At 38.4% G+C, this 63,558-nt stretch overlaps 2 pseudogenes; both read right to left on the minus strand.

Annotated features, from left to right (window-relative positions):
- Positions 1–40,524: 40,524 nt before the first annotated feature.
- Positions 40,525–49,976, minus strand: LOC138905867 (uncharacterized; annotated as a pseudogene).
- Positions 49,977–53,430: 3,454 nt separating this feature from the next.
- LOC117281587 (large ribosomal subunit protein uL2mz, N-terminal part-like) lies at positions 53,431–54,848 on the minus strand (annotated as a pseudogene).
- Positions 54,849–63,558: the final 8,710 nt, after the last annotated feature.

Here is a 63,558-nt window from a genome sequence, read left to right on the forward strand (position 1 = left end):
TGAGCCGAGTCGAGTATTGGCTTGTGTGGTCTCTCGGTCTTCTCTTTATGATCGTATCAAGAAGCGTCAGTATGATGACCCCCATCTACTTGTCCTTAAGGACACGGTTCAACATGGTGATGCTAAGGAGGTCACCATTGGGGATGATGGTGCATTGAGGATGCAGGGCAGGCTATATATGCCCAATGTAGATGGTTTGCGTGAGTTGATTCTCCAGGAGGCTCACAGCTCGCGGTACTTCATTTCTCCGGGTGCCGCGAAGATGTACCAGGGATTGAGGCAACATTACTGGTGGAGGAGGATGAAGAAGGACATAGTGGAGTATGTAGCTCGGTGTCTAAATTGCCAGCGGGTGAAGTATGAGCATCAGCGGCCAGGTGGGTTGCTTTAGAAGTTAGAGATTCCGGAGTAGAAATGGGAGCAGATCACTATAGATTTCGTTGTTGGACTCCCACGGACTCAACGAAAGTTTGATGTAGTTTGGGTGATTGTGGATAGACTAACCAAGTCAGCTTATTTCATTCCTGTGATGACTACCTATTCTTCCGAATAGTTGGCTCGAATTGATATCCGTGATATTGTCAGGCTTCATGGCGTACCCGTATCTATCATCTCTGACCGGGGTACGCAGTTTACATCACGGTTCTGGAGGGCCGTACAACATGAGTTGGGTACTCGAGTGGAGCTGAGCACAACATTTCACCCTTAGACGAATGTGCAGTCTGAGAGCACTATTCAGATATTAGAGGATATGCTCCGTGCGTGTGTGATAGATTTTGGAGGTTCTTGGGATCAGTTCATGCCACTTGCAAAGTTAGCCTACAACAACAGTTATCAGTCGAGCATCCATATGGCACCATATGAGGCTCTGTATGGTAGGCAGTGTCGGTCTCCAGTGGGTTGGTTCGAGCCGGGCGAAGCTAGATTATTGGGTACAAACTTAGTTTAGGATGCCCAGGATAAGGTGAAGGTGATTCTGGATCGACCTCGTACAGCCCAATCCAGATAGAAGAGTTATACGGATCGAAAGGTTTGCGATGTTGCATTCATGGTTGGAGAGCGGGTCTTGCTCCGGGTTTCGCCTATGAAGGGCGTTATGAGGTTCGAGAAGAAGGGCAAGCTGAGACCAAGATTCATTGGTCCCTTTGAGGTGTTACGACGTGTTGGGGAGGTTGCTTATGAGCTTGCCTTACCTCCCCAGTCTAGCAGGAGTTCATCCAGTATTTCATTTTTCTATGCTTCGGAAATATCACAGTGATCCGTCTCATGTGCTGGATTTCAACTCAGTCCAGTAGGACAAGGATCTATCTTATGTTGAGGAGCCAGTGGCTATTTTGGACAGGCAGGTTCGAAAGCTGAGGTCAAAGAACATTTCTTCCGTGAAGGTTCAGTGGAGGGGTCAACCGGTCGAGCAGGCGACTTGGGAGATCAAGCATGATATGCGCATCCGTTATCCTCATCTTTTCACCACTTCAAGTATGTCTATATACTCGTTCGAGGACGAACAACTATTTTAAGAGGGGGAGGATGTAACAACTTGGCCGGTCATTTTGAGAGTTATAGCCCTGATCCCCTGTTTACTGCTTTTTCCATATCTTTTTCTGCTTATGTGACTTGTCGGGAGGTTGTTGTTGTGGTTTCTGAGTGAATTGGGATACTTAGTCCCTAAATGTAAGCTTAAGTCTTAGGATATTTTAATGTAGTTGGAACTATGTGAAGACGACTCCGAAATGGAGTTTCGTCGGTTCCGTTAGCTCCATTGAGTGATTTTGGACTTAGGGGAGCGTCGGGACTATGAATTGGAGGTCTGTAGCTGATTTAGGCTTGAATTGGCGAAAATTAATTTTTTGGAGATTTTGACCGGTAGTGGACTTTTTGATATCAGGGTCGTATTCAGATTCCAAAAGTTGGAGTATATCCGTAATGTCAATTATGACTTGTGTGCAAAATTTGAGGTTAATCAGACGTGATTTGATAGGTTTCGGCATCGCTTGTAGAAATTGAAAGTTTCAAGTTCATTAAGTGAATTGGAGGGTGATTCATGTTTTTAGCATTGTTTGATGTGATTTGAGGGCTCAACTAAGTTCGTATGGTGTTTTAGGACTTGCTGGTATGTGTGGTTAAGGTCCCGGGGGCCTCGGTGTGTTTCGGATACTTAACGGATTGAATTTGGACTTAGGCTAGTTGCTGAAGATTTTTTGGTTTCTGGTGATTTCGCACCTGCGGAAGGGAGACCGTGTTACATCTCACGTTTCTCGTACGTTAAAGTTTCGTCTTCAGTTAATTGACATAGACTCGGGGATAAGATTATCTTGAGGTTAGCATATTTATGCTATTTATAACGAGCGATAAGTAAGTTCCATGAAGGATAAAGGGTACACAAATTAAGAAAATGAGTTTCGTTGAAGGTTGTCGATTTGGGATAAAATACGGTCCGAGCTATAATACCTAATATTTATGGACTAGTACCATACAAGGTACCATATGACTGTGATTAGTATGATGTATAAAGTATATTAAAAATGAGTAGAATTTTAAGTAATTTGAGACAATTCTTAATTATGCGGGTAATTGGTTAATTATCGGGTATCGGGACATTACCTAACTACCTAATAAGTGGATAAAGATTAAATTTCCCACCCCCACCCCCACCCCCACTGATAACGACAAGGTCGGGAATCCAAACTAGAGTAAGAATTTGAAAAGTAAATGCGGAAGCAATAACAATAAGGAATTGAACAACTAGAACTGAAGGGCAGAAAATAAAGGATAAGGGAAAATTCAAGGAAAGAATTCCAAGAACTTCCAAGAATGTAAGTTCTATAGCCTTGACAAGATCAAAGCAACAACGTCTTGATTTATTGAAGAAATCAAACGCCTTTACTTAAAAGCAAATCAAAACAATAAATTCGGATCTTGACCGCTTTACGAGTAACTTAAGATAACAATTAATAACTAGTATTAATCGCCTTCTAAGAATACCACAAAGGAATCAAAGATATCACAATAGAGAAGTAATCTTACTACCTTGAACTATGAACTAGTAAAGGTTGAAAGATAAATCTCAAAGCACAAGTAACAAAGGTTCAAAAGAACTCTCAAAGTATGATATACTTAATCAATAATGAAGTGTCTCAATGAATGAGAAGAACTCCTTATTTATAGGAGTACTAAGGCATAAAAAGTCATTACAATTAGGTAGGGGGCTGCTAAAGGGTAACAAAGTCATCAAAATTAGGTAGGGTGGTTGCTAAGAAATAAGAAAAGTCACAAAATTAGGTAGGGGCGGCCAAATCCCTTTGGGGCAGATTTGGGCCTTAAAACTACTAGTTTGGGTCATTGGTTTGGACTCCAATTGGGCTCCATTTCAAACACCCCCATTTGGACCTCTTTTAAGCTCATTTTGGGCTCTTCTGGGTGCCCTTTTGCTAGATTTCAAGGGCCGAGTTCGGGACTCAATCTTCCTCCTCTTGGACTTCAATTTGGGCCACCAAATAATTGTAAAACTTGTATAATTTATCTCCTTTGGTCTTGAGCTCGTCCTCCACAATTAAAAGCTTCTTTAATTGCACTTGAAGTCTAATGGCCTTATTTTGTAACTCTTTAGCTTGACATATTATTAAAGGCCATCTTTGAGATTCCAAAGGTTCATCCTTGTCCTTGAATAGAGTTGAGCTTCCTAGGATGCTATCATTCCCATCTTCTTGAAGAAAATTCGACCTCGAATTTCGACCTTGCAAGAAAAGAAAATACGCCCTTATAAATGTCATCCACTAATCTGAAAAACTAGTAGGAATAAAATAAGATAGTGACCATGTGTCCATTTAACCCAATTAATCCTAATAGGTGTAAATAAAGCATATGGATATCATCATCCCAATAAAATTTATGCCTACCTAGATCAATACAATAGAAACCTCTTGTAGATGCGCCATGCAATGGAACTTGCAATTCGATCTTGTTGGTAAGGTAGTCCATAGGTATACATGACAAAAACATTATAAGAGATTGACCACACATCCATTTAATATAAGTATCTCTACCACATGTATCAAAGAAGATACTTTCATGATATAGCCAACTATCTACAATTACAAATCTCATGGATTCCTCTACATGAAAGAGTATTTGATCACAAGTGTTACAACAATTATGTATATCATCTTTACTAGTAACAAATACTTTTACAAGCTCACAATGAACATGACTTGAAGAATGACTCCCCATCACACAACAAAAATCACATTCTGGCAATTTATCACATGAAAACTCATTATCCACTTGAATAAGAGAAGAAGAAATATTTAACTCATTCACAAGCCTCTTCTCATAAATTTCATGCCTCTTTCCACCAAGTTGGAATACATAATCATCTATGTCATACACAATTTCAAAAGGAAGCAAATTACTCTTGCACTTTAACTTAGATATTACAGTTAATGACTTGATGTGCATCAAAACATCATCATTCACAAAAATTATAAAGTCACCAACATAAGAAATAAGAGTATAATTCATTACCTCCAAAAATTTTACCTTAGGTGTTCTAGAAAGACCAAGAATGCAAATAAACCAATTATACATACCATACTTGGACTTATTTACCAATGGAACATCATCACCTTGTATTCTTTTATGCAATGGTTCCAACTTAGCAATGCTTTTAGGAAACTCCATGTCATAACACTGTAAATAAGAATGAAAATAGTCAAAAGATTCAATAACAAAGAATTTAACCAAGCTTTTATCTTCCACCATCCAACAAGAATAGATATCGCCAAATTCATGTTGGAATCCAATTGGATCTTTTGCCACCATCTCCTGCACCTCACCACCCCTTTCAAAAGGTATTTTAACACGTGATTGCACTAAATCACAAGAACTAAAATAAGAAAGAGTTAATGGGTTAGGAAGTAAAGAAAATTTTTTCTTGGTTACACTCTCTTTGGCTTTTATTACAAGACTAACGTTTTCCTCACCCTTAGCCTCTTTTCTCTCACTAAAGAGTTTTTCTTTGCTTTCACTCAATCCCTATTGCTTTTCTCTCTCTACCTCACAGACTTTGTTCATCTCATTACCTTCTCTCTTTTCTTTTCTTTCAATATCACTCTTTACCTCACTTGACATCCCACTCTTTTCACTCAAGACAACCTCTCCTTTTTCCTCTCTTGGAATGTCAACATGAACTCCCTTACTCCTCTCATTCTATCTCTCTCATATTTTTTCATATTCTCTTTAACAATCTTTTCATCTTCACAAATTTGTGAGGGAGTCAAAGGCCCAAGAATGAGTTTCTTCCCATTAATCTCAAAAGAGTATCTATTTTTTTCAATACTATATGAAGCACTTCTATAGACATACTATGGCCATCCCAACAAGATATGAAAACTATTCATCGGAATGACATCACACCAAATCACATCCTCATACCTTCCAATAGAGAATGGCAAGAACACTCTTTTATCTACTTGTACCCCTTTCAACATGTAGGGTTAAATATGTTCAACACAAGGCAAGTTCAATTTCTCAACCATATAAGTGCTAATTAAGTTATAGCCAAATGTTTTGTCAATTCTAAGGGCATAAATTGCAGACATCACTTTAGCTCTTGTTTGAAAAATAACTTTACCATTGTCTTCCTTCCATTTGGTATACTGTAAGTTCGACTTTTCAAGTTGTTGAGTCATAGCTTTCCTCATTCCACTGTAACTACCTGTTTGAGACATCTTGACATAGATTAAGGGAAATATGTATCTCTCAAATTTGGCTTTTTTCCTATAATGCTCTCACCTCTCTTGCCTTTTTTTCCTCTCGAAATAACCTTTGAACAAAATACTTTGTAGGTTTATAGTTAAACCCAACTCGTATGAAGTTCTTAGTAGTAAAATTCAGATGTTTTGGGGAACAAATGAAAGAAGAACCAAATCCTAGAACTATTAGGCTCGGTTGAAACAAGATACGAACAAAAAGGAAATAATTATATATTTAGATTAGAAAGAGTAAGAAAAATTGAATTTTTGTCTTATCTTTGAAATCTGGGATCCCCTCTTCTTATTTCCTTTGATAGTTTTTGGAAACAAATTATATACAAAAGAAAGTTCCTGGAGAGTGCAATTGTTTTTTTAAACTGTTTTTTCGTTTTTTTTTTAACTATTATTTTTGCTCTAAGTATTCAAGAAATTCCCAAAATTATCAAGAATGAAACCTTGATAAAAACCGCTCTGATACCACTTGATAACGACAAGGTCGGGAATCCAAACTAGAGTAAGAATTTGAAAAGTAAATGCGGAAGCAATAACAATAAGGAATTGAACAACTAGAACTAAAAGGCAGAAAATAAAGGATATGGGAAAATTCAAGGAAAGAATTCCAAGAACTTCCAAGAATGCAAGTTTTATAGCCTTGACAAAATCAAAGCAACGTCTTGATTTATTGAAGAAATCAAACGCCTTTACTTAAAAGCAAATCAAAACAATAGATTCGGATCTTGACCGCTTTACGAGTAACTTGAGACAACAATTAATAACTAGTATTAATCACCTTCTAAGAATACCACAAAGGAATCAAAGATATCACAATAGAGAAGTAATCTTACTACCTTGAACTATGAACTAGTAAAGGTTGAAAAATAAATCTCAAAGCACAAGTAACAAAGGTTCAAAAGAACTCTCAAAGTATGATATACTTAATCAATAATGAAGTGTCTCAATGAATGAGAAGAACTCCTTATTTATAGGAGTACTAAGGCATAAAAAGTCATTACAATTAGATAGAGGGCTGCTAAGGGGTAACAAAGTCATCAAAATTAGGTAGGGTGGTTGCTAAGAAATAAGAAAAATCACAAAATTAGGTAGGGGGGACCAAATCCCTTTGGGGCAGATTTGGGCCTTAAAACTACTAGTTTGGGTCATTGGTTTGGACTCCAATTGGGCTCCATTTCAAACACCCCCATTTGGACCTCTTTTAAGCTCATTTTGGGCTCTTCTGGGTGCCCTTTCGCTAGATTTCAAGGGCCGAGTTCGGGACTCAATCTTCCTCCTCTTGGACTTCAGTTTGGGCCACCAAATAATTGTAAAACTTGTATAATTTATCTCCTTTGGTCTTGAGCTCGTCCTCCACAATTAAAAACTTCTTTAATTGCACTTGAAGTCTAATGGCCTTATTTTGCAACTCTTTAGCTTGACATATTGTTAAAGGCCATCTTTGAGATTCCAAAGCTTCATCCTTGTCCTTGAATAGAGTTGAGCTTCCTAGGATGCTATCACCCACGTGGCAGCAAGCCACCTCTTGGAGAAGTGACTCTTAGTCAATTTTCATTAGGTGGCAACTAATATGTTAGTTACACACTACTTCATTTCTAACAATTTCAATACTACAATCAGATGGGATCACTACTTCATTTCTAACATTTTCAATACTACAATCAGATGGGAGGTTTGGTACCTTAGCAACGAAAGTTCTTACAAAATTCCTACAGCCAGAACGTTAGAGATTTCCTACAAACAAAATTCTTGCGATCAAATCGATTCCAACAAGAATTATGAGAACCTTAGCAACGTAAAATTTTGCGGTTCTAAAGGAGTACGGTGCAACCCTTTCCAAGAATATCATACAGAATTTTTCCCTACTTCAGGTATGTTAAGGCTAAGCCCTTTCTTCATTTTAGCATGATCTCGTAATTACATGAGTTTGATAACAAACCATAAAGAAAGATTCATATCCCGTAATTTACGTATATTTTCCTAGTCTTGTAAGTTACAGTATTCTCCTTATCGGGACTTCATCTCCAATTGAGTATTTTCTTTTTTCCAGTCATGAGACCAGAGAATCTATATATACAGTATTACAGTATTTTCATTACCATCGAGCTATAATCGATGGGCAGGCCCCTATTGGGCAACCTCTGATCAGATGGTAAGTTATATACCGAGCCTACTGTGGCCGAGCACCTATGAGCGAACCCAGTTGGCCGAGATACAGAGCCTAGTATGGCCGAGCGCCTATGAGCGAGCCTACTACGGCAGAGCAGTTTTATATATATATATATATATATATATATATATATACCGAGCCTTATAAGGCCAGACAACTATTTTACTTACTATAATAGAGTCAGTGTCAGCAGGTGAGCATATCTTCAGATTATCTTTGACCCCCAGTTGCTTTCAGTTATTATATTATCAATTCAGTTTTAGCTTTCAGTATATTGCCTTACATACTCGGTATACTGTTTCGTATTGACGTCCCTTCCTAGGGGCTCTGCATTCCATGCGTGCAGGTTCGGACAGACAGACGAGTAGACCTCCTCAGTAGGTGTTGCTCGAGTTCAGCTTTATCGGTAAGCTCCCCGTCCTTCGGAGTTGCCGAGTCTAGAAGTTTTGTGTACATCTCGTGTATGTATGTAGATAGGTTATGGGTAGGTCGAGGCCCTCTTCCGATCATAGTACATCCATCAGTAGAGGCTTGTAGACATATCTGGTCAGTTAGTGCAGTATGTTGGGCTTGTAGGCCCTGTACGTATATTTTGTTGGCTTGTCAGTTATAGTAGTTATGATGGCCTTGCCGGCCCAGCTTTATGTTGATATTTAGTCAGCTTTAGTCTCTATTCAGTTTTATATTTTGCTTCGCAAATTGTCTTGCAATATGGCCCCTGGCCAAAGTATGACATTATATGTCCAAAATTCCTAAGTCGCAAGTTGGTACGCAAGGATAGATGAGGCACTGGGTGCCGGTCTCGCCCCTAGGCTCGGGGCATGACAAAAGTGGTATCAGATCAGTTCTGTCCTAGGGAGTCTACAAGTCGTGTCTTGAAATTTATAAATAATGATATTGCCTCCCTGGTCTGAGATAAATTGATAACTAATGAAATGTGAATTCGGAAACCTCTTATTAACAAAGGAATTGTTTACTTGATTCATGATTTTCTTGAGTTTACTGCCGTTTTTAATAAATCCGCGACTAATTATATTATTGATGGCCACAGTAAGTGTCGAAGTCGACCCCTCTTCACTACTTCTTCGAGGTTAGGCCGGATACTTACTGGATACGCGTTGATTTACGTACTCATACTACACTTGCTGCACGTTTTGTGCAGGTACATATATGACTAGTGGCCTTGTGGGCGCAGAGGCGCTGTTATTACGGTGACTTAGGTGAGCTGCATATTATGTACGACCCGCAGCCAACAGAGTCTCCTTTAGAGTATTGTATTTTCTTTCCTGTCCAAATTCTATTCCGGACAGTTATTGTATTTTATTTTAAATTCCTAGAAAATGCTCATGCACATGTGACACCGGGTTCGGAGATGATTATGGGATGTTCAGTATTGAAATTGGAAAACATTGTTATTATTCTATAAATTCATCTTTTATTAGAAAAATTGAAGTAAATTTACGATTTCAAAAATATTAAAATGAGAATTTAATTAACTATTTAGTGTTTGCTCGCATGACAGTGGTGTCCGGCGCCATCACGACCTTTAACGGATTTTGGGTCGTGACAACATGGTATCAAAGCACTAGATTCACTTAGGTCTCACGAGTCATGAGCGAGTCTAGTAGAGTCTTGCGGATCAGTACGGAGATGTCTGTACTTATCTTTGAGAGGTTACAGGGCTGTTGGGAGCACTTCCCTTCTTGATTCCTCATCGTGCGATTTTATTCCTTTGAGGATTATGCCTTCATTTCTTTTCCATTCAATCTTATGCGACGTGAAGTGCTGGTTATAAATCGAGAATTGAGGAATTGTAACGGTACTACAGATGTGGTGCAGGATGTTTCTCCCTGAGTAATTGATTGGGCTATTGTCGTCACCTTGATATAGGATATTCTTTCATTTCAGCTCAGTAGCTGTACTTCTGAGAGCTTTGAGGTTATACACAGGTTGCTATGATGCCCATGAGTTGTTATCGCACAGTATTGATGTGATGGTATGACGCTTGCCTATGTCTCGGGGCAGTGAATACCTTGAAAGGAGGTTTACTCAATGCAGTATTTAAAGATTTGGTATTTTACTTCCGACGAAGGAAAGGCAATCGAACTAAGAATGTCAGACTTAGGTTGATGGAGTAGCAGGATTCGATATTTTCAAGCATGGTGGAATCTTTGCCTGCAATGTGGCGTCATCGTCCTTGATTGATTATAATGTGTTAAGTTCGTTGGTGTTACGGTTTCCTTTAATTCGCCTTGGGGCAGAGTGTTATAAATGGTGCCGAGAAATCAGCTGTCAGAGGTCGCAGTGTGCAGAGGTTCAGGATTGAATCGACATTCCTGGTTTTGATGGCTCGAGAAAGATGATTTCCGGAAAGGTTTAAAGTTGGCGGTGATCTATCGGTTCAAGTGCTACAGAGGTAGATTTTGATTTAAGGCAACAACTGGGCAACGAAGGATGAGGAAGGACATGTGGGAGGTGTCTTGTGGTGATTAAACTTATAGAAGGCCAAGTGTAAAAAATAGGAGTCGGGTAGTTACTTAAAGGAGTGAGTTTGACCAAAGTGGGAGAGTGGCAGAGTAGCATGTGGGTTCTGTGATAGGATAGCTACACGCCTTGAGGAAGTTTAGAGTGATTTGGGATTCATGGTGGACATTGACTAGATCTACGGGCTTAATTTGGAATATTGGCTGCTATATTGAGGAAGAGTGGGTGTGGCTGGAGGGAGCTGCTTGATATGAAGAAGGATACAACATGACTTTGGATTGGAATGTATTGTCGCACCTTTAGTTGATATCCATGAGGAGTGAACGGACTTGTACAACTGGTGAACGAGCACGAGCTAAGGATGGTTTATTGGCTTCATGGTTATTGTACTAGGTGCAGCGTTGTTGGAAGATGTCGGCATGGAATTTCCACAGGTGGGTTATCTCCTGTGAGCAGGATTAGCGATCGCGTGGTGTTGATGAAGCTTCTGTGAAGAATTCTACTGGCTACCCGGTAGGAGATTTAATATGTAAATGTGTCTAGTGGTTCAGAGTGTTTATTAAAGGTTAATAGAAGGATTTCGAGGAATTTGGCGGGTTGATTGTGCTGGATAATGTCGATGAAGGGAGAATCTTGGTGGGTTCCAGCATTACGCAATGGTAGCTTCAGGCTAAGTGGGAGAGCCCCACCGTCTATGATTAGATTGTGTAATAGTCAATTAATGTGGTTTATGGTTATCAGTGTATTGATGGGTCGCTATGACTAAGGGAAGAGAACATCAACAGTAATTTGAGCAAAGGATTTGAGGAATGTGTGCTATATTTGGCCTTATCGATTCGTGTTCAGGTTTGGAAAAGACTCAGGATTTATGCTTCGTGTAGAGGCGAGTTACAAGGAAGATGATTCAGCCAGGTGTTTCTTTAAGAGGGTGCTCATGTGCTAGCGGAGCCTTGGAGTTGATTATATTCGGGACCAAGTCAGAGTGGGTGACTCTTAATAACGGTCCTAGTAGATTCAAAAGTTAAGGTGTGGTGTCTAAGGATTTCGAGTCCATAGTATGGTTGAATATCGAGCTTTTTGCAGCGGATTATGATAAATGAGCTGTTGTTATTTCTAAGGAAGAACCAAAGTAAATTAGGAGAAGTCGGGTTTGGTTAGAAATGGTTGAATTGGCATGATGATGGCAATGATCAGCTCCTTCAGCGTGTTGAGTTGTGCATGTGATTTGTGGCGGTACGTGCGAGGTTTGACGACCGCCGTAATTGATTTTATTTGGGGGCATTCGAGCATTTATGGCATGTTATGTGTAGACGATCCCGAAAGAATTATGGTGGTTTAAACCACTACTTGAGGTTTGTATTTTCTGCGGTCATGGGAATTTGGCTGCTTGTTGCAATGGTTCTCATGAAATGAGCTAAGTAAAATGTTTTTGTATGATGAATTGTTTACCCTATTAGTGGTTCTGGAGTTATGATGAAATTTTTATGCTCTTGCACATTGGCATGATTAAGTGCAGTGATTAGCATGGGATTTGGAAGTTGAGGATCAAGGTTGCAGTTCGGTGTTAACAAGAATGTCACGAGCTCGGATGAACGAGAAAGGACTCAGATGGTTAGAGTCAGTTGGCATCGTTGTTCGCGTCACCTGAGATCGGTGCCTGGGTGACGAGGCTTTGCATACTGAATACGGATTCTTGAATTGCTTTATAGCATTGGTGTGGCCGGTAGTATGAATGTACAGACTTGTTACCTAGTGCGGAAGGTCATGGGAGCATATCCCACGGGAAGATTGTATAAGTGTGACGTGTAGTCACTTGATTGATTGAAGAATGGAAACCAAGTATGAAGATTGTGGTAATATCGGGAATTCGTGCCTGGAGGATGCTCGGTTCGTCTGGTGGTGGACTGTGGAAGCTTTTTCCGGTTATGATAGTTGTTCTTATGTGAAAAAAAGGGTTATTATGGATCCTTGAAAGGTTATTAGCTTAGTATGGTGCGATCAGAATCAGCTTGAGGTCTGTGGATGGATTTAAAAGTGAATATGGGTTCTATGTCAGGCCGGATGTGTTTATTTCGGCATAACGCTCCTTAGGGATGAGTATTCAGACGTTGGATGTTATTTCGTCATCGGCTATTTCATGTAATACTATATTGTGCCGTGTGAGTTGTGGAACGACTTGATAAATTTCCTATGTGTTGGGGTTCCGCGTAATGATGGTGTTATGTAAGCGAGATGGCTCTCGAGATTCAGATCATATATCGCACCTTAGTTGTGCTTGAGTTTTGTAGCGCATGACGCTATCTGTCTCCCCCAGGGATGGTATTATGCACTTAGCGTGCTTGTGGCCGATATTCGGATATTTTGTAATAATGAGCATTTTAGCTCGGTAACGAATGCCTTATAGGCTATTATGTGTGAATCAGGTGGCATGCCGCCATAGGTATGTTGTTTGGATCGGGTTGCGCGCCGCAATATTGTGATGTTGAGTACAGTACCCCATAGCTATTTTTGTGTGTTTTGTTTTCCATTTTCTGAGGAAGGTTCATGACACCTTTTCCGTCGTCTAAATTAGTTACGCAGGTTTAGTAATCCTTTCTAGAGTTCATTTTTCTTATGTATCACGTTCGGGTTTGTAGCTTGTTGGTGCATTGTGGTATCATATGAGATTTTGGCAGTGCCTGAGGTAGCTTTTTGGATCTGGGATCAATGCGATCGAATTATATGAAGCATATTAAAGAGCAAATACCATTATTCGGTTCAAAATGGGGTGATGATTCTAGTCAAGAGGAGAGATTCAATGGTTTGTTGACTCGACAGTTAGTTATGAGTTTCTACACGTCTCTTTCGTCGTGGCAGTATTGCAAGAGTTGGAACCAGACTTATATATGTCATGAGGTGCATGGTGAACATCAGATTCGGGGAATGTCGGCTATTATGGTCATGTGAATGTTGCGGTGCATGGTGTGAATTCAGCAAAAGTATGCAGTCATGTTCTGGTACATCGTGTGGTGATTGATACGGTGTTCGTATGTTGGAAGCAAGCCTGGTAGAGAAAGTCAGATATTGGAATTGGGCTCTAAGGCTTATTTTCCTAAATAAAAGAGAATATCTTCAGATTTGAACGAGCTAATGTGCTCAACTGAGTTGTTGTGGCAGGGGTAGGTGCACGAGGTGTTAAACAGTAATTTTGGACAACTCCAGAACAGTCCTTATCACGTTCGAGGACGAACGTATGTTTAAGTGGGAGAGAATGTAACGATCCGACTGGTCGTTTTGAGTTCTAGAGCATCGTTCAGTAGTTTGAGGCCATGAGCAGTTTTACTTAAGGTATTATGACTTGTACGCGTAGACGGGATTGAATTTCGGGAAGTTTGGAGTTGAATTGGAAAGAAAATTCTCTTTTCGAAAGCTTTAAGTTGGAAGAATTGACTAAGATTGGATTTTTGAGTAAACAGCCTCGGAATCGGGATTTGAAGGTTCTAGCAGGTTCGTATGATGATTTCGGACTTGGGTGTATGTTCAGATCGGGTTTTGGATGCCCCAGGAGCATTTCGGCACCTATTGTGGAAGTTAGCATTTTGGAAGAATTTCATTAATTTGGGTTGAAGTGCATTTCAATGTTATCGATGTCCATTTGGAATCCCGAGTCATAGAATAGCTTCGTATGGTGATTCCGATATTGGGAGCGCGATCGGAAGTAGATTTGGAGGTCCGTAGGTCGTTTTGGGGTCATTTGGCGAAAGTTGAAAATTTGGACAATTTTGAGAAGTTTGACCGGGAGTGGACTTTTTGATATCGGGGTCGGATTCATATTCCGGAAGTTGGAGTAGGTCCGTAATATTAATTATGACTTGTGTGCAAAATTTGAGGTCAATCGGATATGATTTGATAGGTTTCGGCATCGAATGTAGAAGTTAAAGTTCTAGAGTTCATAAAGCTCGAATTGAGTTGCGATTCGTGAATTCGATGTTGTTTGATGTGATTTGAAGGCTCGACTAAATTCGTAATGTGTTTTGAGACATGTTGGTATAATTGGTTAAGGTCCTGAGGGCCTCGGGTGGGATTTCGGATAGTTAACGGATCGAGTTTGGACTTGGAAGAAAAGATGAGGCAGCTGATATCTGGTGTGATTGCACCTACACAATAAGGGCCGCAGGTGCGAGGTCGCAGGTGCGGTTTGGGCGAAACTGGGCAGTGATCGCAGGTGCGAAGGGTTGTCCGCACCTGCGAGGTCGTAGATGTGGAGGTGCATCGCGGGTGCGAGAGTGAGAGAAGAGTTTGGGAGCGCAGGTGCGAGGGTATGTCTGCACCTGCGAAGGCGCAGATGCGGAAGGGAAGGAGCAGGTGCGAAGTCGTGCTAGGCAGAGGGAATGTGCAGGTGCGGAAATGTCGCCGGGCAGAAGGGTTTTTATAAATGGGACTTGGCCTTCTCCGATTTTTATTTGGTTTGGACGATTTTGGAGAGCTTCAAGGGGAGATTTTCATCAAGTACTTCTAGGTAAGTGGTTTCTTCCCATTGTGAGTTAAATACATGAATTATGTATGGATTGGAACATGAGAATTAGTATAAATTGTGGGGGTTTTGGTTGAAGACCTAGAATTGGGTATTTTGGATTTTGACCACGAAATTGGGCATGAAATTGAGAATAAACTATATATTTGAGTTCGTGAGGTTATGGGTAAAGTTATCTTCGAAAATATTTGGAATCCGGGCACGTGGGTCCGAGGGTGATTTTTATCGACTTTTCGATCGGGGTTAGAAATTTGCTATGAATTGGATTATAATGAGTATTAGAGTGTATATTAATGGGTTTGCATAATTATGGGCTAGTTTTGGAGCGTTGTGCATCGATTCAAGTTGTTTGAAGGGCTCGAAAGCCGGTTATGGAACTACGGAGTGAGGTAAGCCTCCTTTCTTACCTTGCAAGGGGGAATTAACCCCATAGGTGAACTAAATTATTGTGTGCTTCTATTTGTGGGGGCTACGTACGCACGAGGTGACAAGGGTCCGTACGTAGCTACTAGCTATGCCTACGTTCTGGTAGTTTTAGGCTCACATCATGCCTTGTAATGTTATTGGTCTATGTTTGTTGTTTGCCTTGAGAGGGAGCGAGATTGAGTCTGCTTATTAAATATTTTGAAAGGAGTTGAAATTGAAGAACTTATGATTTAAAAGGTTTCATTTGAACTTCGTAATTTCAAAAAGAATTGAGGAATAATATAACAGTTGAAGAAATCTATGTGTAACCGCATCGCATGTATGTTTCGTGAGCGAGGTAATTTCCTTAAAAAAAGCTACAAGCTGAATTTCCCTTATTTTGAAAAGAATCAAGAAAGAGATATGATTTTAATGTTAAATTTATATTTGACCGCGTCGCAAGTATGATCAGCGAGCGGGGTGATTCCTTAAATTTGTGTTTGACTGCGTCGCACATATGATTTGCGAGCGGGGTTGTCACGACCCAAAGTCCCACCAAAGGCGTCGTGATGGCAGTTAGTCTCTAAGACTAAGTAAGCCGATTACAATTACAATTCAAGTCAATTTTTTTAATAGATAATCGAAACCAAAATAGGAAACAAATATAAAAACCTCCCAAGACTGGTAATACTAAGTCACGAACTCTAACTGAATATATGGAATGATCTCAAGGATCGAATACTCAATATTGTTTGATTAATAATTTACAGTTCAATAAAATGGAAAGACTCCAAGGGACTGCGATGACCAAGCAGCTCTACCTTGAATCCTTGCGATCACACGTTAACTCTATCCGAGTCCGATATCTCCAATACCTAGCTCTGCACAAAAATGTGCAAAAGTATAGTATGAGGACACCACGATCGGTACCCAGTAAGTATCAAGACTAACCTCAATGGAGTAGTGACGAGGTACAGTCGAAACACTCACTAGTCTAATAACCTATGCAATATATTATACAAAAATAATAGAAAACAAATAATAATGATGGCAACAATAATAAACTAGTGATATACACAACAGGGCGACAAGAACACCATAAATATTGCACAACAAATAATGAATACAAGTACAACCAATTAATCAAGTCCTTCCAATATAAATCTTTCGCCTATATGTTTTTCAAATAGAAATCTACAGGATATAATACTTTCAAATAAATCTCTTTCAAATAAAATTCTTTCAAATAAATCTCTTTCGAATAAAAGTCACCCTGTAAATCATAAAAATACGGGTCTCAGCCCACTTTCATATTTTCACGGCACCTCGTGCCAATTTCTCTATCACAACCGCACGGACAACTCACGTGTCAAATATCATCATCATTTAACAATGGCACCTCGTGCCCACATTTCATATCACAACTGCACAGATAATTAATGTGCCGATATCATCATTATTTACTCACGGCACTTCGTGCCCATATTTCATATCACAACTGCACGTACAGTTCACGTGCCAATATCAACATTATTTACTCACGGCACCTCATGCCCACATTTCATTTCATAATCCGCCTGGAAATAACGACAGGCTCCCAATTTCAACATAGATCAGACTATTATCAATTTACCAACAACAAGACAAATTGCACAAGGTATAAAAATAAACACAAGGAAAATCACAACATCACATGAAAATTACCAACGCAGGTGGAGGCTCTTAATAAATTTGCTTGACATTAACGGCTATCTAAGTCCATTTATTGTTACCATGATTCATCATATTCATGTTATATTTCCAAGCCCTTGAATAGGTGTATTTGTATTGTGTAAGTGAACGTTGTGAATGGTCTATGAGACGCATAGGTGTATATGATATGTGAACACTAAGGACGGTCTACGAAATGTATATGTGTAAATTAAGGGAGGAAGGTGCCACTTTCGTTGGCATTGTTCGTACATGTTACAATTACATTATATTATGTATTCCAAGTATAGTTCATATGGCGCAATTGATCCTGCAAGAAGGTTAGAATGATGCAAGAATAATAAGACTTGAAATGTGATTTTATTAGATGTTTCGTAGTTTCTTGATGTACATTAATTGCCTCTTATTTGAGTTACTGTATTTTTATATGTTGTTTTGACTGCCTTACATACGAGTACTATTCCACATGTACTCACGTCCCTTTTGCCAAGGGTGCTGCATCTTTTAATGGATGCAAATATACTTCTACTAGATGATATGGATCTTTGATAATGATCTTCTTCACTACTCAGCTTATGGTGAGCCTGCTACAGTTCTAGTGGGTGTTTGGGTCTAGTTCGTTTTATGTAAATAGGTATCCATTGTCATAGAAGCTCCATGTACACTGTGGGTCATGCAATTAAAGATTTGAGTTTTGTCATGTATTTATGTTCAAACTAGAGCTGTGTAACCACCACGAGACAGAAAATATGGGCCATTAAGCCAAGTGTATTTAATATGAAAGTCAAGATCTTATTATGTTATGGTAAATCATGCATGAGTAATAATGAGAGGTTAATATAAATTAGGCTTGCTCGACTAGGATTACTCAGTTGAGCACCGGTCGCGCTCCTCGATTTCGGGGCGTGACAGTACCGAGAGGCTTAGTTAAGAGAGTAAAGAAGAGTTTGAGACGATGTTATGTCTCGGTTGATGTTTTAGAATAACATAAGAAAATCTATGGTGCAAGCAAGTTGAAGGTTGCGAGCAGTATTAATATATGTGTAGGTCGCAAGCTAAAGTATGGTAGAGCGACAAAGTTTTAGGAAGACATGAGTAAGGATGAGAAAAGGCGAGTGAGAAGGTGACCAGAATGGATAAATCCTCGAGATTAAGCTCATGAAAATAAGAGAACTGATGGTTTCTCTAAGTTATAGAAAGTTCAGTATAGCCTGAATGAACTCAAAGGAGTCTAAGACTAATAGCATTTAGAAGCAATAGAATGATGCCCTGGTAGTAGAATAAGGGTGTAATTGTGATGGATAAAGGATGACGTTTGGGCCTTCGATTGAGTAATGATTTGAAGAAAACGGGTGATTTCATGAATTGTATATGATTAAATTACCCATGTAAGGTGAATCACATTGGGATGCTATGAAATACGTTTATGGAAATTACTCCATATGTTCCTCGATGCAACGTGAGTCCTAGTAATTACATAAAAGGTTTCAAGTTATCAGTGGTAGATTGTAGATCAATATTGAGGTGAATCAACAATGGATGGATAAAAGTTACAAGTATAAGATGAGATTAGGCTGTCATTCTTAAGATGAACAGTAATGAGGAAGCATTAAAGGACTTAGACTTATACATATAGGATAAGCAACGAGAGTAAGCTGGAATTTGGTAGCAGACCCCAGCAACGATAAATCGAAGTAAGAGTTATGGTATAGTATGACCTACCTAGATGCAGTAAAGTCATACGGATGGATAACCGAGTCTATGAAATAAGAGTTGGCAATATTCGTGAGTTCAACAAAGTACCGAGCGAAGAACTTCAGTATACCTATAGATGCCCAGAGGGACATCTTGTCAAGCTCTGTATATGTTTACAAAGTGAGGCCTAGAGATTGGCTAAAAACTTGGGCGAAAAGGAGATAAGAGTCGCATAGGCGCACACACAAGGACAAAGACGTACATACTGCATAACAAAAGGTAGCACTAGTTACGAGATTAGAAGAATTCCGACCATAAGTCATGGTGTGAGAAAGAGGCCTGAAGGGGGGAATGCCCTGACCTTTGGAATTATTCACAAAAAAGTTGCCTAGATGGCAAGGAAAATACTAAAGTATTCGGAAGACATAAGTTATGAAAATAATAAGTGCATCAGTCAACATTCAATGACGAATGTTCCAAAGAGGGGAATGATGTTACACCCAATATTTTCGTACGTGAAAGTACGCCATAAGTAAATTGATGAAATCTCGGAAATGAGATGTTATATTCCGCATTTCCGTATGTTAAAGTTTCGTCGTAAGTTAATCGACGTAAGTCCAGGAATGAGATCTTTTTTTGAAGATTATAAGAATTACGCTATATCAAACAAGTGATAGGTAAATTCGTGAAGCAAATCGAAGAAATGAGTTTCGTCGAAGTTTGACATTTTGAGATAAAATACGGTCCAAGCTATAATACCCCGTATTTATGGACTAGTGCCATACAAGGTACTATATGACCATGATAGTAAGGTGCATAAGGTATGTTAAAAGCGAGTAGTATCTTAAGTAAGTTGATATAATTCTTAATTATATGGGTAATTGGTTAATTATTGGATAATGGGAGATTACCTAGTTAATTAAGGAATTATTGGGTGATTAATTAAAGAAATTGGATAAGATTAACCCCCCAACCCCCCCACGTTGCAGCAAGCCACCCCAAGATTTATGAATCTTAAGTCATTATGGATTATGTGGCAAGATTAAGGATTTAGGATTATGTGGTTAAGACACCACATGAAGTGGGGCCCACACCTATCCCAATATATGGCCCCTCTAAATTAGAGATGTACATATATCAAATGATAAGAACGTGAGATTTGGCATCTTAAAGAGAGGTTGATATCTCTTTAACATCTTAGTAATGTCTCTAATTCACTTCAGCAAATTCAAACAAAATTTGCATCTTAGCATCCTTAGTAACGTGACTTTCTTGAAACAAAATTCAAACAAGATCTCATAGAATCTTAGCAACATGAGATATTGCAATTTTAAGAGAGTACGGTACAATTTTTCTCAAGAATATCATACGGATTTTCCCTACTTCGATCTTACCGTCACATGTTTTTTCGCAAAAGACGGGTGTTAGAGGGATTGTCAAGAGAATCGACTCAGGTATGTTAAGGCTATCCCTTCTTTCCTTTTGGCATGGTCCAAATGATACAAATGAAACGAGCAAAATATGCAACTTTCATAAATGACACTATTCATAGAAATACTAGGGGTGTCTATATTCTTGATTCCCCATGTGTCTTATTATTCTATCATCTGTTCATGGGTCTTAAAAAATACATAACTTGATAAAGTTTATTTCATGAAATTAATCAGAGGCATAATGGTCTTATGACGTTCCGAGAGCTTTTATTGACGTACTTCTCATGTATTGTATTCATTTATACATGTACATTGACTCATGACCAGATGGCGTTATATACGCGTATATATGTACATTATATGTATATGGGATATGAAAAAAGGTTACGCATTATATATGCACCACCACCTGATCAGCTGATATACGTTGATGATTTTCCCACAGTGGCCGAGATGATATGATGGGATGCCCTCAGAGAATTGATGATGTTATGAACGCATATACCTAAGCATGGTATGACATTTATATGCATATGCATGACATTGTAAATATTAATGATTCACAGAGTTATGCAGACATACATGTTGAGTCTTTTACTCCATGTTTCTCTCATGTCTATTGTTTACTGATTTTCATTCCTTACATACTCGGTACCTTATTTGTACTGACGTCCCATTATTGGGGGACGCTGCGTTTCATGCCCGCAGGTCCCGATAGATAGGTTAAGAGTCCTCCAAGTAGGCTATCAGCTCAGTGGAAGGTGTTGGTGCGCTCTATTTCCTCCGGAGTTGCTTATGTGGTTAGTATGATTAGGACATGTATTGATTAGTATGGCGGGGCCCTGTCCCGACCTTTATGACCTTTATGACATTTATGTTCTCTTAGAGGCTTGTAGATATATGTCGTGTACGTGAAAGATTGTACGGTCTTGTCGGCCTATGTTTAGTGTAATTTTGGTCTTATAGGCCAGTATGTCATATGTATAAGTTTGTATTCCCTCATGCTTTACTCCGGTTCATTTACCTATAATAGAATGATACGAAAGATACGTTACGTTGGTACTCGATTGAGTAAGGTACCGGGTGCCCGTCGCGGCCCATCAGTTTGGGTCGTGACACTTAAATCAAAATCTATCTCTGTAGCACTTGAACCAATCAATCGCTACCAACTTTAAACCTTTCCGAAGATCATCTTTCTCGAGCCATCAACACTAGAAACACTGATTCGATTCCGAAATCGCTACACCCCATTATTTTTGACAATCGCTTCTCCGACACCATTTCACAATACCCCGCCCCAAAGGCGAATTGAAGAAGACCACAACACCGGCGGACTTAACGCATCCAATCCAGGTTGATGCTACCGCATCACAGATAAAAATTCCACCACTCTCGAAATACCCAGTCTTGTTACTCCATCAACCCAAACCTAAACGTTCGTAGTTCGATTGCCTCCCCTCTGCCGGAACTCAATGCTGAACCTCTAAGCCGTGAAATGAGAAGTCCTTCTATCAAATCATTTACTACCGCGATCCATAGATACGAACCCTACCATTACACAGACACTGTGTGATAGCAACGCACGAATCGTCATAACAATCAATGCCAAATCTCAAAACCATAGGTAATACTGATACTGAGCTGAAGCGACAGGACGACCTTTCACAAGGCGACGACAATAGCCCAAAGAAAATATGCAGGGAGAATCATCCTGCACCACATATGTAGTATCATTTAAATTCCTTGATTCCCAATTTATAACAAGCGCTTCACGTCTCACAAGATTGAATAGGAAGGAAATGAAGGCATAAGCCTCAAAGGAATCAAATCGCACGATGAGGAATCAAGAAAGGGAGTGCTCCTTACAGTCCTGTAGCCTCTCAAAGATAAGTACAGACGTCTCCGTGCCGATCTGCAAGACTCTACTAGACTCGCTCATGACTCGTGAGACCTAAGTGAACCTAGTTCTCTGATACCATATTTTCACGACCCAAAATCCATTAAAGGTCGTGATGGCGCCAGACACCACTGTAAGGCAAGCCAACAATAAATAATTTATTTGATTCTCATTTTAATATTTTGAAATCATATTTTCCTTGCACTAAATAGTAAAAATAAATTACAGAGTAAATGATAATATTGTTAACACTTTCAATACAAAACTCATAATCACCCCAAAACTTGGTGTCACAAGTACATGAGCATCAATTAGGAATGTAAAATAAAATACAAGATCTGTCCGGAATACAAATTTGGACAGGAGAAATATAAATACTCTGAAGGAGACTTTGCCGGCTGCGGGTCGTAATATGGAATGCAGCTCACGTAAGTCCCCGCATGCATACACGCCTCTGCACCCACAAGGCCGCTAAACATATGTGTACCTGCACAAAAATGTGCAGCAAGTGTAGTATGACTACGTAAATCAACGCGTACCCAGTACGTATCCCGCCTAACCTCGAAGAAGTAGTGACGAGGGGTCGAATCCGACACTTACTATGGGCTATAAATAAAATACATATAAATAATTAAGCATGGATTTCGTAGAATGGCTGCAAGCTTAATATCATGAAATAAGTAAACAATTCCTTTGTTAATAAGAAATCTCCAAATTTATTTTTCATCGTTTATCATTTTGTTTTTGTATTTCAGGCCAAAGAAGCAATATCAATTATCATATTTTCCAAAGCAACTAATTCAATCATGCGCAAATCATGCCGAGGTCGTACAACCCGATCCAACATAAATATTTAAACTGTGCACTGCCGAGGGTTGAATGGCGCGAACCATAGATGCATCTATCTGCTACCGAGGCATTCGGCCCACTCCACAAAAGAGAAACACATTAAACAACCAATTCAAGACTTATTAAGGGGCAAATATTCCAAGAATTTCAAATTCTCATTTAACGGTCAAGTAAATGAAGTTTAACCATTTTTACAATTCCTTTTATCGAGTTTCTAAATGTTTTAAACAATTAAATTAACAAGTAGGGCGTAACATCACAAGTACAACATGATATGGGTCCTAGACTACCCAGACATAAACATAATAGTAGCTACGCATGGACTCTCGTCACCTCGTGCGTATGTAGCCCCCAAAAATAGAAGCACATAATAATTTGATTCACCTATGGGGTTAATTCCCTCTTACAAGGTTAGAAAGGAGACTTATCTCGCTCCGAAATTCCACAACTGGCTCTCAAGCCCTTCCAACAACTCAAACCGATGCCCAACGCTCCAAAACTAGTCAATAAATCTGCAAACCATAAATATATACTCTAATACTCATTATAATTCAATTTACAATAATTTCCAAATCCGTTCGAAAAGTCGATAAAATCACCCTCGGGCCCACGTACCCGGATTCCAAAAACTTTCGTAGATAAACCTTACTCATAGCATCACGAACCCAAATACATAATTTATTCTCAATTCCATGCCCAAATTCGTGGTTAAAATCATAAAATATCAATTTCTAGATTTTCTACCAAAACCCCAAATTTCCACTAATTTTCAATGAATTTCAATGTTAAAATCTATATATAATCCAAGCATCTAACTTGCAATACGTGGGAATCACTTACCTTGACATAGATGACGAAAATCTCCCATCCAAGAGCTCAAAAAATTGCCCAACCAAATGAAAAATGGAGGAAAATGGCCAAATCCCGTCTTTAAAACTTTGCTGCCCAGGTCCGCCCTTCTTCGCGATCGCGGAAAGTCCATCGCGATCGCGAAGGCCAAAGAAACACTACCTCCAAATATCCTCTTTGCGTTCGCATCATCCCGGTCGTGTTCGCGAAGGCCAGCTGCCCAGACCCCTCGCGTTCGCGTTCCCTTCTACGCGTTCGCGTAGGCTGAATGGCCTTAGGCCTATCTCCCCCTTTCTTCTTTGCATTCGCGTCGCCTTGGCCACGTTCGTGAAGGCTTGCCCAGCTACAGCCTCGCGTTCGCGTTCACTGCCTCGCATTCACGAAGACCAAATCCCAGCAGTCTCAAAGTTCCTCTTCGCGAACGCGGGACTCCCTTCGCATTCGCAAAGAAGGAAACCAGATACCAGCAACAACAGTTCCAAAACAGCTCAAATTGATCTAAAACCACCCTGAAACACATCCGAGGTCCCCGGGACCCCGTCCAATCACACCAACCAGTCCCATAACATAACACGGACCTGCTCGAGGCCTCAAATCACATCAAACATCACCAAAATCATGAATTGCACCCCAATTCAAGCATAATGAACTTTAGAACTTCAAGCTTCTACATTCGATGCTGAAACCTATCAAATGATATCCGATTGACCTCAAATTTTGCACACAAGTCATAAATGACATTACGAACCTACCCCAACTTCCGGAATCTGAATCCGCCCCCGATATCAAAAAGTCTACTCCCTGTCAAACTTTCCAAAAACCTTCGAATTTCTAGCTTCCACCAAATGACCCCAAAATGACCTATAGACCTCCGAATCCACTTCCGGACGCGCTCCCAATACCAGAATCATCATACAGAACTATTCCCAGACTCGGAATCCCAAACGGACATCGATAACATTGAAATACACCTCAACCAAATTTTTATGAAGTTACTTCCAAAATGCCAACTTCCACAATAGGTGCCGAAACGCTCCTGGGTCATCCAAAAACCGATCCGGACATACGCCTAAGTCCAAAATCATCATACAAATTTGTTGGAACCTTCAAATCCCTATTTCAAGGTCGTTTACTTGAAAATCACACTTTAGTCAATTCTTCCAACTTAAAGCTTCTGAAATGTGAATTTTCTTTCTAAACCAACTCTGGATTTCCCAAAATTCAATTCCAACCACACGTACAAGTTATAATACCTGAAGTGAAGCTGCTCAGGTCCTCCAACCACTGAACGACGCGCTAAAACTCAAAATAACTTATCGGATCGTTACAATCTACTATCCAAAGCTTCATACGGAGCCATTTGAATGATGGACTAATAACAGTTATTGTAAGCAAACTCTGCCAAAAGGTATGAACCGACCCCAATGCACTCCAAAATCAATAACACAAGCTCGCAACATGTCCTCAAGAATCTGAATAGTATGCTTGGACTGACCATCCATCTATAGGGTGAAATGTTGTGCTAAGCTCCACTTGTGTACGCAACTCCCACTGAATAGTTCTCCAAATATGAGATGTGAACAGAGTGCCACGGTCTGAAATGATAGAAACAAGCACGCCATGGAAACGAACTACCTTTCAGATATAAATCTTAGCTAACCTCTCCAAAGGGTAGGAAGTCAACACTGGTATGAAGTGCGGGGACTTGGTCAACCTATCAATAATGATCCAAATAGCATCAAACTTCCTCAAGATACGTGGTAACCCTACCACAAAGTCTATAATAATATGTTCCCACTTCCACTCTGGTATAACAATCTTCTGACTAAAATCACTTGGTTTCGGATATTCATACTTATCTTGTTGGCAATTCAAACACCGTGATACATGACCAACAATGTCCTTCTTCATTCTTTACCACTAATAGTACTTCTTTAAATCACGATAAATCTTCGTAGCACTTGGATGAATGAAATACCGCGAACTATGAGCCTCCTTAAGTATCAAATCCCTCAAACCATCAGTATTAGGAACACAAAGTCGACCCTAAAGTCACATAATATCGTCATCTTCAATAACCACTTTGTTGGTACTACCTTGCTACACCGTGTCGTCAAGAACCAACAAATGGAGATCATCACACTGATGAGCCTTAATGCGCTCAAACAAGGACAACAGTGCACAACCCAATTAAGAACCCTATTAGGCTCTAAAGTATCCAATAATACAAATCCATTGGCCAAGGCGTGAAAATCCATAGCCAAAGGGCTCTCCTCAGCTTGCAATGAATGCCAAACTATCCATACTCTTCGTCTTTCTACTCAAAGTATCTGCTACCGTATTCCCCTTACCTATATAATACAAGATAGTCATATCAAAATCCTTAAGCAACTCAAGCCACCTCCACTACCTCAAATTCAAATCCTTCTTCTTGAACAAGTGAAGAAGACTATGATGAATAATATAAACCTCACGTGACACATCGCACAAGTAATGCCTCCAAATCTTAAGTGCATGCATAATCGTCGTTAATTCCAAATTATGAACTCGATAAATCTTCTCATAAGGATTCAGCTGCCGTGATGCATAAGCAATAATTCTATCCTCTTGCATCAATACAACACCAAGATCAATGCGTGAAGCATCACAATAACCCGTGTATACCCCTGAACCTCTAAGTAACACCAACACTGGGGCTGTAGTCAAAGCAACCTTGAGCATCCTATAGCTCTCTTCACATTTATAAGACCATAAAAAATGAATATGTTTTTGAGTCAACTTAGCAATTGAACTGCAATGATGAAAATCCCTCTACAAAATGACGATAGCAGCCTGCCAAACCCAAGAAACTCCTGATCTCGGTAGCTGTAGTAGGTCCAGGCCAATTCTGAACCGCCTCAATCTTCTTGGTGTCAACCTTAATACCATCACCAGATACTACGTGGCCCAAGAATTAAACTAAGTTGATAGCATCCTAGGAAGCTCAACTCTATTCAAGGACAAGGATGAAGCTTTGGAATCTCAAAGATGGCCTTTAACAATATGTCAAGCTAAAGAGTTGCAAAATAAGGCCATTAAACTTCAAGAGCAAATAAAGAAGCTTTTAATTGTAGAGGACGAGCTCAAGACCAAAGGAGATAAATTATACAAGTTTTACAATTATTTGGTGGCCCAAATTGAAGTCCAAGAGGAGGAAGATTGAGTCCCGAACTCGGCCCTTGAAATCTAGCAAAAGGGCACCCAGAAGAGCCCAAAATGAGCTTAAAAGAGGTCCAAATAGGGGTGTTTGAAATGGAGCCCAATTGGAGTCCAAACCAATGGCCCAAACTAGTAGTTTTAAGGCTCAAATCTGCCCCAAAGGGATTTGGCCGCCCCTACCTAATTTTGTGACTTTTCTTATTTCTTAGCAACCACCCTACCTAATTTTGATGACTTTGTTACCCCTTAGCAGCCCCCTACCTAATTGTAATGACTTTTTATGCCTTAGTACTCCTATAAATAAGGAGTTCTTCTCATTCATTGAGAGACTTCATTATTGATTAAGTATATCATACTTTGAGAGTTCTTTTGAACCTTTGTTACTTGTGCTTTGAGATTTATCTTTCAACCTTTACTAGTTCATAGTTCAAGGTAGTAAGATTACTTCTCTATTGTGATATCTTTGATTTCTTTGTGGTATTCTTAGAAGACGATTAATACTAGTTATTAATTGTTGTCTCAAGTTACTCGTAAAGCGGTCAAGATCCGAATCTATTATTTTGATTTGCTTTTAAGTAAAGGCGTTTGATTTCTTCAATAAATCAAGACGTTGTTGCTTTGATCTTGTCAAGGCTATAGAACTTGCGTTCTTGGAAGTTCTTGGAATTCTTTCCTTGAATTTTTCCATATCCTTTATTTTCTGCCCTTTAGTTCTAGTTGTTCAATTCCTTATTGTTATTGCTTCCGTATTTACTTTTCAAATTCTTACTCTAGTTTGGATTTCCGACCTTGTCGTTATCAAGTGGTATCAGAGCGGTTCTATCAAGGTTTCGTTCTTGATAATTCTAGAGATTTCTTGAATACTAAGAGCAAAAAAAAACTAGTTAAAAAGAAAAACAAAAAAAAAACGAAAATCAATTTAAAAAAAAAATTGCTTGCTCTCCAGGAACTTTCTTTTGTATCTAATTTGTTTCCAAAAACTATCAAAGGAAACAAGAAGAGGGGATCCCAGATTTCAAAGATAAGATAAAAATTTAATTTTTCTTACTCTTTCTAATCTAAATATATAATCATTTCCTTTTTGTTCGTGTCTTATTTCAACCGAGCCTAATAGTTCTAGGATTTGGTTCTTCTTTCATTTGTTCCCCAAAAATCTATATTTTACTACTAAGAACTTTTATATGAGTTGGGTTTAACCATAAATCTACAAAGTATTTTGTTCAAAGGTTATTTCGAGAGGAAAAAAGGCAAGAGAGGTGAGAGAATTATAGGAAAATAGCCAAATTTGAGAGATACATATTTCCCTTAATCTATGTCAAGATGTCTCAAACAGGTAGTTACAGTGGAAGGAGGAAAGCTATGACTCAACAACTTGAAAAGTCAAACTTATAGTATACCGAATGGAAGGAAGACAATGGTAAAGTTATTTTTCAAACAAGAGCTAAAGTGATGTCTGCAATTTATGCCCTTAGAATTGACAAAGCATTTGGCTATAACTTAATTAGCACTTATATGGTTGAGAAATTGAACTTGCCTTGTGTTGAGCATATTGAACCCTACATGTTGAAAGGGGTAAAAGTAGATAAAAGAGTGTTCTTGCCATTCTCTATTGGAAGGTATGAGGATGTGATTTGGTGTGATGTCATTCCGATGAATAGTTTTCATATCTTGTTGGGATGGCCATGGTATGTATATAGAAGTGCTTCATATAGTATAGAAAAAAATAGATACTCTTTTGAGATTAATGGGAAGAAACTCATTCTTGGGCCTTTGACTCCCTCACAAATTTGTGAAGATGAAAAGATTGTTAAAGAGAATATGAAAAAATATGAGAGAGAAAAGAATGAGAGGAGTAAGGGAGTGCATGTTGACATTCCAAGAGAGGAAAAAGGAGAGGTTGTCTTGAGTGAAAAAAGTGGGATGTCAAGTGAGGTAAAGAGTGATATTGAAAGAAAAGAAAAGAGAGAAGGTAATGAGATGAACAAAGTTTGTGAGGTAGAGAGAGAAAAGCAAGAGGGATTGAGTGAAAGCAAAGAAAAACTCTTTAGTGAGAGAAAAGAGGCTAAGGGTGAGGAAAACATTAGTCTTGTGATAAAAGCCAAAGAGAGTGTATGCAAGAAAAAAGTTTCTTTACTTCCTAACCCATTAACTCTTTCTTGTTTTAGTTCTTGTGATTTTGTGCAATCACGTGTTGAAATACCTTTTGAAAGGGGTGGTGAGGCACAGGAGATAGTAGCAAAAGATCCAATTAGATTCCAACATGAATTTGGCGATATCTATTCTTGTTGGATGGTGGAAGATAAAAGCTTGGTTAAATTCTTTGTTATTGAACCTTTTGACTATTTTCATTCTTATTTACAGTGTTATGACATGGAGTTTCCTAAAAGCATTGCTAAGTTGGAGCCATTGCATAAAAGAATACAAGGTGATGATGTTCCATTGGTAAATAAGTCCAAGTATGGTATGTATAATTGGTTTATTTGCATTCTTGGCCTTTCTAGAACACCTAAGGTATTTTTGGAGATAATGAATTATACTCTTATTTCTTATATTGGTGACTTTATAATTTTTGTGGATGATGATATCTTGATGCACATCAAGTCATTAACTGTAAGATCTAAGTTAAAGTGCAAGAGTAATTTGCTTCCTTTTGAAATTGTTTATGACATAGATGATTATGTATTCCAACTTGGTGGAAAGAGGCATGAAATTTATGAGAAGCGGCTTGTGAATGAGTTAAATATTTCTTCTTCTCTTATTCAAGTGGCTAATGAGTTTTCATGTGATAAATTGCTAGAATGTGATTTTTGTTGTGTGATGGGGAGTCATTCTTCAAGTCATGTTCAATGTGAGCTTGTAAAAATATTTGTTACTAGTAAAGATGATATGCATGATTGTTGTAACACTTGTGATCAAATACTCTTTCATGTAGAGGAATCCATGAGATTTTTAATTGTAGATAGTTGGCTATATCATGAAAGTATCTTCTTTGATACATGTGGTAGAGATACTTATATTAAATGGATGTGTGGTCAATCTTTTATAATTTCTTTGTCATGTATACCTATACTACCTTACCGACAAGATCGAATTGCAAGTTCCATTGCACGGCGCATCTACGAGAGATTTTTATTGTATTGATCTAGGTAGGCATAAATTTTGTTGGGATGATGATATCCATATACTTTATTTACACCTATTAGGATTAATTGGGTTAAATGGACACATGGTCACTATCTTATTTTATTCGTACTAGTTTTTCAGATTAGTGGATTCCATTTACAAGGGCGTGTTTTCTTTTTCTTGCAAGGTCGAAATTCGAGGACGAATTTTCTTCAAGAAGAGGGGAATGATAGCATCCTAGGAAGCTCAACTCTATTCAAGGACAAGGATGAAGCTTTGGAATCTCAAAGATGGCCTTTAACAATATGTCAAGCTAAAGAGTTGCAAAATAAGGCCATTAAACTTCAAGAGCAAATAAAGAAGCTTTTAATTGTGGAGGACGAGCTCAAGACCAAAGGAGATAAATTATACAAGTTTTATAATTATTTGGTGGCCCAAATTGAAGTCCAAGAGGAGGAAGATTGAGTCCCGAACTCGGCCCTTGAAATCTAGCAAAAGGGCACCCAGAAGAGCCCAAAATGAGCTTAAAAGAGGTCCAAATAGGGGTGTTTGAAATGGAGCCCAATTGGAGTCCAAACCAATGGCCCAAACTAGTAGTTTTAAGGCTCAAATCTGCCCCAAAGGGATTTGGCCGCCCCTACCTAATTTTGTGACTTTTCTTATTTCTTAGCAACCACCCTACCTAATTTTGATGACTTTGTTACCCCTTAGCAGCCCCCTACCTAATTGTAATGACTTTTTATGCCTTAGTACTCCTATAAATAAGGAGTTCTTCTCATTCATTGAGAGACTTCATTATTGATTAAGTATATCATACTTTGAGAGTTCTTTTGAACCTTTGTTACTTGTGCTTTGAGATTTATCTTTCAACCTTTACTAGTTCATAGTTCAAGGTAGTAAGATTACTTCTCTATTGTGATATCTTTGATTTCTTTGTGGTATTCTTAGAAGACGATTAATACTAGTTATTAATTGTTGTCTCAAGTTACTCGTAAAGCGGTCAAGATCCGAATCTATTATTTTGATTTGCTTTTAAGTAAAGGCGTTTGATTTCTTCAATAAATCAAGACGTTGTTGCTTTGATCTTGTCAAGGCTATAGAACTTGCGTTCTTGGAAGTTCTTGGAATTCTTTCCTTGAATTTTCCCATATCCTTTATTTTCTGCCATTTAGTTCTAGTTGCTCAATTCCTTATTGTTATTGCTTCCGCATTTATTTTTCAAATTCTTACTCTAGTTTGGGTTCCAGACCTTGTCATTATCATGTTTATTGATGACATCTTGATTTATTCGCCTAGTAGGGAGGAACATGAGAAGTATTTGAGGATTGTGCTTCAGACCTTGAATGAAAAAGGGCTTTATGCTAAATCTTCTAATTGTATGTTTTGGTTAGACTTATGATAACGACAAGGTCGGGAATCCAAACTAGAGTAAGAATTTGAAAAGTAAATATGGAAGCAATAACAATAAGGAATTGAACAACTAGAACTAAATGGCAGAAAATAAAGGATATGGGAAAATTCAAGGAAAGAATTCCAAGAACTTCCAAGAACGCAAGTTCTATAGCCTTGACAAGATCAAAGCAACAACGTCTTGATTTATTGAAGAAATCAAACGCCTTTACTTAAAAGCAAATCAAAACAATAGATTCGGATCTTGACCGCTTTACGAGTAACTTGAGACAACAATTAATAACTAGTATTAATCGCCTTCTAAGAATACCACAAAGGAATCAAAGATATCACAATAGAGAAGTAATCTTACTACCTTGAACTATGAACTAGTAAAGGTTGAAAGATAAATCTCAAAGCACAAGTAACAAAGGTTCAAAAGAACTCTCAAAGTATGATATACTTAATCAATAATGAAGTGTCTCAATGAATGAGAAGAACTCCTTATTTATAGGAGTACTAAGGCACAAAAAGTCCTTAAAATTAGGTAGGGTGGTTGCTAAGGCATAAAAAGTCATTACAATTAGGTAGGGTGATTGCTACCTCATCACCCTCTTCTTGCAATCTGTCCCTAGTAAGCTTTTTCCATCAAATAGCAGCATAGTCAGAAAACTCAACAATAGCAAGTTTAACCTTCTTACCCTCAGAGTAGTTGTGGCAGTCAAATATGGCTTCAACCTTTCTCTCCCAATCAAGGTACAAGTCTGGATCCCTTGTTCCCTTGAAAGATGGCATCTTCATCTTTATACTACTTATATTATCATCTTCTACTCTACTTCTTTGTCCCCTCCTATCTCTTCCCACCCTATCAAAATCGATATCATTAAAATCATCTATTGGGTTTTCTTGATTTACAATGGGAGCAAGGGGTACATTTCTCCTAGCTTGGGGCCTAACATTATTTTCCCTTCTAAGTTCAGCTATTGTATCATTTTGCTCAGCAATGGTGTCCCTCATCTCTTGGAGTTGCAAATTCCACCTTTTAAATTGTTGATGCATAGCTTGCAAGGTAAAATCATTTCTTGCTTTGATTTCTGCTTCTTGGAGAACCCTTCGTTCATCATCACTACCTGTATGTGACATCTTAAAAAACTATATCAGAAAATTAATTTTTTCCTCAATTGTTCTCACACACACTTTGCCTTTTTTTCTCTCTCGAAATAACCTTTGAACGAAATACTTTGTAGATTTATAGTTAAACCCAACTCGTATAAAGTTCTTAGTAGTAAAATATAGATTTTTGGGGAACAAATGAAAGAAGAACCAAATCCTAGAACTATTAGGCTCGGTTGAAACAAGACACGAACAAAAAGGAAATGATTATATATTTAGATTAGAAAGGTAAGAAAAATTGAATTTTTGTCTTATCTTTGAAATCTGGGATCCCCTCTTCTTGTTTCCTTTGATAGTTTTTGGAAACAAATTAGATACAAAAGAAAGTTCCTAGAGAGCAAGCAATTTTTTTAAAAAAATTGATTTTCATTTTTTTTTTGGTTTTTTTTTTGGTTTTTTTTTTTTTTTACTTTTTTTTCGCTCTTAGTATTCAAGAAATCCCCAGAATTATCAAGAACGAAACTTTGATAGAACCGCTCTGATACCACTTGATAATGACAAGGTCGGGAACCCAAACTAGAGTAAGAATTTGAAAAGTAAATGCGGAAGCAATAACAATAAGGAATTGAGCAACTAGAACTAAATGGCAGAAAATAAAGGATATGGGAAAATTCAAGGAGAGAATTCCAAGAACTTCCACGAACGCAAGTTCAATAGCCTTGACAAGATCAAAGCAACAACGTCTTGATTTATTGAAGAAATCAAACGCCTTTACTTAAAAGCAAATCAAAACAATAGATTCGGATCTTGACCGCTTTACGAGTAACTTGAGACAACAATTAATAACTAGTATTAATCGCCTTCTAAGAATACCACAAAGGAATCAAAGATATCACAATAGAGAAGTAATCTTACTACCTTGAACTATGAACTAGTATAAAGGTTGAAAGATAAATCTCAAAGCACAAGTAACAAAGGTTCAAAAGAACACTCAAAGTATGATATACTTAATCAATAATGAATTGTCTCAAGGAATGAGAAGAACTCCTTATTTATAGGAGTACTAAGGCACAAAAAGTCCTTAAAATTAGGTAGGGTAGTTGCTAAGGCATAAAAAGTTATTACAATTAGGTAGGGTGATTTCTAAGGAGTAAGAAAAGTCATTACAATTAGGTGGGGGGCGGCCAAATCCCTTTGGGGTAGATTTGGACCTTAAAACTACTAGTTTGGGCCATTGATTTGGACTCCAATTGGGCTCTCTTTGAAACACCCCCTTATGGACCTCTTTTAAGCTCATTTTGAGCCCCTTTGGTGAACTTCAAGGGCTGATTTGGTGGCCCAATCTTCCTCCTCTTGGACTTCAATTTGGATCACCAAATAATTATAAAACTTGGATAATTCATCTACTTTGGGCTTGAGCTCTTCCTCTACAATTAAAAGCTTTTTTATTTGCCATTGAAGTCCAACAACCTTAGAGTGCAACTCTTTAGCTTGAGATCTTGTAAATGGCCTTGGAGCTTCCAAAACTCTATCCTTGTCCTTGATGCTATCATTCCCCTCTTCTTGAAAAGAATTCGTCCCCGAATTCGATCCTACATCAAACAAAGACAAGTCAGCAACATTGAATGTAGAACTTACTTGGAACTCACCAGGTAGGTCTAGTTTGTAAGCACTGTCTCCAATCCTTTCAAGGACTTGAAATGGGCCATCTCCTCTAGGGTGCAACTTTGACTTCCTTTTGGAAGGAAATCTCTCCTTTCTAAAATGAACCCAAACTAAATCTCCAGGTTTAAAAATTACTTTTTTTCGACCCTTATTCTTTCTCAAGATAGTTTGCTCATTTTTCTTCTTAATTGCAAGCCTTGTTTGTTCATGAATTTTTTTCATCATCTCAGCCTTTGTCCTACCATCAAAATTAACAATATCATTAGTAGGTAATGGTAATAAATCAAGGGGAGTAAAGGGATTAAAACCATAAACAACCTCAAAAGGAGACATACCTGTAGAAGAATGGATTGTTCTATTGTAAGCAAATTCAATCATAGGTAAGTGAGCCTCCCAAGAAGTTAATATACTTTTCAAAACAGCCCTCAACATGTTTCCTAAGGTTCTATTAACTACTTCAGTTTGTCCATCAGTTTGTGGGTGACAAGAAGTAGAAAACAACAATTTAGTGCCTAACTTCCCCCAAAACACACGCCAAAAGTGGCTCAAAAACTTAGCATCCCTATCACTAACAATAGTTCTAGGTATACCATGCAATTTGACAACTTCTTTTACAAAAAGATCAGCAACATGTGAAGCATCATTAGTCTTTAAACAAGGAATAAAACGAGCCATTTTGGAGAACCTATCTACCACAACATATATACTATCCTTACCATACCTTGTTCTAGGCAAACCTAGCACAAAATCCATAGAAATATCAATCCAAGGTGAAGTAGAAACAGGTAGTGGCGTGTAAAGACCATGTGGTAACACTTTAGATTTAGCTTGTTTACATTCCAAACACTGTGCACACATTCTTTCAACATCTTTTTTCATTCCAGGCCAAAAGAAATTTTCAGCAAGTATGTCTAGCGTCTTTGAGACTCCAAAGTGACCCATAAGCCCTCCACAATGTGCTTCCCTTACAAATACTTCACGTAAAGAAGAATTTGGGATACACAACTTATTTTCCTTAAAGAGAAACCCATCTTGGAGGTTAAACCTCTCAAAAGGACCCAACTTACAATCTGCAAAAATCTTTCCAATATCAATATCATTAGCATAAAGTCCCTTGATTTGATCAAAACCCATCAATTTAGAAGTCAGGGTAGAAACTAAGACATACCTTCTTGAAAGTGCATCCGCAACAACATTCTCTTTCCCTTGTTTGTAAGAAATTACATAAGAAAAAGTTTCAATGAATTCAACCCACTTAGCTTGCCTTCTACTAAGCTTACCTTGACTCTTCAAGTATTTCAAGGATTCATGATCAGTTTTAACGACAAACTCTCTTGGCCACAAGTAATGTTGCCATGTGGCTAAAGCCCTTATCAAAGCATATAGCTCTTTGTCATAAGTGGAATAGTTCAATGTGGCTTCACTCAACTTCTCACTAAAGTAGGCAATAGGTTTAGAATCTTGCATCAAAACAACACCTATTCCTTTGCCAGAAGCATCACATTCAATTTCAAAAGATTTAGAAAAATCAGGCAATTGTAACAATGGTGCAGAACATAACTTTTCTTTCAACAAGTTAAAAGCATCATCTTGTTCTTTTCCCCATTTAAAAATCTTATCCTTTTTAATAACTTCAGTTAAAGGAGAAGCAATGGTGCTAAAGTCTCTCACAAACCTCCTATAAAAACTAGCAAGTCCATGAAAACTCCTAACTTCAGTTACACTCTTAGGTTTTGGCCATTCTTTTATTGCTTTAATTTTCTCTTCATCAACCTCAACTCCTTTAGAACTAACCACAAAACCCAAAAAAATCACACGATCCACACAAAAAGTACACTTTTTAAGATTAGCAAATAAGAGTTGCTTTCTAAGAACTTCAAAAACTTGTTTTAGGTGTTCTACATGCTCTTCTAAAGTGTTAGAAAAGATCAAGATATCATCGAAGTACACCACAACAAATTTTCCATGAAAATCCTTAAAGATATGATTCATTAATCTCATGAAAGTGCTAGGTGCATTAGTCAAGCCAAAAGGCATAACTAACCACTCATAAAGCCCATATTTGGTCTTAAAAGCAGTTTTCCATTCATCTCCAGGATTCATTCGAATCTGATGGTAACCACTTTTTAGATCAATTTTAGAAAAGATTTTGGATCCATGTAATTGAACCAACATGTCATCAAGACGAGGAATAGGATGGCGATACTTTACCGTTATCTTGTTGATTGCTCTACAATCCACGCACATCCTCCAAGTTCCATCCTTTTTGGGTACCAATAGGACGGGAACAGAGCAAGGGCTCATGCTCTCTCTCACAAAGCCTTTCTCAAGCAGCTCCTCAACTTGCCTTTGAAGCTCTTTTGTCTCTTCTGGATTACTCCTATAAGCAGGCCTATTTGGGATTTGTGATCCAGGCACGAAATCAATTTGATGCTCAATGCCACGTAAAGGTGGCAATCCATTAGGAATATCTTCAGGAAAGACATCTTCAAAATCCTGCAAAAGAGAAGAAATACTACTTGGCAAAGAAGAAGTTAGTAACTCAGAATTAATCAAAACTTCTTTGTAAGTAAGTTGTATTATGGACAACCCCTCTTTTCTTGCATTTAAACACTCTTTGGCTTTTATATAAAAACCCTCTTTTTTTACTTCCTTAGCCTCTTTCCTCTCACCAAGACTTTCTATTTTTTTCATTCAAGCCCCTTTTTATCTCTTCTCTCAAATTGTTGCCCTCTCTCTCTCTTTCTCTCGGCCATCTCTCTTTTTTTTCAACTCTTGGCCTCCTTTCTTTTCTTTTTCCTCAAGTTCACTTTTTATCCCTCCCCTTGCTTTTCCCATTGTTTCCCTTAATCTCTTTTGATCTTCAAACACTTGAGAAGGAGATAAAGGTGCAAGAATAAATTTCCTGCCATTTAGCTCAAGAGAATATCTATTCTTCCTTCCATCATTAAAAACATTCCTATCATACTGCCAAGGACGACCCAGTAAGATATAACAAGCTTGCATAGGGACTATGTCACAAAGAATATCATCCTCATATCTACCAACATTGAATGAAATCATGCATTGTTTGTTTACCTTTAGTTCACCACTATCATTTAACCATTGGAGTCTATAGGGAGTAGGGTGTTTCATGCATGCAAGTCCCAATTTTTCCACAAAGTATGAACTCACCACATTAGCACAACTACCACTATCAATGATCATAGAACAATTTTTCCCTTTTATCCCACACCTAGTATGGAATATATTCTCCCTTTGTTCTTCACTATTGCTTCCCAAATTGATAGTCATAATCCTCCTAACTATCCCAATCATGCCATCATTAGGTAGTTCTATATCATCATCATTACTCACATCTCCCTCTTCTTCTCCCTCACTTTTTTCACTCTCATATCCTCCATCTTCTCTAAGAATGATGTTTCTTCTACTTGGACATTCATGCATCATATGTCCCCTTCCTTTACATTTATGACACTGAATAGAACTAGAAGGTGTAAAAGGTTTAGGGTTAAAGGTTTTACCTCCATCTTTGTTCTCAAATTTACCTTTATCCTTGTCTTCTTGAGGTCTAGAAGAACTCTTCATCTCTTGATTCGACCATGGCTTCTTGGAGATGGTGTTTGATCGACCTTTCCATGAGCTAGCTTGCTTTCTTTTATTTTGATTTTCTACCTTTACAAACAAATCAACTAACTCATCTATTGTTTACATATTGTTGTAATTCTACTACATCAGCTATTTTCTTATTTAAACCATTTAAAAACCTAGCCATTGTAGCCTCTTCTTCCTCCATACAATTAGCTTGGATCATAGCTATATCCATAGCCTTAAAGTACTCATCCACAGACATGGACCCTTGCTTCAATGTTTGAAGGCTTTGTTGTAGCTCTCTTTGAAAGTGTGATGGTATGAATCTCTTTCTCATCACCCTCTTCATCTCAGCCCAAGTAGCAATTGTTGCTTGTCCTTCTTGCAATCTGTCCCTAGTAAGCTTTTTCCACCAAATAGCAGCATAGTCAGAAAACTCAACAATAGCAAGTTTAACCTTCTTACCCTCAGAGTAGTTGTGGCAGTCAAATATGGCTTCAACATTTCTCTCCCAATCAAGGTACAAGTCTGGATCCCTTGTTCCCTTGAAAGATAGCATCTTCATCTTTATACTACTTATATTATCATCTTCTACTCTACCTCTTTGTCCCCTCCTATCTCTTCCCACCCTATCAAAATTGATATCATTAAAATCATCTATTGGGTGTTCTTGATTTACAATGGGAGCAAGAGGTACATTTCTCCTAGCTTGGGGCCTAACATTATTTTCCCTTCTAAGTTCAGCTATTGTATCATTTTGCTCAGCAATGGTGTTCCTCATCTCTTGGAGTTGCAAATTCCACCTTTCAAATTGTTGATGCATAGCTTGCAAGGTAAAAATCATTTCTTGCTTTGATTTCGGCTTCTTGGAGAACCCTTCATTCATCATCACTACCTGTATGTGACATCTTAAAAAACTATATCAGAAAATTGATTTTTTCCTCAATTGTTCTCACACACACTTTGCCTTTTTTTCTCTCTTGAAATAACCTTTGAACGAAATACTTTGTAGATTATAGTTAAACCCAACTCGTATAAAGTTCTTAGTAGTAAAATATAGATTTTTGGGGAACAAATGAAAGAAGAACCAAATCCTAGAACTATTAGGCTCGGTTGAAACAAGACACGAACAAAAAGGAAATGATTATATATTTAGATTAGAAAGGTAAGAAAAATTAAATTTTTGTCTTATCTTTGAAATTTGGGATCCCCTCTTCTTGTTTCCTTTGATAGTTTTTGGAAACAAATTAGATACAAAAGAAAGTTCCTAGAGAGCAAGCAATTTTTTTAAAAAAATTGATTTTCGTTTTTTTTGTTTTTTTTGTTTTTTTTTTAACTTTTTTTTCGCTCTTAGTATTCAAGAAATTCCCAGAATTATCAAGAACGAAACCTTGATAGAACGGCTCTGATACCACTTGATAATGACAAGGTCGGGAACCCAAACTAGAGTAAGAATTTAAAAAGTAAATGCGGAAGCAATAACAATAAGGAATTGAGCAACTAGAACTAAATGGCAGAAAATAAAGGATATGGGAAAATTCAAGGAAAGAATTCCAAGAACTTCCAAGAACTCAAGTTACGTATTTTCTGAGACCCATGAACAGATGATAGAATAATAGGACACATGGGGAATCAAGAACATAGGCACTTCTAGTACTTCTATGAATAAAGTCATTTATGAAAGTTGTGCATTTACTCATTTTGTTTGTATCGTATGGATCATGCCAAAAGGAAAGAAGGGATAGCCTTAACATACCTATCCCTTAACATACCTGAGCCGATTCTCTTGATAATCCTTCTAACACACGTTAATTGCGACAAAACACGTGACGACAAGATCGGAGTAGGGAAAAATCCGTATGATATTTTTGAGAAAAGTTGTACCTTACTCCCTTAGAATTGCAAGTCATGTTGCTATTACAAAACGTAATCTCGTATGGTTTTTTGTTGTAGCTTCATCCGCACTTTGTCATAATCTTCATCCGCATTGTTTTAGCTTCATCCGTATTTTTGTTGTAATTTCACAAAGTCATAAGCCTTTTCACTTTGTGAATTTAGAAAGGCCTTCTTAATAGCATCTTTCCACCCAAAAATGAGATATGGAGTAAATAGTGCCACCACCTCCTTAGGCATAAGATTGTTGGCAATTTGCTGCCACACCTTCATAATCCCACGTGAATAGTTGCCCCCCCCCCCCTAAATAATTATCCAATTCTCACTTAAATAATTATCCACAACTTGTAATTAATTTGTTAACTTCCCACTCAAATCAATAATTACCCAATTATCCACATAATTAAGAATTATCTCACTTAAAATACTACTCACTTTTGACACACTTTATATATCTTACTATCACGGTCATGTGGTACCTTGTATGGCACTAGTCCATAACTACGGGGTATTGTAGCTTGGACCGTATTTTATCTCAAAATGTCAAACTTCGATGAAATTCATTTTCTTCGATTTGCTTACCCTCTCACCTTTAAGAATTTACTCATCACTTGTTTGAAATACTTATAATCTCAAAATAATCTCATTCCCAAGTTTACGTCGATTAACTTACGACGAAACTTTAACGTACAAAAATGCGCGATGTAACATCTCATTTCTGAGCTTATATCAATTTACGTATGGCGTACTTTCTCGTACGAAAACATGAGGTGTAGCAATATTCATTAATACCAATCACACAAGTTTGATAAACTCGATCCACCGTAACAGAATCCCCCAACAGGCATAGACACATAAATAGGAATATCTAACAAATCACGAGACATAACCAAATATGATGCAAAGTAAGATGATACATATAAATAAGTCGAACCCGAATCAAACAATACCGAAGCATCTCTATGACATATTAGGACGATATATGTAATGACAACATTAGATTTGCCTCTGCCTCAGGTCTACTAGGGAAAGCATAGCTATGAGCTTAACCTCTGCACCTAGCCTCCATATGTAAGACGACCTCTAACTGCATGACCTCCACCTCTATCTGATTGGGAAAGTGGTATATCAACTAGGGCTTAAATCATAGCCTAAGTACTATGAAATATACCACTCCGAAGCCCAGGAAAATGTCTTTTAATATGCCTCAGATCTCTACACTCAAAGCAACTCCTCTGCCGGCGTGGCTGCTGGGAGTGAGTCTGCCCTTGATGACCGAAACAACCACTTGTAACGGTCCAACCGGTCTATTTTAACATTTGCAATTCTTTTAGTAGTTTAAGGTCTTGAGTAGCTTCATATGATGTATTATAACTTGCGCGTGGTTTAAGGATTTGGAAGAACGATTCTTAAATAGGAAGATTTAAGTTGGAAGAGTTGACCAAGTTTGACTTTTTTGTATTTGACCCCAGATCAGAGTTTTTATGGTGCCGTTAGATCCGTGTGGTGATTTTGGACTTGGGAATATATCCAGATTTGCATTTGGATATTTCTAGAAGGTTTTGGTGCTAATTGGCAAAAATTTGCAAATTTGAAGGTTTGGAAAGTTCATAGGTATGATCAAAAGTTAACTTTGATGATATCAGATTTTGATTGTTGTTTTGGGAGTTGAAATAGGCTCGTTATGTCATTTGGATATTATGTGCAAGATATGAGGTCATTCCGAGTTGATTTGGTATGGTTCGGCACGAGCTTTGGAAGTTGAAATTCAAAAGTTCATTAAATTTGATTTGAGGTATGATTCATGGTTTTGATATTGCTTTGTGTGATTTCAAGCCTTGATTAAGTCCGCTCTATATTTTCGGACTTGTTAGTATGTTCAGAAGGGTTCCCGAGGGGCCTGGGTGTGTTTCAGATTGATTCGGACCATTTCAGATCATGTTGGCATTGTTGAGATTTTTTTATACCTGGTGTGATCGCACTAGTGGAACTATGGGCGCAGGTGCGGAGCCACAAAAATGGCACAAGTGACATAGAAGACGAAGCAGAAGCAGAAGAAGTGGCCTGGGGTCGGTGTCCGCAGATACAGACTATTTATCGTAGAAGCGAATATGGACTGGATTGCAGAGGCGTAATTTGGTGTCGCAGAAGTGAAAGGTGCCGAGTTGGGGTTTTCTCATAGGTGCGAGACTTGAACCGCAGAAGTGGCAGTCGCAGATGCGACTTAGTGGCTGCAAAAACGGATTCGTTGGCAGATATCTATATATTGTAAGGGTTGGTTCATTTTATCACATTTTGGGATTTAGAGCTCAGTTTTGGAAAATTTTGGAGATGGTTTTCACCGCATGGATTGGGGTAAGTATTTTCTACTCGGTTTTGATTATATTCCATGATTCCATCTTTGATTTTGGCATTTGATTGACTATTTTAAAAGAGAAATTGGGGGGGTTTTGTCAAAACTTTCCAAAGGTAAATAAATTGAATTTTGAACATCGATTAGGAGTTAGATTTGAGTGAAATTAGTATAGGTGGACACATAATTGAATAGATTATCGGAATTTGTTGGTTTTGTCGAGTTTCGAGGTGCGGGCCCAGGTTGACTTTGAGTGTGTGATTAAAGATTTGACCTTTATCGTTTGGGTTTGTTCCCTTTGGCATTATTTGATGTTTTTGGGTTGCTTTTAGCTAGTTTTGAGTCGTTTGGAGGATGATTCACGCGGGATAGCATTTTTAGAGTGTTGTTTGGCTTGCACAGTATTTGAGTTGTCTTGTTAGAGGTATGTAACATTTCTAAACTTGGATTTGAGGGTAATTAACCCTGGGAACTATGTTATTTGTGATGAGTTGGGGTGACACACATGCTAGGTGACGGGCGTGTGGGCGTTCACTGGGGTGATCGCGATCCCAGTTGAATTTTAGACTATTACTGAACTTGTTTTGCTGTTATATCTCATTATATCCGTGTTCTCCCTACTTGTTTGATTATTTGAGCTATGATTCATGTTAGAAATCATATTTAGGCTATGTGATTATTTGGTTGAGACCTAATGAGACTATTTCTGTTATTTTGAGCTATCTGATTTAACTGTAATTATACACTCAGTCATGATTCTTTATTTGCATATCATATCTCAGTCTCTGTTCAATATGTATTGTTACATCACACAATGTTGTTACTTTCCATATATGGTACTGTTTGGCTGAGTAATATGAGATTGTGAGCCCTTGAGACTTGAGAGGTTGATGACTGAGGTGGTCTTTAGAGCCATGTTGAGAGAGTGTCATTTGAATCGGGCTGCAAGCTACAACAGGCCATATTGGCTTTATTATCATTAGATCAGGTTGCACGCTGCAACATGCCTCATTTGCTTTATTGATATTTGGATTGGGTTGCACGCCACAACAGGCCTTATTAGCTTTTGATTAGCGCTTAGGTAGGATCCACCCTTTCGGAGTCTGACATACCAGTAGTGAGCGCAGGTACAATGTTATATACATGTTCTTTGGTGAGGGGCTTTGAGACAGACACCCGTACAGTGCTGAGAAATTGTGTGTGTGAGATAGAGTGGGAGCATTTGAGCCAGGCGCCTTGAGTGTGCTAAGAGTGAGTGTACTTGGTGATATTACTATGAAATTAAATTTGATATGTAGGCATAAAGATGTATTTTCCTCATGCTAGACGATATATGATATTTGTTGACTTGATATGTATATTTATATGTAGGCACATAGATGTACATTCCTCATACTAATTGATAAACGATAAATCTTATCTGATGTGGTAAATTAGAAAAATTCTTTTGATAAACTCATTTTTAATTGAAATCAGTGGCAAGATTGGGACTTTGACTGTATTACTTGAAAAGCATGTCTACTTTTTCGTAACTGTGAATGAGTTGGGCATAATATCTCTTGAGTTATTGCCTTTACCATCTCCATTATATTATTTCTGAGTTATTGTTGGCTATCGATGTTGGACTCTGACCATCTTCCGAGCTCGTGACTGCTTTTAACTTGAAGTTAGGTTTGTTACTTATTGAGTACATAGGGTCGGTTATGATAGCATCCTAGGAAGCTCAAATCTATTCAAGGACAAGAATGAAGCTTTGGAATCTCAAAAAGGGCGTTTAACAAGATGTCAAGCTAAAGAGTTACAAAACAAGGTCATTAGACTTCAAGTGCAAATAAAGAAGTTGTTAATTAGGATGGAGAGCTCAAGGATAAAAGGTTATGAGTTTTCTAGGTATTATAATTATTTTATGGTCCAAATTCATGTCCAAGAAAAGGTGGTTAGATCTCAAGAGACATCCTCTGAAGAAGGTCCAAATCAGACCACTATTGGACCTATTTGGCACCTATAAATATGTCCAAACTTGCAGCCCAATAAGTCCTACATGAAGCCACATTTTTATAACATAAAAAGGACTTACTTGCTGCCCAAGAAAGGTTCAATAGGCGTGATAGAAGTTGGGTACAAGTTGGTGCTAAGTTGCTTGCAAGTTGCCTTCAAGATTTCCAAGATCCTATCCATGATTGGTTTGGGACTTTCAAGATTCTATCCAAGTTTGGTTTTAACTTATTTCCATATATTTTGGTACTAGATTTATTGCTTTCCTAGGTAGTTAAGGTTATGTTTTCCTTTTCCTAAGATTGTTGGAGTTGATAATGACAAGGTCGGGAACCCAAACTAGAGTAAGAATTTGAAAAGTAAATGCGGAAGCAATAACAATAAGGAATTGAGCAACTAGAACTAAATGGCAGAAAATAAAGGATATGGAAAAATTCAAGGAAAGAATTCCAAGAACTTCCAAGAACGCAAGTTCTATAGCCTTGACAAGATCAAAGCAACAACGTCTTGATTTATTGAAGAAATCAAACGCCTTTACTTAAAAGCAAATCAAAACAATAGAGTCGGATCTTGACCGCTTTACGAGTAACTTGAGACAACAATTAATAACTAGTATTAATCACCTTCTAAGAATACCACAAAGAAATCAAAGATATCACAATAGAGAAGTAATCTTACTACCTTGAACTATGAACTAGTAAAGGTTGAAAGATAAATCTCAAAGCACAAGTAACAAAGGTTCAAAAGAACTCTCAAAGTATGATATACTTAATCAATAATGAAGTGTCTCAATGAATGAGAAGAACTCCTTATTTATAGGAGTACTAAGGCACAAAAAGTCCTTAAAATTAGGTAGGGTGGTTGCTAAGGCATAAAAAGTCATTATAATTAGGTAGGGTGATTGCTAAGGAGTAAGAAAAGTCATTACAATTAGGTGGGGGGCGGCCAAATCCCTTTGGGGCAGATTTGGACCTTAAAACTACTAGTTTGGGCCATTGATTTGGACTCCAATTGGGCTCCCTTTGAAACACCCCCTTTTGGACCTCTTTTAAGCTCATTTTGAGCCCCTTTGGTGGACTTCAAGGGCTGATTTGGTGGCCCAATCTTCCTCCTCTTGGACTTCAATTTGGATCACCAAATAATTATAAAACTTGGATAATTCATCTACTTTGGGCTTGAGCTCTTTCTCTACAATTAAAAGCTTCTTTATTTGCCATTGAAGTCCATCAACCTTAGAGTGCAACTCTTTAGCTTGAGATCTTGTAAATGGCCTTGGAGCTTCCAAAACTCTATCCTTTTCCTTGATGCTATCATTCCCCTCTTCTTGAAAAGAATTCGTCCCCGAATTCGATCCTACATCAAACAAAGACAAGTCAGCAACATTGAATGTAGCACTTACTTAGAACTCACCAGGTAGGTCCAGCTTGTAAGCATTGTCTCCAATCCTTTCAAGGACTTGAAATGGGCCATCTCCTCTAGGGTGCAACTTTGACTTCCTTTTGGAGGGAAATCTCTCCTTTCTAAAGTGAACCCAAACTGAATCTCCAGGTTTAAAAATTACTTATTTTCGACCCTTATTCTTTCTCAAGGCAGTTTGCTCATTTTTCTTCTTAATTGCAAGCCTTGTTTGTTCATGAATTTTTTTCATCATCTCAGCCTTTGTCCTACCATCAAGATTAATAATATCATTAGTAGGTAATGGTAATAAATCAAGGGGAGTGAAGGGATTAAAATCACAAACAACCTCAAAAGGAGACATACCTGTAGAAGAATGGATTGTTCTATTGTAAGCAAATTCAATCATAGGTAAGTGAGCCTCCCAAGAAGTTAATTTACCTTTCAAAACAGCCCTCAACATGTTTCCTAAGTTTCTATGAACTACTTCAGTTTGTCCATCAGTTTGTGGGTGACAAGAAGTAGAAAACAACAATTTAGTGCCTAACTTCCCCCAAAATACACGCCAAAAGTGGCTCAAAAACTTAGCATCCCTATCACTAACAATAGTTCTAGGTATACCATGCAATTTGACAACTTCTTTTACAAAAAGATCAGCAAACATGTGAAGCATCATTAGTCTTTAAACAAGGAATAAAACGAGCCATTTTGGAGAACCTATCTACCACAACATATATACTATCCTTACCATACCTTGTTCTAGGCAAACCTAACACAAAATCCATAGAAATATCAATCCAAGGTGAAGTAGGAACAGGTAGTGGCGTGTAAAGACCATGTGGTAACACTTTAGATTTAGCTTGTTTACATTCCAAACACTGTGCATACATTCTTTCAACATCTTTTCTCATTCCAGGCCAAAAGAAATTTTCAGCAAGTATGTCTAGCGTCTTTGGGACTCCAAAGTGACCCATAAGCCCTCCACAATGTGCTTCCCTTACAAATACTTCACGTAAAGAAGAATTTGGGATACACAACTTATTTTCCTTAAAGAGAAACCCATCTTGGAGGTTAAACCTCTCAAAAGGACCCAACTTACAATCTGCAAAAATCTTTCCAATATCAACATCATTAGCATAAAATCCCTTGATTTGATCAAAACCCATCAATTTAGAAGTCAGGGTAGAAACTAAGACATACCTTCTTGAAAGTGCATCCGCAACAACATTCTCTTTCCCTTGTTTGTAAGAAATTACATAAGGAAAAGTTTCAATGAATTCAACCCACTTAGCATGCCTTCTACTAAGCTTACCTTGACTCTTCAAGTATTTCAAGGATTCATGGTCAGTTTTAATGACAAACTCTCTTGGCCACAAGTAATGTTGCCATGTGGCTAAAGCCCTTACCAAAGCATATAGCTCTTTGTCATAAGTGGAATAGTTCAATGTGGCTCCACTCAACTTCTCACTAAAGTAGGCAATAGGTTTAGAATCTTGCATCAAAACAGCACTTATTCCTTTGCCAGAAGCATCACATTCAATTTCATAAGATTTAGAAAAATCAAGCAATTATAACAATGGAGCAGAACATAACTTTTCTTTCAACAAGTTAAAAGCATCATCTTGTTCTTTTCCCCATGTAAAAATCTTATCCTTTTTAATAACTTTAGTTAAAGGAGAAGTAATGGTGCTAAAGTCTCTCACAAACCTCCTATAAAAACTAGCAAGTCCATGAAAACTCCTAACTTCAGTTACACTCTTAGGTTTTGGCCATTCTTTTATTGCTTTAATTTTCTCTTCATCAACCTCAACTCCTTTAGAACTAACCACAAAACCCAAGAAAATCACACGATCCACACAAAAAGTACACTTTTTAAGATTAGCAAATAAGAGTTGCTTTCTAAGAACTTCAAAAACTTGTTTTAGGTGTTCTACATGCTCTTCTAAAGTGTTAGAAAAGATCAAGATATCATCGAAGTACACCACCACAAATTTTTCATGAAAATCCTTAAAGATATGATTCATTAATCTCATGAAAGTGCTAGGTGCATTAGTCAAGCCAAAAGGCATAACTAACCACTCATAAAGCCCATATTTGGTCTTAAAAGCAGTTTTCCATTCATCTCCAGGATTCATTCGAATCTGATGGTAACCACTTTTTAGATCAATTTTAGAAAAGATTTTGGATCCATGTAATTGATCCAACATGTCATCAAGACGAGGAATAGGATGGCGATACTTTACCGTTATCTTGTTGATTGCTCTACAATCCACGCACATCCTCCAAGTTCCATCCTTTTTGGGTACCAATAAGACGGGAACAGAGCAAGGGCTCATGCTCTCTCTCACAAAGCCTTTCTCAAGCAGCTCCTCAACTTGCCTTTGAAGCTCTTTTGTCTCTTCTGGATTACTCCTATCAGCAGGCCTATTTGGGATTTGTGATCCAGGCACGAAATCAATTTGATGCTCAATGCTACGTAAAGGTGGCAATCCATTAGGAATATCATCAGGAAAGACATCTTCAAAATCCTGCAAAAGAGAAGAAATACTACTTGGCAAAGAAGAAGTTAGTAACTCAGAATTAATCAAAACTTCTTTGTAAGTAAGTAGTATTATGGGCAACCCCTCTTTTCTTGCATTTAAACAATCTTTGGCTTTTATATAAAAACTCTCGTTTTTTATTTCCTTAGCCTCTTTCCTTTCGCCAAGACTTTCTATTTTTTCATTCAAGCCCCTTTTTATCTCTTCTCTCAAATTGTTTCCCTCTCTCTCTTTCTCTCAGCCATCTCTTTTTTTTTTTCCAACTCTTGGCCTCCTTTCTTTTCTTTTTCCTCAAGCTCACTTTTTATCCCTCCCCTTGGTTTTTCCATTGTTTCCCTTAATCTCTTTTGATCTTCAAACACTTGAGAAGGAGATAAAGGTGCAAGAGTAAATTTCCTGCCATTTAGCTCAAGAGAATATCTATTTTTCCTTCCATCATGAAAAACATTCCTATCATACTGCCAAGGACGACCCAGTAAGATATGACAAGCTTGCATAGGGACTATGTCACAAAGAATATCATCCTCATATCTACCAACATTGAATGAAATCATGCATTGTTTGTTTACCTTTAGTTCACCACTATCATTTAACCATTGGAGTCTATAGGGAGTAGGGTGTTTCATGCATGCAAGTCCCAATTTTTCCACAAAGTATGAACTCACCACATTAGCACAACTACCACTATCAATGATCATAGAACAAGTTTTCCCCTTTATCCCACACCTAGTATGGAATATATTCTCCCTTTGTTCTTCACTATTGCTTCCCAAATTGATAGTCATAATCCTCCTAACTACCCCAATCATGCCATCATTAGGTAGTTCTATATCATCATCATTACTCACATCTCCCTCTTCTTCTCCCTCACTTTTTTCACTCTCATATCCTCCATCTTCTCTAAGAATGATGTTTCTTCTACTTGGACATTCATGCATCATATGTCCCCTTCCTTTACATTTATGACACTGAATAGAACTAGAAGGTGTAAAAGGTTTAGGGTTAAAGGTTTTACCTCCCTCTTTGTTCTCAAATTTACCTTTATCCTTGTCTTCTTGAGGTCTAGAAGAACTCTTCATCTCTTGATTCGACCATGGCTTCTTGGAGATGGTGTTTGACCGACCTTTCAATGAGCTAGCTTGCTTTCTTTTATTTTGATTTTCTACCTTTACAGACAAATCAACTAACTCATCTATTGTTACATATTGTTGTAATTCTACTACATCAGCTATTTCCTTATTTAAACCATTTAAAAACCTAGCCATTGTAGCCTCTTCTTTCTCCATACAATTAGCTTGGATCATAGCCATATCCATAGCCTTAAAGTACTCATCCACAGACATGGACCCTTGCTTCAATGTTTGAAGGCGTTGTTGTAGCTCTCTTTGAAAGTGTGATGGTATGAATCTCTTTCTCATCACCCTCTTCATCTCAGCCCAAGTAGCAATTGGTGCTTGTCCTTCTTGCAATCTGTCCCTAGTAAGCTTTTTCCACCAAATAGCAGCATAGTCAGAAAACTCAACAATAGCAAGTTTAACCTTCTTACCCTCAGAGTAGTTGTGACAGTCAAATATGGCTTCAACCTTTCTCTCCCAATCAAGGTACAAGTCTGGATCCCTTGTTCCCTTGAAAGATGGCATCTTCATCTTTATACTGCTTATATTATCATCTTCTACTCTACCTCTTTGTCCCCTCCTATCTCTTCCCATCCTATCAAAATCGATATCATTAAAATCATCTATTGGGTTTTCTTGATTTACAATGGGAGCAAGGGGTACATTTCTCCTAGCTTGAGGCCTAACATTATTTTCCCTTCTAAGTTCAGCTATTGTATCATTTTGCTCAGCAATGGTGTCCCTCATCTCTTGGAGTTGCAAATTCCACCTTTCGAATTGTTGATGCATAGCTTGCAAGGTAAAATCATTTCTTGCTTTGATTTCGGCTTCTTGAAGAACCCTTCCTTCATCATCACTACCTGTATGTGACATCTTAAATAATTAAACTGTATCAGAAAATTGAATTTTTCCTCAATTGTTCTCACACACACTTTGCCTTTTTTTCTCTCTCGAAATAACCTTTGAACGAAATACTTTGTAGATTTATAGTTAAAGCCAACTCGTATAAAGTTCTTAGTAGTAAAATATAGATTTTTGGGGAACAAATGAAAGAAGAACCAAATCCTAGAACTATTAGACTCGGTTGAAACAAGACACGAATAAAAAGGAAATGATTATATATTTAGATTAGAAAGAGTAAGAAGAATTGAATTTTTGTCTTATCTTTGAAATATGGGATGCCCTCTTCTTGTTTCCTTTGATAGTTTTTGGAAATAAATTAGATACAAAAGAAAGTTCAAATCTATTCCTCTTGTATATCGTCGTAACACCCTTAATGCTAGGTTTTGAAAAAAACTTTTCATGTCATTCTCATTCAGGTCCTATTCGGATCCCTTCGTTGTTTCCTTTTCCTTCCGCACCTTTTCCTTTAAATGAGAAAGAAGATGGTACACTTGAATTGTATTATTTAAGTGCTTATTGCTAGCCAAAAATCCTACTTCTACAACTGGTAGGTCACCGGGTTATTCAAATAAGTCGTGTTTTATGTGGTTTTCCCATGTTACAACTTCCGTACCAATTCAGTCGATCCGACAAGGAACGGTTAAACATTCCATTAGAGAGGCTGGTCTTGAATCTTCTATGTGGTATTCATTCTCCTTCGGCTCTTGGAATCACATCTAGCAGTGGTTGGAACAACTCGTAAAATCCAACCACTTCACCTCTTTCATTGCCCCCAACCGTTTCTCGTACCTCTATTGAAATAGAGCGGTTTCATGTTCTTTAATCGATTGGTTATTCCTCTCCGTTCGTATCTCTTTTTCCAATTTCGGTCTCGATTAGTTCACAAGATTGAATGGCCAATTCTCCTCCGAACCCTGGATTCGATTATTTTCCAAGAATGTTGAGCCGGGTATGTAAGCCAAGTATTTGGGAGGAACTTAAATAAAAGAAGGGCTTTCACCCCGTTTCGGTCTTGCAGCTATTTTTAAAATATATATATAAGAATCCCTTTTTAGAAGAAAGATTATATATATGTCCAATCTCTAGTGGTGGTGGAACCAACCAAGATGTATGTCGTTCGACCCGACCTCAGACTCTTTCTTCCCGACCTATTTAACTCTCTGGCCGTAGTTATTTAGGTGGTATTCCAAGATCGAATTCCTCCCAGGAACACACGAAACAAAGATATGAACTGGGTAAATAGAAATGGAAAAGAGATATTTTTATTTCATCCAAATTAGAAGCTTTTTCTACATCCATATGATCTACTAAAGTAGATTGGTATTGACCATATAATAAAAGTAGATCTTGTTCCATGGAGTCCCTAGAAGGTAAGAACTTCAACTTGTCTGATGCTTCTTTGTCGAAATACGATATACAAGTGGGACCTACACTATGAGCAAGTTGTGCGAAAAACCGCTTCTTTTTTTGGTTTCGAAACAACTTAGGCGAAATAGGGTTCTACCGAGAAACCATGGATTTTTGAGTTTTAGCCATTGGTTACTGGTTAAGCCACTGGAATGGAATGAGATAGGAATCCCTGGAGATCTTTCCTCTCCACTTACTCGTAACAAGCTTTTCTTCTGTAGAAGACTTCTTTCGAATGGCATAATTCTCCGACACTACGTTCCTCAATCTTCAAAGAAAACTGACTCCTCCTACTCCTCCTTCTCCTTTAGGATAAGATCCTCCTTGGTCCTTCTTTCACTAATGGTCTCACCATTTTCTAGTAGTAGTAGTTCGCGCGAGGGACTCTCCTTTCTATCGCTTGCCCTTGACTTTCACTCTTATTTGGTCTCTTTCTTCTATAAAATAAAGCGAAGCAAAGCGCATGGCAAAGAAGAAGCCAGTTGACTGCGCCCTTCCACTCGGCCTGTCTTTGCTGTGTGAATAAGGTCTTAGTCTGTATGGGCATTCTGGGCAGGTCGCAATAAGTCACTAGTCGAAGGTTTAGACCAATCGCAATTCATCACCATCTTGCCCGCTTTCAATTGATGACTGGCTATTATATAAGTGTTGACTTAAGCCCCTACGCAGGGGCTTGACTCCCTAACCGTACATGAGTTGTCTCGTACGTCTCTTCCTAAGAACTTGAGGCCCCCTCTCTCTAAATAGAAAAAATGCATTTACAAGACAAAAAAGACTTTTTCAAAAAGCCTTCGCCCTCCTATTCAACGGGGCTATTAGAGAAGCAGCTTCGTTCCTTGATTTCTTTTCTCAGTCAAGCTTCCTTGTTCCTTAGTGTTGTCTCGGTCCATAGTTGTTGACTTCGTTCCTTATAGCCTAGTCTATATCCATAGCTGACGTGACTCCGTTCCTTATAGCCTAGTCTATATCCACAACTGACGTGACTCCGTATTGACGCCTTTCCCTTTGTATAGTATACATCTAAGTGACTTCGTAATCTCAACGTACATTTTTTCTTACTGTAGCATAGGCCTTCGACGGGCTTTCGTCCCTTCACCTATAGACGTCGGCTTGGCTTCGCTATCGCTCATGACTTGGTATATAGCCGTGTAGTCGTCGGTTTTACCACCAGAATGCCTATGAGATAGTGGTCGGCCTTTCGAATGCCTTCTTCCTGACTTTTCAGAGAATCCCTTTACGACTATACTATAAAGGAAAGGGGGTGTTCACTTTTGGAAACTTAGCTACTTAAGTGCTTTTTAAAAAGTCAAAGTAAAGGCGAACGACATTCTGTTCTACAGCTACAACATTGAATATTTCTTATTAATATTAAACATCTTAATAGTAGAACTACTTTCGTACTACTAAACAAGGAAACCTTCGGTTCCCTTTGTTTGAATAAATGCTGCTTATTTTAGTTTACATTCAAACCAAAGTAAACCAAGCCTAAGCGGTCACGACATCTTGTTGATATTGATTGAGGAGTTTTATGGAGTTTAGCTGACTGAATCCATAAACCTAGAAAGTCGCCGTCACTAGTACTTTTTTATTTTAATTTGACTCTATAGGTAGGTATCGGTGGGGCTTGCGTAATGTAGTTAAGGCTGAAGTAGCGCTTTTTATTTTAGAAGATCTACTGAAGTACCAAAGGCAAACGGGGCTCCCAAGCCGGAACTTTTGGCAGAATGCTTGGCCTCCTGCACTGGAAGCGAGACCCGAAGGGTGAGCTTATGGCGGTTAGCTTCTAGCACTAAATAATAGGCATTAGGTATTCTGAGCTGAAAGAAGGCAAATGAAGAGAGGCATTACGGTCCGACTACAAGAAAATCAAAGCTTCGTAGACTCGGTCAAGTCGCTTATAGAATGCCGACAACTATTTTTCACTTAATTAATAAGTGAAGGGGAGAGCGAAGCGAGGCTTAGCGAGCTTTATAAGGCCGAACACTACATAAGATGCTGGCGGAGAAAGCTCGAAGAGCTTCCTTTCATTCATTACTATGCCAAGATCCCAAGTCTCCGAGTCAGTCCGCGGTTTTTCGAAGAATCCTGCATCCATGGGCATACGGCCTGTCAGGCCTTCCCTTTCCGCCATAGCTTCATGGGCATTGCCCCGTTCCCCAATCAGATGTTTGGATGTGAGCTATACTCCGCGAGGAGCCAAACGGGCGTATCGCCTTGCCATTTGACCTATTTTCCCGTGTGACTAGGAATGCTCGGTGACAACCTCCCAATTGTCACCACCTGTCCTATTTTGCTACCACAGTAGCACCTAGTGTGATCTGCACTGATTGTGTTCGGGCAACGAAGCTTACACTCATTCATATTGGTTCATTCTACTATGCTCTGGGCCTTTTGCTCTTCTTAACGTAAAAGGTGGCCGGCCATTTGTCAAGGCCAAGGAATCCGCTGGACATCTCAACGGTGGAATTTGATACCCGCATCCGATCGAAGTTACATTTTAGTGCTCCCCTAACATAAATGGGAGCTTTTTCTAAATGGGTCGCTTCGCGCAAGACATTGCTTAGGACCAATAGGTCACACGATAGGTGCACAATCTACTTTGCATGTTCCATCCTTCAACCCTTCGCCTACCGGCTTGGCAGTATTGATCCATCTTTGGTTTCGATTAGTTTCGCTCAGAAGCTCCAACAAGCCCTAAAGTCTCATGCCGCCTAAAACTCTGCCAAGAGAGTGCTGCTTTATGTTTGATCTTATGTACCCATAGAATGCTATGCGTTCTCCACTTTCGGATCTCGCAAAGAGAGAACGTGTTTTTTCCTCTGACTTTCTCTCTCATTCGCGGAGCAAAGAAAGCGGTATTTGCCCCAGCTACCGCTATCCTTGGGAAACCAAAAGAGCTACCGAAGGAAAGGGATGCAGTCTCTCCCTTGGCCTTTGGAGAGGAGAGGGCAGAGAAGAAAACGTCCTTTGCACAAGTTTTTTTGCTTCCTGCATCCTTACTAGTAAAAAAAAAGGCTCTTCGACCAAGAAGGCATTATGGTAGGAAGGCCGACCACTACATCAGTCGCCATCCGTCCAGGAGAGAAGCAAGCTACATTTCTTTGATCCCCCTTCCCGGGCAGGGAAGAGAATGAAAATGGACCGCAGATGGTAGTCATGGTTGATTCGAGGACCCTCCCCCCGGTCCATCTTACTGGAGCGATTCGATAAGAATGATTAGGCTCATATTCTATCCTTTGTACAATGCCTATAGACGAAGTGCTTTATTTCAGATCAATTCTTCGCTGCAATCTCTTCGATCAACCCCCTCGGTGAAAAACCATAATACGCCCTGAGTAATTCCTACCAGCAAACTTCCCTGTACTCAAAGTGAATTGTCTAAGTGCTCTCCTTTGTCTCATTGTTTATCTCGTAATCATTCGATTTCGCCCCTAAAGCTAGCTCCTACTCCTCCTCATTCTCCTTTAGGATATGATCCTCCTTGGTCCTTTTTACATAACACTCTCGGCCGCCCAAGAGGATTGGCTATCTTTCTCTTTATACACAATATCTTGAAAGGCAAAGAAAAATATCTACCTTGGCAATGTCATTGACTAATATATTCATAGCATGGAATGCCACAATCAATTGTCAGTGACTGGGGACCCGGTCTTCATTAGCAATTTATGGCATGAGCTCTTTTGTTTACAAGGGACATAATTTAACATGAGTACTTCTTTAAACTCTTTTCCCAGGTGTGACTTCTTATACCTAAACGCAGCAGGCCCGTGAGTAGTCTAACAAATGAGAGGTTGTCGACGAAGGGGTCAAAGGTTGCACTTGCAATAATCCGAAGGTTGCGCAAAATCCCTTCAACCTCGCCCGCGTGTTAGCTTGCTTGTACTATCGCTTGCCTGCCTGACCTGCTTTCTGGCTAGCTTCTTTATGGCAAGCGCTACCCTAACCTAGCTAGCACTATATCTTGCTAACATCGTCTGAATTGCCTTGCAAGCGCTACATCTATATGGCAAGCCCACGTCGCCTTCGTCTCCCATTATAGTCACCTTCTTCATATGGCAAGCACTACTTATCGCTTGCACTACATTGTCTGACGATAACCTTGCCTGACCGCTTCCTCTCTGACTGAGCTGACCGTCGCACCTAACTTCTATATCCCATTATCCAAAGATCTCCTTCCTTATCGTTGCCGGTCTAAGCAGAAGGTTGCTAAGTCAGATGTCTGGTGAACACATTCGTAATGAGTATGGGTCTAGTAGGTGTACTAGTAAGGAAGCGAGGTACTAAGTTTAGCGTTGACAAGGTAAGTTGTGGATCTTTATTATCGAATGATATGAGAGAAAGTCAAAGCATCAGTCTCAGCATCAATAGAAGTAAAGGACTGGCCGACCTCCGTTCAAGAGAGATTCCGAAGGCTCGAACTTTTTGCTAGCTTTGAAAGATGGGCCGAAGGAAAGAGGAAGACCAAACAAAGTCACGGTCAAAGCAAAGAAAAAGAGGCCAAAAAAGATTCACTTTAGCTTCTAGCTCACTTATCTTAGTGTATGTTGCTTGCAAGACTTTCGATAGCTGGCTCGGCCGAATGGAATCACCGATCTAAATAGAAGGGTCATTCACTCCCTATTCTTTGAGAGGTTGCTTGCGACGGTAGCATTAGCTAGGCAATCAAGGCAGGTCGAACGGAGTCAGTCCTAGGTTGAAGATAATCAGATGGAAAATTGGATTGAGCTGGCTAATCACTTGATAACCCGATGGAGAATGGGAACAGAGAGTCGCTCCAATAAATGAATGAATGGGACTCCTGGTCCTGATCGAACTAGAGATTCCGACAACCCGGGGAATTGGCAGAAAGAGATGGGTCGAATACTGGAATCTGCCCAAAAGTCCTGACTTTTTTGAGGTAGGGCTTCGACCCGTATCTGGCCAACTCCTCGAACTACTGGGTGTGGCATATTCATGGACTGGCAAAGCGAACTCTCAATTTGATTAGGAGAGCCTAGAGAGCTCTCTATCTTTCCCCAAATTCTGACTAGCGCGGTTCGTTTTCTCGAACAATTTGAATTCCATTTCATTTTTTATTTGAAGTGTTGTAGATTAGTAAGTAGCTAGGTGAATTTCAGCGCATGCTGCATTGAGAATCTCCAACAAAATTAGAAGCGCCTATGATAGCGTATGATTATTCCCATTTGTGACCGATGGTTACTTGCAAGACGTGGCGATCGGCAGTGTTCCAAAGCACCATAACGACGTGCGTTAGAGCGTTATGGAAAATGATCCCCAGCACCTGTAGTTATGGGGATCACCTTCGGCTTGCTATACTCTTTCCCTAACGCATGCTGGATACCATAAAGACACCGAGGGATATCGCATGCGCTAGTTTCGGGGATGTTTTTTAAACTACTATTGGTAACAACTCAAAGTGCCGGAACAACTCTAGTGGTGCAAGCGAAGGTTTCAGTCTTGTCGAGCGAAGCAACAACTAGTCATCCTTAGTACTCCAAAACACCCTTTCGCTTGCGTGAGCAATGGCCCCTAGCGCCCAGAGCAAGCGCCTTTAGTGTTCCCGACCGCCTACCTTTCGGCCTTAGCATTCCAAACAACGAGTAGTGTGACCGATCTATGTTCAAAATAACCTATGATGCAAGCGATGACTCGTGGGGTCCCCTGCCATTGATTTGGACTCCAATTGGGCTCCCTTTGAAATACCCCCTTTTGGACCTCTTTTAAGCTCATTTTGAGCCCCTTTGATGGACTTCAAGGGCTGATTTGGTGGCCCAATCTTCCTCCTCTTGGACTTCAATTTGGATCATCAAATAATTATAAAACTTGGATAAATCATCTACTTTGGGCTCGAGCTCTTCCTCTACAATTAAAAGCTTCTTTATTTGCCATTGAAGTCCAGCAACCTTAGAGTGCAACTCTTTAGCTTGAGATCTTGTAAATGGCCTTGGAGCTTCCAAAACTCTATCCTTGTCCTTGATGCTATCATTCCCCTCTTCTTGAAAAGAATTCGTCCCCGAATTCGATCCTACATCAAACAAAGACAAGTCAGCAACATTGAATGTAGCACTTACTTGGAACTCACCAGGTAGGTCCAGCTTGTAAGCATTGTCTCCAATCCTTTCAAGGACTTGAAATGGGCCATCTCCTCTAGGGTGCAACTTTGACTTCCTTTTTGAGGGAAATCTCTCCTTTCTAATTTGAACCCAAACTAAATCTCCAGGTTTAAAAATTACTTGTTTTCGACCCTTATTCTTTCTCAAGGCAGTTTGCTCATTTTTCTTCTCAATTGCAAGCCTTGTTTGTTCATGAATTTTTTTCATCATCTCAGCCTTTGTCCTACCATCAAGATTAACAATATCATTAGTAGGTAATGGTAATAAATCAAGGGGAGTGAAGGGATTAAAACCATAAACAACCTCAAAAGGAGACATACCTGTAGAAGAATGGATTGTTCTATTGTAAGCAAATTCAGTCATAGGTAAGTGAGCCTCCCAAGAAGTTAATTTACCTTTCAAAACAGCCCAACACATGTTTCCTAAGGTTCTATTAACTACTTCAGTTTGTCCATCAGTTTGTGGGTGACAAGAAGTAGAAAACAACAGTTTAGTGCCTAACTTCCCCCAAAACACACGCCAAAAGTGACTCAAAAACTTAGCATCCCTATCACTAACAATAGTTCTAGGTATACCATGCAATTTGACAACTTCTTTTACAAAAAGATCAGCAACATGTGAAGCATCATTAGTCTTTAAACAAGGAATAAAACGAGCCATTTTGAAGAACCTATCTACCACAACATATATACTATCCTTACCATACCTTGTTCTAGGCAAACCTAACAAAAAATCCATAGAAATATTAATCCAAGGTGAAGTAGGAACAGGTAGTGGCGTGTAAAGACCATGTGGTAACACTTTAGATTTAGCTTGTTTACATTCCAAACACTGTGCACACATTCTTTCAACATTTTTTCTCATTCCAGGCCAAAAGAAATTTTCAGCAAGTATGTCTAGCATCTTTGGGACTCCAAAGTGACCCATAAGCCCTCCACAATGTGCTTCCCTTACAAATACTTCACGTAAAGAGCAATTAGGGATACACAACTTATTTTCCTTAAAGAGAAACCCATCTTGGAGGTTAAACCTCTCAAAAGGACCCAACTTACAATCTGCAAAAATCTTGCCAAAATCAACATCAATAGCATAAAGTCCCTTGATTTGATCAAAACCCATCAATTTAGAAGTCAGGGTTGAAACTAAGACATACCTTCTTGAAAGTGCATCCGCAACAACATTCTCTTTCCTTTGTTTGTAAGAAATTACATAAGAAAAAGTTTCAATGAATTCAACCCACTTAGCATGCCTTCTACTAAGCTTACCTTGACTCTTCAAGTATTTCAAGGATTCATGGTCAGTTTTAATGACAAACTCTCTTGGCCACAAGTAATGTTGCCATATGGCTAAAGCCCTTACCAAAGCATATAGCTCTTTGTCATAAGTGGAATAGTTCAATGTGGCTCCACTCAACTTCTCACTAAAGTAAGCAATAGGTTTAGAATCTTGCATCAAAACAACACCTATTCCTTTGCCAGAAGCATCACATTCAATTTCAAAAGATTTAGAAAAATCAGGCAATTGTAACAATGGAGCAGAACATAACTTTTCTTTCAACAAGTTAAAAGCATCATCTTGTTCTTTTTCCCATGTAAAAATCTTATCCTTTTTAATAACTTCAGTTAAAGGAGAAGCAATGGTACTAAAGTCTCTCACAAACCTCCTATAAAAACTAGCAAGTCTATGAAAACTCCTAACTTCAGTTACACTCTTAGGTTTTGGCCATTCTTTTATTGCTTTAATTTTCTCTTCATCAACCTCAACTCCTTTAGAACTAACCACAAAACCCAAGAAAATCACACGATCCACACAAAAAGTACACTTTTTAAGATTAGCAAATAAGAGTTGCTTTCTAAGAACTTCAAAAACTTGTTTTAGGTGTTCTACATGCTCTTCTAAAGTGTTAGAAAAGATCAAGATATCATCGAAGTACACCATAACAAATTTTCCATGAAAATCCTTAAAGATATGATTCATTAATCTCATGAAAGTGCTAGGTGCATTAGTCAAGCCAAAAGGCATAACTAACCACTCATAAAGCCCATATTTGGTCTTAAAAGCAGTTTTTCATTCATCTCCAGGATTCATTCGAATCTGATGGTAACCACTTTTTAGATAAATTTTAGAAAAGATTTTGGATCCATATAATTGATCCAACATGTCATCAAGATGAGGAATAGGATGGCGATACTTTACCGTTATCTTGTTGATTGCTCTACAATCCACGCACATCCTCCAAGTTCCATCCTTTTTGGGTACCAATAGGACGGGAACAGAGCAAGGGCTCATGCTCTCTCTCACAAAGCCTTTCTTAAGCAGCTCCTCAACTTGCCTTTGAAGCTCTTTTGTCTCTTCTAGATTACTCCTATAAGCAGGCCTATTTGGGATTTGTGATCCAGGCACGAAATCAATTTGATGCTCAATGCCACGTAAAGGTGGCAATCCATTAGGAATATCTTCAGGAAAGACATCTTCAAAATCCTGCAAAAGAGAAGAAATACTACTTGGCAAAGAAGAAGTTAGTAACTCAGAATTAATCAAAACTTCTTTGTAAGTAAGTAGTATTATGGGCAACCCCTCTTTTCTTGCATTTAAACACTCTTTGGCTTTTATATAAAAACTCTCTTTTTTTATTTCCTTAGCCTTTATCCTCTCACCACGACTTTCTATTTTTTTATTCAAGCCCCTTTTTATCTCTTCTCTCAAATTGTTGCCCTCTCTCTCTCTTTCTCTCGGCCATCTCTCTTTTTTTCCAACTCTTGGCCTCCTTTCTTTTCTTTTTCCTCAAGCTCACTTTTTATCCCTCCCCTTGGTTTTTCCATTGTTTCCCTTAATCTCTTTTGATCTTCAAACACTTGAGAAGGAGATAAAGGTGCAAGAGTAAATTTCCTGCCATTTAGCTCAAGAGAATATCTATTCTTCCTTCCATCATGAAAAACATTCCTATCATACTGCCAAGGACGACCCAGTAAGATATGACAAGCTTGCATAGGGACTATGTCACAAAGAATATCATCCTCATATCTACCAACATTGAATGAAATCATGCATTGTTTGTTTACCTTTAGTTTACCACTATCATTTAACCATTGGAGTCTATAGGGAGTAGGGTGTTTCATGCATGCAAGTCCCATTTTTTTCACAAAGTATGAACTCACCACATTAGCACAACTACCACTATCAATGATCATAGAACAAGTTTTTCCCTTTATCCCACACCTAGTATGGAATATATTCTCCCTTTGTTCTTCACTATTGCTTCCCAAATTGATAGTCATAATCCTCCTAACTACCCCAATCATGCCATCATTAGGTAGTTCTATATCATCATCATTACTCACATCTCCCTCTTCTTCTCCCTCACTTTTTTCACTCTCATATCCTCCATCTTCTCTAAGAATGATGTTTCTTCTACTTGGACATTTATGCATCATATGTCCCCTTCCTTTACATTTATGACACTGAATAGTACTAGAAGGTGTAAAAGGTTTAGGGTTAAAGGTTTTACCTCCCTCTTTGTTCTCAAATTTATCTTTATCCTTGTCTTCTTGAGGTCTAGAAGAACTCTTCATCTCTTGATTCGACCATGACTTCTTGGAGATGGTGTTTGACTGACCTTTCCATGAGCTAGCTTGCTTTCTTTTATTTTGATTTTCTACCTTTACAGACAAATCAACTAACTCATCTATTGTTACATATTGTTTTAATTCTATTACATCAGCTATTTCCTTATTTAAACCATTTAAAAACCTAGCCATTGTAGCCTCTTCTTCCTCCATACAATTAGCTTGGATCATAGCCATATCCATAGCCTTAAAGTACTCATCCACAGACATGGACCCTTGCTTCAATGTTTGAAGGCGTTGTTGTAGCTCTCTTTGAAAGTGTGATGGTATGAATCTCTTTCTCATCACCCTCTTCATCTCAGCCCAAGTAGTAATTGGTGCTTGTCCTTCTTGCAATCTATCCCTAGTAAGCTTTTTCCACCAAATAGCAGCATAGTCAGAAAACTCAACAATAGCAAGTTTAACCTTCTTACCCTCAGAGTAGTTGTGACAGTTAAATATGGCTTCAACCTTTCTCTCCCAATCAAGGTACAAGTCTGGATCCCTTGTTCCCTTGAAAGATGGCATCTTCATCTTTATACTGCTTATATTATCATCTTCTACTCTACCTCTTTGTCCTCTCCTATCTCTTCCCATCCTATCAAAATCGATATCATTAAAATCATCTATTGGGTTTTCTTGATTTACAATGGGAGCAAGGGGTACATTTCTCCTAGCTTGGGGCCTAACATTATTTTCCCTTCTAAGTTAAGCTATTGTATCATTTTGCTCAGCAATGGTGTCCCTCATCTCTTGGATTTGCAAATTCCACCTTTCGAATTGTTGATGCATAGCTTGCAAGGTAAAATCATTTCTTGCTTTGATTTCGGCTTCTTGAAGAACCCTTCGTTCATCATCACTACCTGTATGTGACATCTTAAATAATTAAACTGTATCAGAAAATTAAATTTTTCCTCAATTGTTTTCACACACACTTTGCCTTTTTTTCCCTCTCTCGAAATAACCTTTGAACGAAATACTTTGTAGATTTATAGTTAAACCCAACTCGTATAAAGTTCTTAGTAGTAAAATATAGATTTTTGGGGAACAAATGAAAGAAGAACCAAATTCTAGAACTATTAGACTCGGTTGAAACAAGACATGAACAAAAAGGAAATGATTATATATTTAGATTAGAAAGAGTAAGAAGAATTGAATTTTTGTCTTATCTTTGAAATATGGGATCCCCTCTTCTTGTTTCCTTTGATAGTTTTTGGAAACAAATTAGATACAAAAGAAAGTTCCTAGAGAGCAAGCAATTTTTTTTAAAAAAAAAAAAATTGATTTTCGTTTTTTTTTACCTTTTTTTTTTTAAACTTTTTTTTTTCGCTCTTATTATTCAAGAAATCCCCAGAATTATCAAGAACGAAACCTTGATAGAACCGCTCTGATACCACTTGATAACGACAAGGTCGAGAATCCAAACTAGAGTAAGAATTTGAAAAGTAAATGCGGAAACAATAACAATAAGGAATTGAGCAACTAGAACTAAAGGGCAGAAAATAAAGGATATGGGAAAATTCAAGGAAAGAATTCCAAGAACTTCCAAGAATGCAAGTTCTATAGCCTTGACAAGATCAAAGCAACAAGGTCTTGATTTATTGAAGAAATCAAACGCCTTTACTTAAAAGCAAATCAAAATAATAGATTCGGATCTTGACCGCTTTACGAGTAACTTGAGACAACAATTAATAACTACTATTAATCACCTTCTAAGAATACCACAAAGGAATCAAAGATATCACAATAGAGAAGTAATCTTACTGTCTTGAACTATGAACTAGTAAAGGTTGAAAGATAAATCTCAAAGCACAAGTAACAAAGGTTCAAAAGAACTCTCAAAGTATGATATACTTAATCAATAATGAAGTCTCTCAATGAATGAGAAGAACTCCTTATTTATAGGAGTACTAAGCCACAAAAAGTCCTTAAAATTAGGCAGGGTAGTTGCTAAGGCATAAAAAGTCATTACAATTAGGTAGGGTGATTGCTAATGAGTAAGAAAAGTCATTACAATTAGGTGGGGGGGCGGTCAAATCCCTTTGGGGCAGATTTGGACCTTAAAACTACTAGTTTGGGCCATTGATTTGGACTCCAATTGGGCTCCCTTTGAAACACCCCCTTTTGGACCTCTTTTAAGCTCATTTTGAACCCCTTTGGTGGACTTCAAGGGCTGATTTGGTGGCCCAATCTTCCTCCTTTTGGACTTCAATTTGGATCACCAAATAATTATAAAACTTGGATAATTCATCTACTTTGGGCTCGAGCTCTTCCTCTACAATTAAAAGCTTCTTTATTTGCTTTTGAAGTCCAGCAACCTTAGAGTGCAACTCTTTAGCATGAGATCTTATAAATGGCCTTGGAGCTTCCAAAACTCTATCCTTGTCCTTGAT

This window comes from Nicotiana tomentosiformis, chromosome 2 (genome assembly GCF_000390325.3).
Source record: "Nicotiana tomentosiformis chromosome 2, ASM39032v3, whole genome shotgun sequence".
Classification (NCBI taxonomy): domain Eukaryota; kingdom Viridiplantae; phylum Streptophyta; class Magnoliopsida; order Solanales; family Solanaceae; genus Nicotiana; species Nicotiana tomentosiformis.